The 70,915-nt window shown below is 34.3% G+C and overlaps 9 protein-coding genes and 1 pseudogene across 10 annotated transcripts; 4 read left to right on the top strand and 6 right to left on the bottom strand.

Moving 5' to 3' along the window:
- Window positions 1-2,372: 2,372 nt before the first annotated feature.
- Window positions 2,373-2,885, bottom strand: LOC143627505 (E3 ubiquitin-protein ligase MPSR1-like). The gene has a single exon (XM_077097302.1). The coding sequence runs from the start codon at window positions 2,883-2,885 to the stop codon at window positions 2,373-2,375; it is 513 nt and encodes a 170-aa protein (XP_076953417.1).
- A 3,367-nt stretch (window positions 2,886-6,252) lies between these two features.
- Window positions 6,253-8,702, top strand: LOC143627573 (protein DMP9-like). Its single transcript, XM_077097360.1, has 3 exons — window positions 6,253-6,390; window positions 7,015-7,295; window positions 8,273-8,702. Exons 1-3 carry the CDS (start codon window positions 6,253-6,255, stop codon window positions 8,496-8,498), a joined length of 645 nt encoding a protein of 214 aa, XP_076953475.1. The 3' UTR covers window positions 8,499-8,702.
- Window positions 8,703-10,810: 2,108 nt separating this feature from the next.
- Window positions 10,811-13,401, bottom strand: LOC143627572 (uncharacterized). Its single transcript, XM_077097358.1, has 3 exons — window positions 13,056-13,401; window positions 11,702-12,046; window positions 10,811-11,139 (listed from the first exon to the last, which is right to left on the bottom strand). Exons 1-3 carry the CDS (start codon window positions 13,399-13,401, stop codon window positions 10,829-10,831), a joined length of 1,002 nt encoding a protein of 333 aa, XP_076953473.1. The 3' UTR covers window positions 10,811-10,828.
- Window positions 13,402-21,246: 7,845 nt separating this feature from the next.
- On the bottom strand, window positions 21,247-23,776 carry LOC143627571 (uncharacterized). 2 transcript variants are annotated; one of them, XM_077097357.1, is made up of 7 exons: window positions 23,641-23,776; window positions 22,684-22,758; window positions 22,534-22,596; window positions 22,390-22,437; window positions 21,871-21,921; window positions 21,654-21,717; window positions 21,247-21,558 (listed from the first exon to the last, which is right to left on the bottom strand). In XM_077097357.1, exons 2-7 carry the CDS (start codon window positions 22,729-22,731, stop codon window positions 21,497-21,499), a joined length of 336 nt encoding a protein of 111 aa, XP_076953472.1. In that variant the 5' UTR covers window positions 22,732-22,758; window positions 23,641-23,776; the 3' UTR covers window positions 21,247-21,496. The 2 variants fall into 2 exon arrangements, with proteins under 2 accessions (XP_076953472.1, XP_076953471.1); XM_077097356.1 differs by having other exon boundaries at window positions 21,250-21,561.
- Window positions 23,777-25,037: 1,261 nt separating this feature from the next.
- On the top strand, window positions 25,038-25,948 carry LOC143627633 (casparian strip membrane protein 1-like). The gene is made up of 3 exons (XM_077097414.1): window positions 25,038-25,296; window positions 25,442-25,565; window positions 25,718-25,948. The coding sequence occupies exons 1-3, from the start codon at window positions 25,076-25,078 to the stop codon at window positions 25,946-25,948; spliced, it is 576 nt and encodes a 191-aa protein (XP_076953529.1). The 5' UTR covers window positions 25,038-25,075.
- Window positions 25,949-26,050: 102 nt separating this feature from the next.
- Window positions 26,051-27,723, bottom strand: LOC143627634 (photosynthetic NDH subunit of lumenal location 2, chloroplastic-like). The gene is made up of 2 exons (XM_077097415.1): window positions 27,127-27,723; window positions 26,051-26,209 (listed from the first exon to the last, which is right to left on the bottom strand). Exons 1-2 carry the CDS (start codon window positions 27,598-27,600, stop codon window positions 26,111-26,113), a joined length of 573 nt encoding a protein of 190 aa, XP_076953530.1. The 5' UTR covers window positions 27,601-27,723; the 3' UTR covers window positions 26,051-26,110.
- Window positions 27,724-31,743: 4,020 nt separating this feature from the next.
- Window positions 31,744-32,872, bottom strand: LOC143627570 (NAC domain-containing protein 2-like). Its single transcript, XM_077097355.1, has 3 exons — window positions 32,599-32,872; window positions 32,218-32,498; window positions 31,744-32,130 (listed from the first exon to the last, which is right to left on the bottom strand). Exons 1-3 carry the CDS (start codon window positions 32,762-32,764, stop codon window positions 31,753-31,755), a joined length of 825 nt encoding a protein of 274 aa, XP_076953470.1. The 5' UTR covers window positions 32,765-32,872; the 3' UTR covers window positions 31,744-31,752.
- A 9,782-nt stretch (window positions 32,873-42,654) lies between these two features.
- On the bottom strand, window positions 42,655-48,870 carry LOC143627632 (anaphase-promoting complex subunit 2-like). The gene is made up of 15 exons (XM_077097413.1): window positions 48,458-48,870; window positions 47,401-47,490; window positions 47,070-47,301; window positions 46,373-46,611; window positions 45,984-46,297; window positions 45,097-45,510; window positions 44,624-44,825; window positions 44,422-44,536; window positions 44,262-44,350; window positions 44,077-44,196; window positions 43,901-43,989; window positions 43,725-43,806; window positions 43,271-43,447; window positions 43,125-43,193; window positions 42,655-43,040 (listed from the first exon to the last, which is right to left on the bottom strand). The coding sequence occupies exons 1-15, from the start codon at window positions 48,695-48,697 to the stop codon at window positions 42,918-42,920; spliced, it is 2,595 nt and encodes an 864-aa protein (XP_076953528.1). The 5' UTR covers window positions 48,698-48,870; the 3' UTR covers window positions 42,655-42,917.
- Window positions 48,871-50,194: 1,324 nt separating this feature from the next.
- On the top strand, window positions 50,195-53,031 carry LOC143627567 (mitochondrial uncoupling protein 3-like). Its single transcript, XM_077097354.1, has 2 exons — window positions 50,195-50,536; window positions 52,375-53,031. Exons 1-2 carry the CDS (start codon window positions 50,195-50,197, stop codon window positions 52,900-52,902), a joined length of 870 nt encoding a protein of 289 aa, XP_076953469.1. The 3' UTR covers window positions 52,903-53,031.
- Window positions 53,032-68,399: 15,368 nt separating this feature from the next.
- LOC143627566 (transcription factor MYB106-like) lies at window positions 68,400-70,122 on the top strand (annotated as a pseudogene).
- Window positions 70,123-70,915: the final 793 nt, after the last annotated feature.

Genomic DNA, 70,915 nt, shown 5'->3' with positions numbered 1-70,915 from the left:
TGTGGTGCGCACATATAATACATATATGTGTAAACTCTCGGGTAGGCAAAATTGAAATTGCACTAATTTTGACGTTATTTTACTAATCTCGTGAAAATAACGTTAAAAATGACGGAAGGTTAATCAGACATCATGTGGTGGCGTTGATAGCCGAAAGACAAGGGAACTTGCACCAATCGGCGGTGTCCCGATGGTTGAGTGTTATGTGCCTTATGTCAAAGGCTTAATACAAAACTACTATCGAGTCGGGGGTCTCAACCGGAAGCAGTCTATCTATTCCTAAAATGTAGAGGTAAGACTGTCTACATCTTACCCTTCTCAGACACTACCATAGCTTTGCTATTTGTGAGATATATTGAGTACGATGATGATAATGATGATGCTGATGATGAACAAAAAGAATTTGGTACCGCTTTTGCAAAATGTCTAATAATCCCCCAATTTTACAAATGATAATAACAATAAATTGCATGAAGTATGACGTGGAAAACCGTCATTTATCAAAGTTATTTATAACAGCTGAAGCCTTTATATATCCGTCAATAATCCTTTATATATCCGTCAATAATCTACATTAAATGTTTTTAACTGATAAACTGAAATTCATTATCATTTGTCAATGCAATAAACATAAACCACATATTATTTAGACTTCCTACATTCCTAGATTGGTTACAAATTTAGACAACACACAATACAAGTAAACCTCAAAAGAAAACAAGCCACTTTTTAGAAAGAACATGTCTCCATGAGCTTAACAAATTCATCAAAATCAATGACTCCATCTCCATTAATATCAAAATCTTTGATCATATTCCTACATTCCTCCAACTTTGCCACTTCAGTTAGTCCAGGATTGCACAACATTCTTTGCAAATCAAACTCATCAATGAACCCATTCGAGTTCACGTCAAACACATCAAAAGCTACCTTAACTTCACCCAAACTAGGTTCCTCATCGTCAAACACAGACAAAACGTCGATACTGCCATCAAGACCACAACGCGGCTGGATCCCTAGTTGACCCATAACCATGTTTATATCCTCAACGGCCACAAACTCTTCGTTGATGGTTTCTTTTAGGGTAGGTGGTGTGGGAGTGGTCCTTAACTTGTTCCATGTGACTGAAAAGAAGGTCAATACCGAGTGAGCCGAAGCTTGAATGGATTGCAACAAAACTTCACAAGTGTTAAGTTTACATAACACGATTTTATAGGCTAAAAGCATAGAAAATGAATTCTTTTTCACGGGTGTCACCTCCATCTTAAGATGTTTGAACACGGATATTTGAATAAGAACTTGGATAATTGTTTGACGTGAGATGTTGAATGTTATGGATTGTATGATTTATAGGGATGTATATATTGTGAGCATATGCTAAATATCACAACATAATTTTTTTTCCAACTTGCAACAAAATTTCTTTGAAATTATGCAAGAAAAAAAGGACAACAACTACATCATCAATCTTTTAAAGTGGTGGTCACGAGACTTAAACTACATGGAACAACACATACACTTAAAGGGTAAAGCCATAAATGATATTGAGTTAACGTTGACTTACAACATGACTTGCAAGTCAGCTACAAGTTCACTTGTTTTTTCTATGAAATTGAGCGAAAACTTGAACAATAAAATAACACCATGCCACACGCCTAACTTAACTTGTGATATTGGTTTAGCACTTTATATATATACATAATTTTATTTTTTTAATTATTGGAAAGTTAGAGATACATGGGAGGAAAAGATAAAATTATAAAATTGAGATTTCAAGATGCAACTCATATGTTATTTTGTCAAGTTTTCTAATCTTAAATACCTTTATTTCATTAATTTAAAAAATTTATAGCATAAACTTTATAATTATAATTATATATTCTTTAAAGTGAGCATAACATTAATATTGTTTATTTTGTTTGCAATTTTGCGAAAATATGTTTTACATACGTTTGAAACATGCGTAAAGAGACACAAATACCCTCACCACCAATAAACCCATATAAGTTATTGAGTTGAATCACTTTTGGTGTCAATAGTAGATTCATTTTAGTCGATACTTTCTCAATATGTTCTATTTAATTACCTTAAAATCATGTTTTTATAACATCAAATTAATCTACTTCTAATAATTCTAATAATAAAACTAGTGTATAGCGTCTACCACTCAAATCTTAGGTATCGATTCTTTTCATAACATGCATCAAAATTTGTAAACTTTAATCGCAATTTCAACAACCCTTAACGAACAAACAAATAGCATTTCCTCTATACCAAAGATTCGTTATTAACTAAAAAAACTTGTTCGCCTTCTATTTCAATATAGACACTACGCTTTAACAGATAAAATACAAAGTCACACGACTCAGTTCTCACGATTCGCGTAATTCTTCTTCTTCTTCTCTATCATCACTCATCAGTTCCTGATTACCAACCGCAACCGTCACCGTTACCCAAATCTCCCTCCTCCTCCCAATTTTATTCACCAAGTCATCAACTATTGGCATCTTATACCTACAAACAGGACAAGACCCATGGATCTTAAGCCATTTATCCAAACACCCACGATGAAACTTATGCTGACATGGCATAACTTTCGCCACGTCACCAACCCCACACTCTTCCAAACAAATCACACATTCACCCCCTAAACTTTCAACTTCTTCACTTTTCTTCACCTCCACTTCCGGCAGGCTTCCGATCGCCGCCTCCGTCGCCGGCGGTTGGCCTTCGCGCTTCATCAGCTCACTCACAACGGAGTCAAAGTCCGTACTGGTTACTCCGATCACCATCATATGTTGAGTCCATGGATCGATAACAATAATTCGATCAAGCGGTTGACGGTCCGTTGACTCGTGATCGGAATCGTGTGGTTGTGAAGCCATTAGAAGATGATTATGATAATTGTTAGGGTTTGCAGGTGTGTTGCTATTATACGCTTTTAACGGTTTGCGCAGCCGGCGTAGAAGATAGATATTTATAAGAGGAAGTGATCCTAATCCAATAATTGATCTAGAAAGTTCTACAGTATTAATTTTATAATCCGGTAACCAATTGGATAAGTTCATTAATGTTTATAATTTAAGGTGAATTCGGTCGGTCTCAGTGTGTTATTGCAAGACAAAAATAAAATAAAATTTATAAAAATAGGTGACATCCAATGGCGTGGTGTGGCATCAGTAAAACTTGATCATTGGTAAAACCAGACTGTTATCAGTGTCAAGCGTTGTGGAGGTTGAATATACGCGAATTCAGTCGGTTTTCTACATTCGTTAAGATAACAGAACTAAAAAACAAAAATCAACATTCGATCGGTTTTCGTTATGGTACTGGAACTAAAACAAAACGCGTAAGCCGACGCGAGTTCGGTCGGTTTCCGTCGTGTTCGGCATGGTAGCGTAACTAAAACAAAATAATAAAAAATGAGCAAAAACAAAATTCACATTCGGTAGATTTTTTTTACGTTTATTACGGGTCGAAACTAAAAGTAAAAAAAAAATAAAAAAAACCTACCAATAGGGTGTCGCAAAGTGTCCTATTGGCTTTACGACAGCAAACTTGTAAATTATTTTATTTAATAATAATTAGTTTTGAAATGTTTACACTAGGGGGATTTACTAGTATGGTTGTGTTTTGTGACGGGTTTTTATCGTTTTCGGTTTGGTTCATTTAATACTGATGTGATACCAAAAAAAAAATGATCTTAAATGAAATTTATATTGAAATGTAGATATATTTTATAATTTAACCCGTTCTACACCCCGAATAAACGCATACCCACGGCGCAATGTGCTAGGACATCTACTAACTTTGAATACCATATTTCGCTAGAGTGTCTCGATTTAGTATTTCGGTTTCTTTTCTTTCTTGATTATACAAAGTGATTAGTTCTTGATGTATTATAATTATAGATTAAAGATTAAAGATTTTATTCGTATGATTAAAGATTTTGTAAGGTTAGGCAAGATTAAAGATATTATTCGTGTGATTAAAGATTAAAGATTTTAGGTTATGTTTTGGAGCAATTAGCGTTTGGTAATTCCTATAACGATTTGGATATAGAGTTTGGTAATTCCTATAACCATTCAAGAATTGATAATTAATCATTAATGTTTTTTAGCATTGATGCTCTTTATTCGTGATCGTATATGAATATGACTTGAAATTTTGTATAGCCATTCCGTTTTTCTTTTGTTGTGTTTATATCCACTGTTATGTTATATCAAATCCACATTAAACTGCATTGATGTTCCCTTTAATGTGACTCTTGAATTTCATTCTTAAAAGTTATTTCTTTGTAAATGTTTATTTAATTGAACTTTAATGTGCTTCTATAAACTGATTAGTATAGTATAGTGCACATATTTTGGTTTTTATTCAACACATTTGCAATCTTATCATGTCCTAACTACATGAACATGGTTACATGATCCTTTTAGTTTTGATTTTTTCTGAACATGGTTATATTCCTAAATTACAGACACAATGGCTCCAAGGTTTTTTTTTAGGGTTATTCATCATCCGAAATCAAATTTTATGGTAAACATGTTAATAACTATATAATCAAAAGTATGAAGATTGTTTTTAGGCCTCAATATATAACTGCTCAAAGAAGCTTTAATTTAAATTTACAAATTGTTGTATGAATTGGTGTCTATCGCTTAATTTGTAGCAATATTGCATGACTAATTATCATGCGATCAGCCTGGGTCTAGGTTTAAACAAAAAAAAAAAAAAAATAGGGATTGGGTGTTAGTTGGCCCCCCCCCCCCCTTTATTGAGATAGCATCGTTATTGTTATAGTGCCATTTTGATGGAGAGATACGCCTTATATATGACATGGCCATGCTTCATTTTGGTCTAGCTTTGCAGTTAAGACTTTCTGCAACTGATGTGGCTACCATATAGGTCAGGTACTATTCTCATCCATTCTAATTTAAGTTTGTTGTTAATGTGGCGAAATGGGCGGGCCAAACAGTTGGGTAGTGGTAAATTGACCGAAAACACTTTGTGGGTATTTTTATTGAATAGTGTTTTAGATAAAACTGGCTGCAGAGGTTTTATTATATCGTTTATTTTGCGCAGGCTTCTATTGAGAGGTTTCGGGTACCCGATGAATTAAAAGACTAACATATAGAGCATGAATGCAACCGATTTCTGTAAAAACTCGCATCAAGGGTTTCGATACAACAGTTTATGTACTAGTTCTTTAGGTGGTGGTATACATGTAATTTTGAAGATTGATAATACAACCCTTCAGTTCAATATTTTTATCATTTAACACACATTTTTAGTATAATTCTTAATGAAAAAATAAAAATATGGTTGTGGCACTTGCACCTAATTGGAATGTCTTTGTGTCACTTGAAACCATAAAATTTATAAAAAAAACTATCTAACACCGCATTGCTCTAGCAAAAAATTAAAGAGAAACCATGTATAAAATGTTGTGCATTATTATTAGGTGTTGCATTACTATTTCAATTTTCAAAATAATAGATATTATCAATGCTGGTTTTCCCAGTTCAAAACAGGTTTTTCTGATTTGCAAAAGTAGCCAATTTTTATTTTTCGATTTATTTGTTGTACTCATACATGTGACTTTGACGGTTCCCGGTTGGACTGGTCGGTTCGGTCCAATTTATAAAACACTTTTTTTGCATCTCCCATGGGTCAAATGATTTGAAATTTCTTTGTATAAAAAATCAGTATTAATGCACTATTTTTTATAAGTGAAATAACTTGAAAAAGAATGTTGCAAGTTAACCCCACGTGCCAATTTCAAAACATTTTTTAAATATGCGTGCTTTTATCATCGGCTACTTTGGAGGTTGTGATTTTCTAACACACACTGGGCAGGGAAAAGCTCACTATCATTCTTTGAGAACTTAAACTTTATGAAGAAATGGAAATCCGAGAAGAACCAGTTTATTGATGTTTTAGAACATATACAAAAGATATAAATAGTTATTTTTCATGTATTTTGTAAATATATAAATTATTATAACGTATAATACATATTTATATAAATAGTTTAACACGTTTTTTTTATTTCGAATGTATCATTGTTTGAATAAATTTATTTGTTCCAACCCGTGTTACACACGGGTACCTAACCTGGTTAGGTAATAAGTAAGAATAAAATAAGTAATAACCGTCAGAGAACCGCTAATACTAAATTCAAATCTACTGTTACATGCCAAAACCTTAAAATCTCCAAACTCATTCAACATTCTCCAAAACAACCTCAAAATGGAACCAACCGATGACACCGGCATCAGAGTCTACACCCCATCACCATCACAAACCACCACCACCACCGCACCAACCACCCGCAGGAAACTAACCCAAAAAGCCCTATCAAAATCCGTACAAAAAACCCTATCAAAGGCTTGTTTGGATTCTTTTGGGGAGCATGCAGTCCATTGTAAAGAATTACCAGGCTTTAAATATCGACATGATCTAGTTCGAGATGTGCTTTACGACGTCCTTAAGCGGGCCGGGATCTCGGCAAAAAAGGAAGCCCCAGTGAACTTCTTAACCGACCCTTTAGATGGGAGATCAACCCTACGACCCGCTGACATTCTTGTTTTTGGATGGGAAAAAGGGAAGCACGCGTTCGTTGATTTGACAGGTGTGTCCCCCCTCGTTGGGCTACGGGACCATGGGTTTGTGGTGGGTCATGCGATAAACAAGGCAGAGGCGGGTAAAGTAGCTAAGCACGAGAAAACTTGCCTTGAGAATCAGCACGTGTTCATACCGTTTGCTTTTGACACCTTTGGCGCTCTCGGCCCTGACGCGGTTCAGTTCCTTAAGCGGGTTCAGCAGGTGGTCAGCAGTAACTCCGCCCATGCTAAAGGGAACGTTGTGTTTAGTAGGGTAGGGTTTGCTATTCAGAAGGGGGTAGCGGCGCAGCTTGTTGCCCGTCTATCTGCCGTTAGTCTGTAATTGTCCCGGTGTAAACATCAATAATATTAATAAAAAACTAATATGAAACCAAAAAAAATATTCGAGACCCTATCAAAAACCTCATTACTTGCCAACTTTCTTCCTACCGGAACATTATTAACATTCGAAATGGTCTTGCCGTCGATATACGGCAAAGGCCAGTGCAATGCTGTTTCTATACTCATGATCAACTTCCTTTTAGTCATTTGCACGTGTTCATGCTTCTTCTTTCACTTCACGGATAGCTTTCATGGCCCTGATGGGAAGGTTTACTACGGGTTTGTGACGCCGTCCGGGTTGAAAGTGTTTAAACCGAGTGCGGAGATTGAGGTGCCAAATGATGATAGGTTTGTTCGGGTTGTGTTTTTCTTTAATCTGATTTTGAGTTTTTTTGAGTCGGGTTATTCGGGTTTTATGTTAAAGGGTTTATTTGGTTTTGGGTTTATTTGGGTTAATTGGTATTTGAGTTTCCGGTAAAAACGTAAGATCATAATGTTTGTGGAAAAAATCATATATGTTTACATATAAACAGGAAAAACAAAATAAGGGAGGAAAACTAGACATTTTTTTAAAATCCTTTTAACGTGGATTAACTTTTTCTAACCCAGTTATCAGGGCTGGCCCGTGGCCTAACGAAATCAAATAAGAGCTTTAGGTCTGTACTTAATTAATGACTTAAAATAAAATAAAAACCATTATTATAAAGACATATTATAATATAGACAAAATAAACTGAAAATTATGTACATTGGTTATGGTAAATTTGGTTATTGTTAAGCTGAAGCCGGTAGGTCATTAGTTTGTGATTTGTAATAAGCATGTTTTTTTATATCTTTTATTTATTATTCACAATATGTTCATGAAAGGGCCACAGAATCTCATTCTGATTTAGACCCCAAAAATCGTTGGGCTGGTCTTTGCCAATTACCGAGCCAATTATCACCTTCCGGTTTTGGGTTCCATATTCGGTATTCTAGTTAAAGTAAAAACGACAACCCTGGGTGTCGCAAACACGTGACATGGGTTCGGAGGTTGGGGCCTGTTTCGAGTTAATGAATATCGAGTTCATGTTTAAATGTACAATTAGAGAAAAATATCTAATTAGTTTATTAGATAAAGAAGGAAGTTTATTTAGTATCAGGTTAGGAGTCTGATTTGGTAATCGTAACAAAGGCTCACTGTAACATTATAAACTGATCGAAATTATCAAGATTATGTTCGTTTTGAGTTATTTTCTAGATTAATAAAACTGGAGAGTCCATTACAAAATCGTGCATTTCAATTCTCGTTTACAATTTCTGATTATCAGTTCATCTTCGTGAAGGTATAAAGTAGGAATAACGGATTTCATACACACGTTGATGTCGTCCATGGTGTTTATGGCGATTGCGTTTTCTGATCATCGGATTACGAATTGTTTGTTTCCTGGGCATGGGAAGGAGATGGATGAAGTGATGCAGAGTTTGCCGTTGATGGTTGGAACTGTGTGTAGTGGTTTGTTTTTGATGTTTCCTAATACTAGGTATGGGATTGGGTGTTTGTCAGCTTGATTGGCAATTGTTGTTTTGTTTTTGGTTGTGAATGTTTTTATATGTTTGTATCTTTGACATGATTTGTTGTTCACAATTCGGTTTTTATTTTAGGGTGTGATGTTATTATTGAATGTGATTAGAATGTATTAAAGGTTAATAAGTATATGTTATAGAAGTAATATATAGTTATCATGTACTCCAGAGAAAGGTTAATATTTTGGCGAGGCGAGCAGTGGCGAATCTAGAACACAATTTAAGAGGTAGCGTAATTTTTTTTTAACCGTACATTAGAAGAAAAATAATTTACTAGTTTCCCGAGTGCAGACACCCGGTAACGCATTTTGCACCAACCAGCGGCTAATTAGATATTTTGCGAGTTCCATGCCCTATTTCGCATAACGCGTGTGGTGGCCTGGGATATGCGTTTGGTGTGCACCAATGCTCGATAATGTGTTTTGCTCGTACAAGCGCCTGGTTACGTGTTATGTGTTTCGGGCCCGGATTCGTGTTACAAACATACTAGGCCGGATTACCCCTTTGGTATGTACCACACCCAATTATCCATTTGACGCGTACGGGCGCTTGGTTGCCCGTTTCGTTCGTATTGGCACTTGGTAACGCGTTTCACATTTGCCTTCACCCGGTCATTTAAGTTGGGCTTGCGAGGCGGCGGCTGGCGCTGTGGTGTGGTGTGGAGTGGAGGCCGGCGCTGTGGTGTGGTGTGAAGCAGTGAACTCAGAACTATGAAGCGGCTGCTGTTGTAAATGGATTAGTGAACCGGTTTTGGTTTGGGTTGGGTTGGGTTGGGTTGGGTTATTAGGTTTTTTTGTTTGGGCTTGGGCTTTTGATGAGTTTAAAACTTAAATTGGTTGGGCTTAAAATCATAGGGGTTACGTTATATTTTTTCAGGGGTAACGAAAGACGAAAACGAACAAATTTTTTTTTACACTACCGTTAAAAAAGTTGAGGGGTAGCGGAGGCTACCCGTGCCCTCTATGTATGTCCGCCACTGGAGGCGAGTTATATATGTTTGGCTTCTTGGAATGTAATAGCTCGATGGTTGGACACACATTTCCCGTCTTATTAATCTTTTGTGCTTGGACTCAAGTAGCGTGTCTAACTCGAAGCAAAAAGTGGCGGAGGCTATTGCTAGCTTGACGTAATAGATGTGTTATGATTACTTCAGAACGACATTGTCTATCATAAGAATATGATCGGAGATAATATTTTTTTTGTCATTGTGGATTACTCGTATCTATGATTCATATGGTTTGTCCATATGATCGTTAAAGAGTCAAAGATCGGATTCTTTAACGGTCGATATCATCACGATTTGGTAAAAATACCATTGTGAAGGTGTTAAGCTAGCTAATATTAACAACATTGATGATGCATGCCAAAAATGGGGCCAGTCTCATGTAAGTATATATGTAACGTATTTCTGTTATGTTCCCACAGAAACATATGTTTGATGATGACAATGTTGTTACATGCATGCCCACTCCCATGTGAATAACATGAACAATCACACCTGCGAAGATTCTGCTGAGGAAAGGATTTTTGGCCGTTACTCCTATTTGATATACATAATATATACTACACAATAATACTAAATAATAAATATTTATGAGATATCTGGTATATGCCTATATTTTTATATAATACCCAATATATGTTAGATTATAACATTCATAAATACGAAGTATATTAATTTTTTTTATAATAAAAGTAATTTGGTATATATTAAATAATTGTAAAAGTACGTAATGATGTGGTTACTAAGGTAGAGGTTTGGTACTGTGGGAAAGATAGAGGATTTTTGAGAGGTTTGAAATTTGATAAAGATCGTGTAAGTTTATGAGTTTAGTGTTAGAGATGCTCTAATAAATGGTTATCATAGGTATTGGTACCAAATATTTTACTACACTTCTAGCATTTCTTTTTTATAACTTTTATAATTCCAAACTTATAACAAAGTCAAAATACTATTTATTATATTTTTTATTTAAAGATTGAATTAAAATATTCACATATATCAGACAAGTATCACCTAATATCATAACGTCTCAACTCTTAACATACATGTCTTAATGGTCCTTTAATTCATTTCCTATCCCGAATATTTACAATTATTTTAGACAAGTTCGAATTCTTTTAAGATCCTGAGATGGCTTTTATTTTTTTACACTTCAAAGGCATTTTAGAGTTCACAAGATGCAAAATAAACAAGTTAAATAAAGAGACAAAAACAGAGTGATTAATCAATAAATTGATAGCTTAATTTTGCATCAACTAAACAAGTTAAAAAAAAAAGAAGGTAAATAAAAAAATTTACTAAATATGAAATTTCAAGTGGCTCCAACTCCAAGGAAGTCTATAAGTGGTGGTGAAATGTCAATATTAGCCTCAGAGAACTGCTGGCTTTGTGAAACTTGTGGTGCTGGTGATACTGAAGGGGTAGTACTAACATTATGTACACCTGAGCTGCTGCTGCTGCTTCTGTTGTAAACATGATCATGGTAATACTGATGATTCATCATCAATGGTATTGCATGTTGTTCATGATCATGATCATAGAAGTTGGAACCATTCATCCATGATGTGTTGTTGCTACTGAAGAGGTCCACCATCTTCATAATCTGAGTATTATTCTTGCCACCTGAAATTGTAAGATGTATCTTTAACACAAAGAGGGTACACTACCACACTATACTATATAACATGGGTCCATGTACTTGCAAACTTTAATAGTTTGTAGCATCATACATTGATAAATTATAATTTATAATCATATGTCAATTTAGTCTTTTCATCCTTTTAAAGTGTGTACTCAAATGAGCGTATAGTGAAAGTTATTAAGAAAGCACCTGACTTGACACGTAAATAATTAAATATAGATTAAAGAGATAGTGACCCAAATTGGGTTTTAATGGTTACTTGACGAGATTTTAATAAAGTAGATTCTAAAAAAATCGTTGGGTCGCTATTTATTTTTAATTAGTCGAAGCCGATGGGATTATTTAGGCGTCAGACAAGATTATTTTGGCTTTCGATGAGAGATATTTTTGCCAAGATTTATTTTGGTTGCCGACGAGATTTTTTGGACAACTAGCAGAATCTAGTTGGTTAAAATCCCGTTGAGTAATGACTAAAACGGACATTTTTTCAACATTCACCAGTCAAATGAACACTTTGGTCATTATCCCAATAAAATGACTGACCGGAGACGAGCTCAAACGGTGGTTGATGAGGAAATGTCCCAATGCAAGGCGGCGGTGGCGGTGGTGGTGTGTCTAATCTTGAACCAGTTTGGATTTGACTTTGACCAAGGATTCTTCTTTTCCTATGAGCATTTGATTGTTCTCTATATTTTCTTGCCATGATTACATGCCAATGGTTCTTGACAGCATTATCAGTTCTACCAGGAAAGAGCCTTGCGATCAAAGCCCATTTGTTTCCATACATTCTGTGAGCAGTCATCAGTCTTTCTTCTTCATCATCACTAAATGCTTTCCTGTTAATTCTTGGATCTAGTTGGTTAAACCATCTCAATCTGCAACTCTTCCCTAAAGTTTAATTTCAAAAACAAAACTCATTAGAAGATATTAATCTAGGATAAATTAGTTATTGATGTAATTAATTAATTACGCGATTTATTTTAAGGGATAGTGACTAAAATGTCCGTTCGACTAGTCAAATTAATAAAATGTAAAATGCCTGTTTGTCCGACTAGTCATATTTACTTAACCATATTCTGCCACTTATCTTAAAAAAAAGAGATTGTTTTGGTTTACAAGATTATTTCGCCGGGGTGACATTATTCTGAACAAGTGGCAGAATTTGATTGGCTAAAATTATCGTATTAAAGGTTTATCAAACGAACATTTTCTTGATGTTAGACCAGATTCAAATGACATTTTTATCCTTATCCCATATTTAAATTCAAACTTGTTCAAGTAAAAATAAAACACTACTAGAAAACAAGTTATTTTCCTACAAAACTTTCCTACAAATTTCCTACTACAAGTAGTTCCAACATATTTCCAACAAAAAAAATAAGCTCCAACTTTGCTACAACATTATCTAATAAACATTATGTTAAGTCAAAATAGTTTTTGTACGAAAGTTATAGGAAGTTTACAACCACTTTTTTGTAGCAATTTTGTAAGAAAATTTACTGGAAAACGGTTGAAAACGATTTTCAAGCATGTGTTTTTCCAACGTAACTTTTTGTTGGAAAATTGTTAGAAATTGGATTTTCCAACAAATTTCCTGCGAATTCAGTTGTAGAAAAACATCTCTTTTTCTAGTAGTGAAAAAAACGAAAGAAATAAACTTATTTTGATAAATACTTTTAAAATCACCTATTTTTGTAAATAATTTTTTTCTCACACCCCGTTTTAGTAAAAAACTCTAATTCAAGTGCCATTTGGAATTTTGAAAACTAGGAAATAGATGCTATAAATTTAGAAACTTATAGCTAGGCCAATCATTTAGTTTTATAAAAAGACACATTCAAAAAACATAGTTAAAAAGTAGAAATTTAGAAATTTAAATGGTTTCTAAATGAAGTACCAGATCTTCCTTGAAGTTTCTCAGCAATAAGGTTCCAGTTTTGTGGACCATAAAGAGCCACAAGCTCTTTAAGTTTAGCATCTTCAGCTGGTCTCCAATGGCCTCTTGCACATGTCTTTGTTTGTCTCATAATATTATATCTGCCACTGAGGTTAAGATCAAGTTCTTCTGGTTCTTCTTCAATATCTTCTTCATCTTCATGGACGTTGGTGAATATCCTCACTGGGAAATGATCTAGTGAAGAAGATGAAGAAGAAGAAGATGATGATGAATGGATGAAATGGTTGATTATATTAGTGTTGTGAGTGTTGAGAGAGAGTGAACGAAAAGAGTCTGAGAAAACCATAGTCAATGGTTTAGTTTCTTGGTTGTTGTGGTTTAATAAGTTTGGTATATATATATATATAAAGCAGATACCTTGATGTATGTATATGTATATGTATGTGTTTGTGTGTGTGAGAGATAGAGAGACGTACGTGCGGGTACTGCTACAAAAACGTCATATGCTTGTTAAAGAGATCTTGATATAGAGATATAATTTTGTGTGTGTGTGAGAGAGAGAGAGAGAGAGAGAGAGTGGATTTGGAGCAACAAGTAGAAACAGGAAAAGCATTCTTAACAGAAGTCTTAATAATCTCCGCACACACTCGTGGGGTGGGTTCAAAGAGAAGAGATCATGTGAGTGAAAATTGTCATATAAAAAGATAAAAAAGTATTTTAGCTCATCAATTTAGGATAACTCTAAGGACACACATAGTGGGCTCGTTTAGGGCTCCACAAAGAGCCAAACACTGCCCGGCCACTCGTTTTCGTCCTTGTTTTGTCGGGGTTCGGTGTATTTACAACGCCGTTTTGCATTGTGGTGGGGCCATGCACTCGTTTTGCGATGTTTCCCTCCCAATGTCCCACAACTACGTGTACTTACAACGTTCATTTAGGTTGTGGGTTGTTTTAGTTTTTTTTATAAGTTTGGTTTAACTTGAATGCAAGGCATTATTAAGTCAAATATAGTAGGATAGTTATGAGATCCAAGTGTTTGATGACCGTATTTGTTTGGTTAATGCTTCAATGCTTGTTTTACTAAGTTAGTGGCTAGCTCGGTTGATTTTTATCGGTAAAACCTTAGTGATTTGTAATGTGTAAGTGCTTGCATATCTAATGTACCAGTACTAGTCGAGAGTTGTGGCCGCTTTCATAATACGTATGATAGTAAAAAACCAGTGACCATTATTGCAAGCAAGGCGAAACAACTTGTTGGATCCCGACCTCGAAAGACAACATGGCCATATATAGGTGGTAGCAGAGCGATTCAATACTCGGATAATTTGTAATGATCAATTATTCAATTGTTCTTTAAAGATGCATAAACAATGGTGATGGGAGAATAGCATGTTGGTTGGTTTGACGAGCGATGCTTGAAGAAAAACGTCGAAGGTCAAATAGTAATAATAATCAAACGCACCTCGAACCGGTGCTCCAAACGACGAAATGGTGTTCCAATGAAGGTGTTTAAAGTTACAATTAACAAAAATCATGCCATTTTGAATATTTTTCGAGGTAAGTTTTATATCAGTCGACTCATATCACTATTCCGATCAAAAATCTTAAAACACCGATTTGAAATTTGGAAAAAAAACTTAAAGGCGTTAAGTTGTTTTTAAACAGACTACAGAGATCCTTTTTTTTGGGGGGGGGGGGTCCACTAAGTATTATAAATAACTTGGTCTCATTACAAAAGATCCTTGTTTTTGTTTTCCCTTTGAGCTTTCCTAATATACTTAGTAAATTAGTTAAGTGTATTATCCTTAAATGTATCTAGTTCATTGGTTACTTAATTAAAAAAGAAAAAAGTTTAACCAAATCCTTAACTTAACTACACATATTAAACCAAATTAGTGTATTGGACCATCAAAAAAAAAAAAAAAAAAACCATGAGGGTTCAAATCCATTTGTATTAAAGTTTAAGGACTACAAAGGTTTCATTAAACCACAAACAAAATCTACTAAATCGTTGATTGTGTTGGATTGAGCAAGTGATCTACAAGAGCTTGTGGTACGAAATCAATGAAAGCAAGGTTCAAACTTCAGATCTCCTCTAAAGAGAAATCATGCGCGCGCTTATGGTCCTTAAAGAACGATTACTAGTTAAAAATTTATTGTTTCAAACCCGATGAATATTACTTATTCCCTGGGCTCAAGTCCACCCCAGGCACCTTAAGTGTTCTAGGCTTGTTTGTGAGGATACGGTAGTTTATTTGGACCACGTCTCCCGTGTCTCGTTCTCTTTCTAGTTTCTCCCACGTCGAACCAAGCGACTCCTAGACTTTCGCATATGCTCTTGTAATATTATTAGGGATGCCAAAATTATATATTATTTCTTCACAATTATAATCCTTAACCTGAAATTTCTTTTCAGATGTTGTATTAGACATGACAATATGTTGGTACAATTCACAGAAAGATATATAACTCCAATGCATGGTAGCTAGCTGGCCTAGGTAGCTAGGTCTATTGATATTCTACAAAAACTTGGACCATATCATTAGGTACAGTACAATCAAAACCTGCACAGTCACGAGGGGTGGAAAGTGAAAGAAAGAAAAAAAGATTGATTGATGAGTGTAATCTATCCAAACACACGAGCTGATGGATCTTGTAGCTTCAAATATGCCATATATGGATACTTAATTTAATAAACAAATAAAAGGCATTCAATGTTTTTAACAACTAGTAATGTTATGCATATGCCATCCTACAAGCCTGCCTACTAATTAATCCAGTCAAATACGTAAACCACTTATTAGAATATACATTTAATAAGAAAAATAGTTGACTTGTTTACTTTCAATTGAGCAATACCCGGAGATAGAGAATATGTCATATGAAGAAGCGGCGGGTCAATTGAAAGCGTACGAGGAGAGGGTAAAATTCCAAGGTGAGATTAAAGATACACGAGGTAAATTATAGTTTAATCGTGATAATGAACAAGAAAAAACAAGAAACGATAGTGTATTATCGTCAACAAGGCCTCGTGGATGAGGTAACCGTAATGATAGATGTCGAAGTTGGGGAAGAGGAAGGGGTCGTGAGAGTCGACCCAGTTAAAGCAATGACCAACGAGAACCGGCGGAAGGACAACAAGTCAAGAGTCCAATGGAGAGAGTATGGTCATTTTGGGTATGAATGCATGAGCCAACAACCGAAAGAGGAAGAGGCGAATTTGACTCATGAAGAGTTGGATAAGGGATTATATTGAAGAATAACGAGTCGGTTTCAAGAAAAAGGGTAAATTTGAAAGTTAATCTTGAAACAAGTTACAAGAATGTTGAAGGGGTTAATTAGTCTAAGTTTAATTTAGCTAATTAGTATTTTAAATGTTAGAGTTATTTAGTTTAATTTAATTAGTAGAGATAATGATATAATGCTAGCATATATTATAAAAGAGAGAAGTATTTGAGTAGGATAGTATAGTTTTTCTAGTTATATAAATAGAGGGTCTATGAATTACGGTCATAGGATATTAATATTTGATCATTATATTTGTATAAATAATTGTATATGACATTTATGTTTCTAGGGAAGGTTAACGTACAAATGCAATTAACGTGTTAAACGTGAGAATCAAGTAGGAGTAATTATATATACAAGTGGAGTAATTATGTAATTATATCATAGAGTAATATCATAACTACTCTATGATGTAATTACATAATTACTCTACTTGTATATATAATTACTCTATTTGATTCTCACATTTAGCACGATAATTCTATTTACATTTTATCCAAACACTATGTTTCTATTTATACATTTTTACTTTATATATGCCTATATGATTACCACTTTAGACATCATATTGTAGCCTTTTGTAACCTTGGTTAGCAAAATATATTCTTCATATACTAGGTAATATACTTACGGATATAATCATGCAAGTATGTGACCATAAAAAAAAGTACTTAAAAGACCCGATACGTAGAAGGATTTTCGATACCCTGCCCGACAATAACTTTTGTTTTTATAGACATTAAAAATTATGTGAAAATGATTAAAAAATTTGTTGATTATAGTTATTTATAACGTAACAAAGACATATAATTCTTAGGGCGCATTCGCTTCACGGACTTTTTTTAAAGGATTTGGAATTGGAATTGGAATGTTTAAGAATACCTATCATGTGTTTGGTTGGTTAATATGTATTGGAAATGGAATCTTCTTCATTCTTTTTTTTTAAAGAACGAGGGCAAAGGCGGAAACGTTTTAGTTTTTTTACATTTTTCGTTTTTTGATTTATATTTTGAGTTATGAATTTTTTATTAATTTTTTGAATTTTTTTTGGAGGGATTTTTATTGTTAATAAGAAAATCTTTAACAATCCTTTCAAATAGGTGGGATTTTAAAATCCCATGAAATGTCGGATTTGATGGGATTTAGTTTCCATTCCTATTCTATCATTTAATGAAACGAACATATCAATTCATGGGATTTAAAAATCTCATTCCTTAGAATTCCTTACAAATCCTTGAAACGAACAGGCCCTTAGTGTATTTATCTACAAAAATTATGCATGAGACATGTTTAAACATGCATACAAACATGTGATTGGATATATGGTATTAATGAACACCCACGTTTAGTTATATATACTTTAATTTTAGCAACACAAAAATTTGTTTTAATTAATATGTTTTATAATTCCCATGTGTAATATTGACTCACCTGATGTTATATATGGTTTGGCTTTTCTTGTGTTTGTTATGAGTTGGTACGAAGATGTTAACACCACATGAACTATGCAGACCCACAATCATCCTTATTTCCGAATCTTTCAAAAGATATAGCCCCACCTCGGGATGCAAACGAGTCGAGCTGCTCGCGAGCCACTTGAGCTCAGAACGATAAAAAAAACTCAAAACGAGCCGAGTGTTTTTGTAGGTTCCCCATTATGCACCAACAGTTTTCGAGCTGAGCCAAAGCCTCAAATTAAACTTGTTTAATTACCGAACCCAAGCTCGAGTCCTGTATGATAAACTCGTTTATGCTCGTCGAGCAGATGTATTTTTTATATGTTTTACCAATAATGAATTTTTATGTACTGTTTTTACACTGCATAGTTGAGCTCCAGCCGAGCTTTGGTTAGTGTAAGGCGCTACACGAGCTTGAGCCAAGCTTACACTCGTTTAAGGTTTTCTCAAAATATACAAAAATATTCAAAACTTATATATGTTAATTAATAAATAAAAGAGTCGAGCAGAAGCTTGAAAAACAACTAACAAGCCGAGCTCAAAATTTAGAAAAATAGCTTAGAACGAGTTAAGGGCTCTCATAGCTCGGACTCTGCTCGTTTACACCCCCACCCACGCTGTTATATACAGTCAATGAGTCAAAATTGTACAATTGAAGCAGGCGTGATAGGTGAATTAGGATGCAAAAATACAAGAAACGTGTAGGGGTAGATATGTAATTTCAGATGGGGGTGGTGCATGAGAGGGCCTGTGTTGACTAGTGAATGCTGAGTGGTTGACTAGTATTTGTCAGTATCTTCTGTTGAAGATGATTTAATGTTATATAATATTTATATATTTAGGTTACGTCAGTATCTTCTGTTGAAGATGATTTAATGTTATATAATATTTATATATTTAGGTTACGTGTGTTGTGAAAAAGAGAAAGGACAATCTTACATTGGTTCAGTGCAGTGATTGGTGGAGAAGATGTTTGGGTTACATTTGTGTTTGGATTATTCAGATTTGGACAATTTGTGAACTGTCTAGTGTGCACGTGTGTGTGCACACGCACACACCCCTTACCTAGTTATCAAACTAAAACCCTAAAAAGCTACCAACTTTGATAAAAAAGATTAAAAATATATATAGTAAAACAAAATACTATTTGGTTTCCTAGTCACGAAGACCGTAGAGGCTAAGATCAAAACTTATCAGAGTTCGAAGGGTCGTGCATAATAATTTTTTTTTGACCCCTAAGAGACTAAGATCAAAAGTTTTGTTTTTAGTAAGATCGGTTTTGTTATTCAAAAGAAGGTTGTTTCACAACATGTTGCTCGTTTCCCTACCAATTTATTGTAATAGTTTTAGTTTAGCGATAAAACCCAAATTTAGTTTGTAAACAAACAAGAAAAAAAACTATAGTTTTTGTGCTCTAGCAATGTAGTGATATTGATCTTTGGAGCATTCTCATCCAATGACTTATTTTATGTGAGAGATGTTTTATAATTTAGAAAGTGATTTAAGGTGTTGTGAGTGAAGAATTTTTGCAATTTAGAAAAAGCAGCGATTTTATAGTATATTTAAAAAACTATTTTTCACCTCCTATAACTTTTTAATATTTTTTGAAAATAGTTGTGAGTGAAAGAGAGAGAAACTGGAATGATAAATATATAAAAATAATTATTTAATTAAAAAAAGAGAAAAAATGTAGTGTTTTTAGTGTAATTTTATATTTAAAGATGATGGATTTAATAAGAATGATTTTAGCTGCTAAAGCCAAAGGTTTTAGACTTTTAATCACAATTTTTAAGGCATTAATGTAAAGTGTCAACCACCAAATATTTGAGAACCATCAGATGAAACATTAAATACTTGAATACAATACATACAAATATCTATAAAAGAATATAACTATGGTTTCTAGTTATTCATAAATAATGTAATACTATAGTTTCTACAATTATATACAGTGTTCATATAACTCTATTTCAATGATAAAGCTATATAGTGTACGCAAGCAGTTGAGTGCCAGTATGGGTGTTAATAATTAACAGTTATAACTTATAAAATTAATAACAATTCATCATGTGGTCAAAGATTTGGTTGTTGTAGTCAGGTGGTGCGAGTGTATATAAGCAATGGACCATTGATTTGGTTGTTATAATTAATATATATTTAATGTGTTCAAGATGTATACACCATGCAGCACTCTCACTTGTTTAATTTTTTTTACCACCAACAAATAGAGAATTGCTTAGTACTACGTTTGAGGCGTCAACTGACTCAATCTTGCCATCGGAGTCCTTAAGCTCCTCTAAATTATCTCAAGTTCTGGTGAAAACCTATCCGTCAGAATGTCCACTGGTGGTATAACCCAAACACCCTCAGGATTGAACTGGAGATCACAAAGATCTCAGTCTTCCTTCTTTGAGCTACTCATGCCCTCCTCAAAGAGTTGTCTTTGAGGATCGAACCTAGATCTTCATTAAGGAACCAGGGCTTCCTACCAATATACTATTTTTACAACCATAAACAGAGAATTGTCTAAGTACTTCGTACGGAATTGACCAATGACAAAAGACCACTGTCAGCTGGCCCAACTCAGCCACGATTGTAATAAAAGCACATGTTACCGAAATTGGTTGGAAAACAGAAAAAAAACACGTGGTTTGGTTGTTGCTCAACTTAAATGGCATGTGTGTGCTTGAAATTGTCATTTATCTTATTAATAGAAGGTTGCCAAAGAAAAAAAAGCACATGACAAGTATATATTTAAAGATTGAAAAACCTTATATTGTTTTCTAGTATGAAATGTGCTAGAGATAACGTGAAAGTTATTCTTTCTTTGATGGTGAGTCTGGATGAGTCAGAAAAATCACTACTGACGATTGAAATCTTATCTCTTTTAAAATCGCTTGGGTATTAGGAATAGTTCGAAATGTTATTGGAAAAAACTTGATCCAAATTAAGGACCAGATAACTTGTGAGTGGTGGTGATTGATTGTGCGTGTGTTAAGGCACCCACACAATCCAAGTAGATCATTTTTGCCCATCACTTCGCTCGGTGTTCTGTTAGGCTGAAACATCTGACTTAAGTACAGTTTTAAGGCCAGGGTTTCATCCCTGAAAAATTGAACGTTAGTAACCTGTCTCGGCCCATTCGGGCCCACTCAGGGGCGGACCTATGTGTCTGGTAGGGAGGGCGGCCGCCCACCTTAAATTTTTTTTAGTGTTATTTGTATGTGAAAATCCCGAACGTCCCCCATAAAATTAGTGTTAAGTCCGATGTCGTCCCCCCCCCCCAAAGAAAATAAGTCTTGGTCCGTCACTGGGCCCACTCTTGTCATGACATTGTAATCATGTCCAGCATGACCCATTCTTGAGTTTAGACATACCCAAGAGAACCGAAAGGCAAAAAAACTAGCCTGAACGTACCCGTTAATGATGGCGTGGGACGTGGGTTGTGACGGCTAGGCCTAGCAAATAGCTAAAATCAATCAAGATCTTCCAAATACGTAAAATGCGCTTAAAAACGCTTGTAACACACATGGTAAACAACTAGTTTATTATCGCCAAATGCTAAAACTCTCAATGATACAACAATATGGTTTATGGTAATCACCAACATGATCAACTGCTCCCAAAGATATAACAATATAGTTTATGCTTAATAGTAATGCTATGCATCATAATATCAATCCTTAAGATAACTAATCAATCACAACGGGCGGTTTCTTGATCTTTATCGTCATTATCCATATCAGCATTACCACCATCTACTGTCAAGAAACGAAAAAAAAGAGACAACAAAAAGATTAAAAATTTTGTTTCAAAAACTAAAACTTGTTGTTTCAAAAGTCGATAATGATACCTTCGCCTTCACCAGCAGGAGCATAAGCCGAGCGCCTTGAACGCGACTGTTGTTGTGGTGTTGGCTAATTAAACAAAATGCAAATCTCATAAGAAACAAATTCATTACATTTATATTTCAAAATGATTATTTTGTCAAGTAATTTGACAGTCTTGGTATGTTAATCGCATAAATACATAAAATACACATATACGTGAATGACGGAAGTACCAAATACCTGTAATTTGGGACGGAGTGCTTCTAACGGTCCCTTGCTCTTCTGTCCTTGCTGATGCACAAATAACAAGTTATTAATAACCAATCTGTAACTGGAAAAACCCAAAAAAATCGAAGCAAAATAACCAAACCCAAACATAAACCGACGGTTTGGTTTCATGCTTTCGTAGTAACTGAACCGAATTTATGGCTTTTAATTTTTAACTTTTAATCTGAACTTTTAACTAATTTATAAAAATTTAATAAATAGTGTACCCAAATATGTTAGGGCAAACGTATAATAATCAACAAAATATTAATTAACAAAAGGCTTCAAACCCAAGTTCATTACTTTGGGCCTTTTATTCCTCAAAAATTTCAAGCCAAAAAGATAAAAACCAAAGGCGAACCAAACCGAACCCATACATAAAACCGAAATACCAAAACCGAACGGTTTTGAAAAGCTGGCTACAGTCCAAAACCGACCAGTGCACACCCCTAACGAGTTCTCACGATCATAAAAAAAATTTCAACTACTTACCTTTCCAAGTGCCCAATCAGCAGAATCAAAGAAAGCCCGGTCATGATCCTGTTCAATAATAACCAAGAAACATGTCAAAATCTAAACTTTAACGCTCGTTTTGCTTCCCGACAGCAAGAAAATTAATAAAAATCCAATTTTTACCTTTGAGATTAACGGAATTTTCTTCGGTAACAACCCACCATACTTTTTCTTGATCACAGCTTCCTACACAACACATCAAGAACATATAACACTGTTTGTTTTTCTAAATGTGAATAATTATAACATAATGTTCTTGAGTCTATAATATACCTCTTGCTCCTTAGAGGGCATGGAGTTGACTTCATTAGTTTCAGCCATTTGGTGCTTACTATGTTTGACTGAAACCTATGAACAACACAACATTTAGCAACAATAAATAAATAAAAAATTCAAAAAAAAAAACACCGAAACATGAAAGAACCCTTGATTCCATGTCTATAAAAGATTAGGCTCAAGCTCGACTCGTCTCCAGCTCTGTTTCTAAAGCTCAAGTTGGGCTCGCGAGTAGTTGTTCGAGCTCGGCCCGACCTCGACTCATTTATTATTATTATTTTATTTACATATATTTATAATAATTTTTAGATACATTTTTATTTATAACTTTGAATATAACATAATATATATAATTAGTTATTGTTATCATAATTTTACATGAAACAATAATTACTAAATAAATACATATATAAAACATAAAAGTTATATCAATCATGGGCCCCGGCTCCAGCTCGATAACTGAAGCTCTGACTCATTTATCAATTAAACAAGCTTATTTTTAAGCTCAACCTCGTTTAAGCTCGGCTCAGTTCGAGCTTTTTGTGAGCTGATCTCGAGTAGCGCGCTGGCAGCTTGACTCGTTTACATCCCAATAAACGAACACGGGTTCCATGACACGTGTACAGACCCAAGATCCATATCAGATTCCCAATGCCAATATCTATGGTTTCTAATCTTTATCTACCCATAATCTTTTATAACAATAAAAGCAAAGATTTAGATATTAAGTATATAACCCACAAGTTTATGCAAACATTAAGTCAAATAATTTCATAAATTAAAACACCCACAAAAAATAATCAAACTAAAATTATAAAGTTTGAATCTTTAAGTGAATTGAGTCAAAATTAATTCAAGAAATGAGGAACCCACATCATTAATTACAAGAATTGTTAAATAAATTCAAGAAATCTTGAAAAATAAAGGAGTTGACTTTATGGTTTGACTTCTTACCTGTATCGATGAACTTGAGGGAAATTGGCAAATTGTGTGAAATTGAAATCAAGATTTGTTTTCTTTGTTTGATGGTTTATAATATGAAAATAATAATAAATAAATTTAGTTAATTGATTTAATACGGTAATGTCAATCAAGAATATTATTATTATTATTATTATTTAGCCCATTATCGAAGTGGGCTATGTGCCCATAACATGTTTTGTATATAGAGATCAAATCACAATCAAATACCCGGTGACTTTCCGGGAGTTTACTGGTTCGAGTCATATTTGTGAGAAAATATCTTATGTGGGTCAAGCGTATTACTAGAGTGGGTCTTCATGTAATAGATTTCGGGTCACAAGCGCTGTTTATGATTGCATATGTGACTATGTGAGTGACATTTTGTCAATAGGTATAAAAGATGGTCGGGCTTTGTTGGTCATTAAAAAAGAAAGATCACAATCAAATATTGACGAGGCTACTTGCTTTGACAGATTACAATGTGTGTTTTGAAAAATTGACTAATCATCATTTGATTATATTTTATTTTAAACATAATTAATTAACACTTTTCTATATTTGTATTCACAATGTGTAAGGGTACTCAAGACACCACTCGGTTACTATATCGGTTTCATGGCCTTGTTTGGTAACACCGACAAATTCAGGATAGTGAAACCGATTGTAAAACTGAGGTTGTGGACTCGGTTAGTCAATGCTTGTTCGGTAACACCTCCCCTAGTACAATCAGTTAATTGAGAGACCGAAGGTGAATGATTACATCCAACTTCCAAGTATAAGTGTATAACAATAACATAAGGGGGTTTGGGGTTAAAGCTGTGAGAATTCATTATTTTCAACTACTATTTGATAACCGAGTCTTATATAACATGCTATTTTTATGGACACGTGACATCATTTGGTTGGCTCTGTTATTATTCGTCCAAAGTTTTGATGTTATTTTTGCTATTAAAGATTTGAATTTAAAAGTAAGTGGGTTGAGAGTCAGAGCTTTTGTTGTAACCTGTGTAAATTCAGTTGTACTTTTGGTCACATGGGCATTAGCATAATATTTTATGTCAAATGGGTGTTTTGAGTTTCTAGTTTTCAAGGGTCAAAATAATTGTTTTTGTTTTTATTTTTATTTTTTCATAAAATAGTTATCAAAAGGTTTTAGAGTGGTTCTTGAAATCCAGCAGAAAGTTCAAAAAATATATTATTTGATGGAGTAGGAGGTTGGTACCCAAAGTTGAGCAGGTTATGGTATAGACCAAAGCCAAAAAGACCTCATGACAACTAATAAACAAATGTTTTATAAATTCTATACCAACTCAACTATGTTCATGTGCTATATATTCTCACACTTTCTCAAACTATTTCAATACCATCTTACAACATTTCCTACTTATTTAGGCCTTTTGACAATCAAAAGAGCGGAAACTCGAAAATGATGAAGGCCGGACGATTGGAAGAGGGTGATGCATCCAAGGTCCCAGTGCCAGTCGGTTCAAACAAAGGGATTTCAGTGGCAGATCTTATATTGCGCCTTGTTGGCATCGCGGGTACTTTAGGTGCCGCCATTGCCATGGGAACTAATGAACAAACATTACCTTTTTTCACTCGGTTTGTGCGTTTTAACGCACAATATGACGATTTCAGGTCTTTCAGGTGAGTTTTACCACATAGACCTAGCGCATAATCTTGTCACGCGGTATTTTTGTTTATATTTAAATTATCGTCAATTATTAAACATAAATAAATCTAGCACCAAATGTTTAAACATTACTTTTAAAGCAATTTCTCTTTGATTCAGGTTGTTTGTGATTGTGAACGCCATCGTATGTGCGTATTTCTTTCTCACAGTCCCATTATCCATTGTTCACATTATGAGGAGTGTGGCGAGAGGAACTAGAATAATCTTGATTATACTTGACACGGTAATACTACATTAATATTCAATACAGAATCGTTGTATCCCTGCAAGGTCTAGATTATGTACTAGACCAATATGGATACAATGAAACATGATTTATTTGAGTTTCTTAAATTAAATTTAATAAGTTTTAAACACTTATCATTTTTTTTAAAGATCATGCTAGCTCTATTAACCGCTGGGGCATCCGCGGCTGCATCAATAGTGTATCTAGCCCACAACGGAAACAGTTCAACAAACTGGTTACCCGTGTGCCAACAATACGGGGACTTTTGTCAAGGTGCATCCGGTTCACTCATTGGATCATTTGGAGCTATCGTGGTGCTTATACTAGTAATCTTGCTAGGTGCCATCGCGTTATCACGACTATCAAAACACAGGCTTTGATTGACTATCAAATTGCGCGGTGTATGTGGGTTCGATTGTGTGTGATTTCATTTTCACCTTGTGTTTCTTGAATCTTGATTGATATTGTGTGAATTATTGGCATGAAATGTAATGAAAAAGTTTAAAAGACATATATTTGACAATTTAATTTTATACAATTTGCTAAGCTAGTACAGCCACAAGATCATCAATCGATTTCAATGTCTTCTCATAGTATAGATAAGATTCGTACACCTTAGGGGTTCTAACATAGTAATCAAACTGCAAAAAGAAAATGACACGCATTATGTAATAAAGTTTTGATTCCCAAATTCCAACGGTAAATGACGATAAAGTAAAACATCAAATAAGCGAAAAAAAATGCTAGATATGTTGTGACGAAACGTTTATGAAAAACCTATATAAGAAAAGTTTATTATTATATATAAAAAAAATTGTTTTAAAACGACAGAAATAATCATCTACTTGTATATTCTTGTAACCTAGGCATTCAATTCGATCAAACTAACTGCATATTAACTAAAAGCTTAAAAAAACCAGAATATTAATTATGATCAAATCAAAATAACTAATATTTAGAGCTTAATTACCACTAAGTTATTAAAAACTTGGGCATTTTGAATCACATTCTTCAACCTTTTTTTTTCATATTCTCATTTATCCACATACATCCTTGTCTTAAAAAGCTCTCAGCTTAGACCTTGTTTGAATAAGGCTCGGTCGAGATTGGCTCGTTTTCAAACGATTTAGCCCGAGCCAAGGTAAGTTCGCTCATTAGCCAGCCTGTTTTTAAATTAAAGCCGAAACTTTAATTTATGTGAATTTTAAGCCAAATTTTTATATGATAAATTTAGTAGTTTATAAATCTATAGTTTGTAGCTTATTAATATGTGTAAAATTACAAAACTTTAAAGACAAACTAGTTTGCTAGACAAGTCACACGCTGGCTCGTGCTAAACATTTCTGCTCGTAAGATGAACAAGCCGAGTCTATCAACTCGTTTGTAAACAAGTTGAGCCCGAGCCCACCCTGTCTTAGAAAAGTCTACGGGAGTTCGGTTGGTATTTGAGTTCTCTCTCCCATTATCATAATTTCTTATATCTATTTAAAAATGCTTTAATTTATTTAAAGCATACAAAAGGACCAACACAAGTAATGGAGCAAGTGGAGATATATACCTCAGCCATGTCATCAACCAACTCATTAGCAACTTTAACATAAGAACTCTTCATGGTATCCGGTACAATCGACATCGCATTCTTCAAATCCTGCGAAAGATAAGCCGCCTTTAACCTTATATAAAACAACACATACCTCCATGACATTGTTTCCAACATGTTCCTAATACTATGCAATCCTTCCCTAGTTTGCTTAATTCGTGCCACCGCGTCTTCTGGTGACAACCCAGGCTCGAAAAAACGCTCTTTTATGAATGAACGGGTGCCCCAGTTTTCGGCTAATGCAACATGTGAATTATTAAAAGTGTTTAATCCTAGTAATGAAATGGAAGTGGCAATGATCAACCTACGGGTATGGGAATGTGTTTCGTGACCGGGTAATGTGGCTCGTATAGGTGGAATATGGGTGCGGTGATGGCGGGTGGTGGTGGTTATGGGGTGGAAGAGAGTGGTGGGATTGGTAATAGGTGTCATGGTTGTTTAAGGATATGGTGGGAGTTGAGGTATGATGTGAACATTTGTGAAATTTGTTGATGAGGTTTTTCGGGCAGGTTTTTAGTTGCTGCCCGTGATCCCACATGGACCTTAGGTTTTTGATGATGTGGAATTTGTTATCTTTAGTATGTTTTGTTGTGACAAATGGACCTTGAAGTTTAGAGTACAATACATGATGTTGAATCTTTGTTGTATGATAATGTTTTCAAATGTTACATCCAAAACAAATTAAAAATTACTCAACTTTGATTGTATCAAGACTTTTAACATGATAAGCTTTAGGGGGTGTTTGGTATTTCTTATTTTCATCAACTTATAACTTATAACGTTTTAAAAAGTTAATAAGGTATATAAGGTGTTTCGCAAACCATACGGCCTTATGGGTTTTAACTTATGGGCAAGGCAAAATAAAGGGGTTTTGAAAAGTTAGGAATCTCTAACTTATTAACTTAATGGGTTTGATTTACCTATTACACCCATCTAACCCTCAAAACCCATTACACTCCCTTTAAAAAAGAGTGTCATTTTTTAGTAATTTTGGTTTTCCTTAACACGTAATTTAATCCAAACACTTTGTTAAAAACTTCTTTTAAAATATATAAGTTTACAAGTCATTTTAACAAAAAGTCATTTTTCACTTAAATAAATAATCCCAAACACACCCTTAGGGGGTGTTTGGTAGAGGGAATTGAGGGGTGAGAAATGGAATTGGAAAGAATTCTCTTGTTTGTTTATGAAAGAAAGATGTGAGAAATGGAAATAAACCATTTCCATTTCTCTGATTTTGTTTCTCTAAAAAAAGCGGAGAATTGGATTTCTAGAGTTTCATTTCTCAGCCTCACTCTCTCGCGCCTCTCCCTGCTGTTCGATCTACAGCAGCAAACTCACGCCTCTCCCTGCTGTTCGATCGACTTGCAGCCTCTAATCACCCACAAATCATCTCCAATCCAAGAACCGAGTTCGTATTCGCGATCCTTGCTTCAATTCCAACGATCCTAGGTATGAAACTTTCATTTTTTCGACTTTCTTATGCTCGACCAGACCTAAACCTCGATCCAAACTCAGCTGCTGATGTCGATTGTTATCGTGGGATGTTTGTATGTTGTTGGTAATCGATTTAGATATGTTAGATTTCAATGGTTTATGTTTAATTCGACTCTTGATGAAATCTTTGATGTCTAGGTTGGGAGTTGAACATTATATGGTATGAAATTGATGAGTTTGAATCATGAATTTTATGTTAGAATGATATTTAGATGCTAGGTTGAATGTTGGAACCGATAAATTGAATGTTTACATGAGTTGCTTGAATGCTGTTGCTGATGAAATCTGTAATGTTGTTTTGTTCAAACAATATTTTGATCATAACAGATGCAAATTGATCGTTTCTTGAGTCCAACATTAAGTTCAAAGAGTCTAGTTTCAAACCCCACTGGTTTCGTAATTTTTAGAGAAGTTTTGATTACCCAAACGTGAAAAATAAAACCGAAGGTCAAATCTGTTTTTGACTGACAGATTTTAGGTCCACTTCTAAAGAGCATAACTCTCTTGTTTTTGTAGTTTTAGACTTCATTCCTCTTTCTAATGAACATTTTAAGTGTCTAGAATATTTCCCAATTGGCCTTGTATGCAAATCCTGAGTAGTCAATTTTTGAGAAATTTTGACATTTACAAACTCTGAACAGTAAGTTTTAGATACCTTTGATAATTTGCATTTTTGTTGAAAACCTTATGCATACTTTAAAAATTTGAGAAAAATATATAAACACCTAGAGATGTTGAAGTTTCTGTGAAAATATTTTCATTATTTATTTCAATTGTTTTGTTGATAAATAAATCTATATTTATAAACTCAAATCTGACCAAAAAACTCAGATTTCTACATATCAACAAATCATCACTTTTTACACCATTTTTATCTAGAAATTGACTTGTAACTCACATGGAAACCTTAGGGATCTTATATAACATTGACTTGTAACTCACATGGAAACTTGGATGTTCAATTTCATCCAAAATAACATATATATTGATGTAAACATTGGCAATTAAACAACATTCAGCAAGTCAGTGAATAAAGTAGCCTGTAATCATTTTTCTTGCTTTCATGATCACTTTGTTGCTAATATTTGGATTATATTTTGGAGTTATTTGCTTTTCTTGAATTTTATTATATTTTTATGTGTAGATGGCAAGATCACCTTCCAGAAAAAGAATAGTTGCCATAGGTGCATTTTATGTCATTTATGTTACGATTCGTTGGTGGATGTTGTGTACTTATCATTTGCGTCGGTCGATTGAGTCAATGACTTTACGTACAAAATATTTAATGAGTTACCATGATATGCGTGAAAACATGGTGAGGATGGTTTATGAAAGTGATGTTACGAGTGTTGTTAACATAAGAATGAATATATATGCATTTACAACACTTTGTGATATGCTAGAAACTAGAGGGGGACTAAAGAATAGTAAAAACATGCTAGTCGATGAGCAAGTTGCTATGTTTTTACATACCCATGCTCATAATGCAAAGAATAGGATACTAGTCAACAGATTTCATCGGTCCGGGGAAACTGTAAGTCGGTATTTCAAGTTAGTCTTAAATGCTATATGTCGATTACACAAAGAACTCTACAAGTCACCCGTGCCAGTGCCAGATAATGAAACTGATGAAAGATGGAAATGGTTTAAGGTTAGTCAAACACATTTTTTATTAAAGATATTTTTTGCTAACATAAATTAGTAAGTAATGTTTTCTTTTAACTCAGGGTTGCTTAGGAGCATTAGATGGAACATACATTAAAGTTAAAGTCCCTGCTATTGATAGAAAACCTTATAGGACAAGAAAAGGGCAGATTTGTACTAACGTACTCGAAGTATGTACGAGAGACCTTTTATTTACGTATGTCTTAGCGGGATGGGAGGGTTCTGCAGCTGATAGTAGAGTTTTGCGTGATGCAATCAGTAGACCCAATGGTCTTAAAATAACTCCGGGTATGTGATAGACAATTTTCAAAGAATATACATAGATTTAAGTATGATAATTAACATAGAGTTTATGGTTAATTGTAGGAACATACTACCTTTGTGATGCCGGTTATACAAATGGTGAAGGATTTTTAACTCCATATCGAGGTCAACGTTATCATCTTAACGATTGGTCTCGTCCTCCTACGAATGCTAAGGAGTTCTTTAATATGAGACAATTTCAATTTGAATTGGTTATTATTATAAGTGATGTGTTCTCTGATTTTACATTAACACATACGAGTTTTTATATGTTTCATGATTTACAATGAAAGTAAGATTCAAGTTTTCTAATTAGGTTAGTTATTTCAAATGAGTTTGGGATTTATTCTAATTAGCTCTGGGATTTATTCTAATTAGCTCAATAAAGGGCATCTTTTAAATACTTGAAAACTGAATATGTATTGAAATATAGTGTCAAGAATTCAAGACTTAAGATGCAAATCATAAGTCTGATGGTTGCCGGAAATACTTGATCGCCACTACGAAGGCACAACGCCTCGTCGCCTCGGCTAGAGTTCATATGGGCTTTGGGCTCGGGCTTGGGCTTGGTTTGGCCCGGTGTTATGTCGGTTGTGCAAGCTTAAGTTAAAAAGAAAAAGAAGATTTACTTTTACGACTATTATATAAGCAACTTAGCAACTTTGCGTTTATATATATATTTCAAAATAAGTATTCATTAAAAGATATCTTAAGTTTATTCATGAACATAACTCCATCATATATATTAAATGAACCATAAATTATAATCATTATGTATATACCTATTCATGCTACAATTATTTATGTGTGTTTTTTTAAGTCATAGTTTCCAAAAGCTAAAATTTCAAAACATGTTATAACCATTATTTATATATATATATATATATATATATATAGTTTTTTCTACCATATTATAATCAGTATTACCAAACCATATTTTATTAGGCCCAAGCTATCATATATTACATTACTAATTAATTGGAAACTAAAGAATTAAACCATTTGAAGTTAACAACTATTGATGATGACAAAATGAACCCCCACCCCAACACACACCATTTTAATATGTATCAAACTGACTAACATTTTCTTCTATATATGTCAATTCCATTAACAGAATCATTGGAAGTGAAGCATTGGATTATAAAAACTTGTTTGGTTCAAGTAAGCATTCGGATTTTCGTCTTCAAACTTGACGACATGAGGTTCCAAGAATCTTGTTTCATGGAACAAAGTTGACGATTGTGGAACTGTGGATCCGATATTGTTGTCATAGTTCGTGTTGTGGTCGCCTAGAATATGAGATATTGAGCCTAAAGTTTCCAATTCCCATAAATGAGCAAGTGAAAATGTCCTTGGAATCTTCTTTGGTTGTATCTCCATGGCATTGTGATCATCATTAGGGGTGTCTTGACTACTTATATGTTCTTCTCTTTGTTCCAAAGGTTTTTCGGAACTTTTCTTCTTGTAAATTCGGCATAAGACCCAATCATCCAACTGAAAACACATGTATGGTTAGGTAAGTCTTATGTCCAACTTATTAATTCACCAAAAAATAAAAAGTATATAAAAAAGTGTGTATACCCTCATGGATCCAATTTTCTTAATGGGTTGTGATCTTGACTCGTTCAATCGATATTCATGCATGATCCAATTAGTCTTAGTACCCTTTGGTGGCCTACCTTTGTAGAACACCAAGGATTTCTTTACACCAACGTACTTTGATCCGCTATGGATAGTTTTATCTGTCCCTATGGCCTTCCAATAGCCTGAAACAGACGCCCTGTTTGGGCGAGCCCCATTAGGGTACTTTCTGTCACGTGGAGTAAAGAAATACCATTCTTTTTCTTCGGATTTTGTTTTCTCTACATGTCACAATTTAAAACTATTAACATAATTCGTTTTCACAAGTTATACTATATATATATATATATATATATATATATCTTTGTTTAAATTACTAACCAGGCAACTCCCAAGGATCAAACTTGTAAATATCAACCTCTGGGATTATAGAAACCGGGCAAGGTTTAGATGACGCTTTGTTCTTTAAGTAAAACATGATTAGCTCCTCGTCGGTCGGGTGAAACCGAAAGCCCGGAGGGAGATTAGAGCTATCATTTCTAACCATAATCAAAAGTTATGAAAAGGGTGCTAGAAAATTTTGTTATGAGAATAGAATAGAAGATAAGTGTGTGCGCTTGAAATGTTTGCAAAGAGAGGTGATGAGAATTTATTTGTGTATGTTTTTGTCCACTTGTGAAGACTAGAGATTGCTTCATTCTTGATTTTGATTGGTTTTGACTTTTGACTTTTTTATATACATACCAATAGAGACTTGGCATGTGCTAGTATTTTGCAAGATTAGGTTACACACACAACACGCAAGTATTATTTTAATATGAATCAGCCATTCCCATATGGGAATATTTCCTTTTCTTTTTTCTCATTTTGTAAACAAACTACTTTTGTATGGGCATACTCAATTAGAAGTCTATATTAAGATATCCATATTTGTTGTAATAATTACCATCAATATTTATTTTCAATAGAGTTAAGAGGTAATTAGGATAAATAGTTTTCATGAGAATATGATTTAACTTTAAGCTCTTGTTGACACTAACAAGGACACCACAAATGATTAAAATAACTTTATACTCTTCTTTTGTTGATATAAAAAGCCAATATTTCACGCATTGTTGGATGACATAACCTGGTTGAACCAACTAGAGGTGCTAAATTGTAGTTAGTTCATCGCTTGATTTTGTGTTGAATGTTGGATTGTTTGTTGGTGTTAAGCCTTATAGAAGATGTGTTTGTAACTTGTTCGAGTTTTAATAAAAAATTTTGAGAAGAACAAAAAAGGAAGTAATTTTAGTTAAAACACTTTTAAGTAACAATATTATCAAATCATTTATACATGGTAATACTTCATTGTAGATACCAAACTCTCATATCTTAGTAGATGATGCACAAATAACGTCAGACTAAAGCCTTTGGTAGTTATTTAATAATATTTTAGAGAAACATTCACTTATAGTTTAAATTTTGTATATAGTGCTAATTATATAGAAACATAGATATTACATCAACATAGCAGGTAGGCGGGCAACAAGCTGCGTCGCCACCCCTTTCTGAATTGCAAACCCTAACCTGCTAAATACATACCTCTGCCCCTTTGGAGTCGACACATTGCTATGCACAACCCATTGGACCCTGGTTAGGAAACGGATAGCTTCCGGTGCCAAGGAGCCAAAGGTATCAAAAGCCAGATGGACAAAAACATGTTGGTTCTCTTCGCAGGCTTTAGCATGTTTCTCCACCTTCTTCGTTTCAGCCCTTTTCATTGTTTGCCCAGCTACAAACCCATTATCCCTCAAACCAGCTAAAGGAGATACCCCTGTGAGGTCAACACAAGCGTGTTTTCCCCCAGCCCAACTAAAGACGAGCAAATCTGCCGGTCGTAGAGTGGATCTCCCTTCCGTGGGGACTGTAAGGAAGTTTACGGGGGCTTCCTTTTTAGCTGATATCCCAGCTCGCCTTAAGAAGTCCCAAAGAGCGTCCCACACCCAATCATGTCGGTATTTGAACCCAGGCATCTCCTTGCAATGAACCGCATGCTCTCTGAATTTATCCAGGCAAGCCTTACGGCAGATTGAACATGTTTCGTCTTCTGGTACATTGGGACCATCAAACGGTACTTAAGAATGGCCCTATACTCAACCGCAGACATGCTTTGGCCCAAGCCATCAATTGGGATAACGGTCAGAAAATCTTGGGCATTAGGACCTTGTAAGCATTCAATAACCGCCTTCTGTCGGGGGGACAATCCAAAAACTTCTCCCAGGCTCTGAGCGATTTTGCCAAAAAGGGCATTCGCCAAAGTTTTTTGAGGCTTTGGTGGGGCGGTGTCCTTATTAGAGAAACCGCTAATGTCAAAGTCTGGGAGAGCACCATTTATTTATTTATTTAATAATTAAATAAAAAAATTGAAAATGTTAAGATAGTGATTAAATAACATTATATTTTGGGTTATGATTTGATTATTAAGATTCCTATGTTGAATAAATGAATGCATACATTAAGTGGTTGGTTACAATGTAGACTTTTATAGTCTATCAAGATCATGCCCATCTACCATATTCTAGTATTAGTAATATATATTATATAAAATTCAAACATAGATAAAAGGTTATTTTCCTATGCTAAGTATAGGAAGTAGAATTTGGATATTTTTAAATTGTTAAAATGTGATGAAATAATATAAAATTTTAAAACCTTAAGCTGTTGGTCCGAGGTTATTGATGCATTGTTATAAAAATAGTGTGTATAAGTTAGTTATTACAGTGTCTATAAGAAATAATGTTGTGTTAAAAGTGGTTCACATCTATAGCGTATGAATAAACCATGTGATTACGATGATATGTTCAAACCATTCTCTTCCTAAAATGCGTATTTGTTTACGTTTGCACGAAAAATCACATGTAACCATAAAGTCTATAATAGCTAGATATTTATAACTTATATATGACTTCAGAGTGATGCTTAAATGATAATCAATATAAACTTAAAATTTTAAAAATATGGCAACCATGAGCCAATTCAAACTTGACAAGTGAAACCCAAACTCGTGCTTGAGCTTTTTAAGTTTGACTTGATTCAACTTTTAGTAAATTAAACAAACAGCTTTGCTCGTTTACACGCTATGAATGCATGACAAAACAAACAAGTAAGCCATGCCAAATAAACAAAGCATGGGTTGAAATGATTGGCCCTCTTGTAAGTTGTAACCAAAGCCTTCATATGGGTCCTCATAGACGGCCCCATACTATTTTTAAAGATTTATTAAATATATATTCCCACCACTTCTAAAGTATTATTTGATATCTACGATTTATGAAACATGTTTGATATCAAATAAAAATAAATAATATGTGATTTCTTTACTCAAGTGGATAAACATTGAGGTAAAAAATAAAAATAATAACAATAAGTTCGTAGCCATTATCCTGCCACGTCATATACATGAGTTCCTATTGGATGATGCAGTGCCACATGTCGAATCTGATGTCAATCACCTTTTCCACGTGGCGTGACAAGATTGCCAATCTCATGTACGAGATAAAGATAAAGAAGAACATTACGGCTTGTTATTATTGACCAATGCAATAGTTTGGTGTAAAGGTACGAGAATAAAAATAAAAGAGTAAGATTAATAATATTTATGACATTTATTTTATAAATTGTTAAAAAAAACTAAGGATATCATATATATCTCTTGACTATCAGGACAAAATGCATAACAAGTGCAACATTTTATCCTTTATTCTATGTATTTCGATACTCCTGAATAAATATTAAGAATCGTGTAAGTTTAAAAATTTATTTAAGATACATCTGAATTTTTCTTCTAAATCTGTCACTATTGAATGTGATTTTCTTTGAGGCGTAAATTAGTGAAGACGAGTATGAGGTGTTTGTTTTGAGTTCTCAAGTTTGAGTTAGTGTGTTGAGTAATGATTCAAATTTGATTTAAAAAGTTATTAATTTTTTAGTGTTTAATTATATATTATTTGTTATAAATATACATGCAATAATATATATCATGTTTATATAAATAACTAGTTAATTAACTTCACAAACCTAATCAAGCTTTATATATGAACTTCGGGTTCAAATTAGCTCGTTCCTTAAATGATCTTCAATTTAGACTTGTGTTCGGGCTCGAATAAACTCGGATCTATTAACTCATTTTGGCTTAACTTATTTAGATTTTTTAGTTTTGTTAAACATTGTGTGTTCTCTCACTCCTTTTATCATTGGTAGTTAAAAGGAATAGATTACATTAAGGTGCTGTTTGTTTTTTAAGAGCTAAAATGTCTGCAGTCTGCGGACCATATCTGCAGACATCTGTAGCAGAAGAGGTGGACTAAATCTCTGCAGTCTGCAAGAAGAAGACTGTTTGTTTTTTAACGTCTGTAAACTGCTAAAATTATCCAACAACAATTAAAAATACATAAATCTAATATTTATACAAAATAATACAAATTGTACATAATTAAAAATAATAACATCAAAATACATCATCCAAGTTTAACATGTATGAGAATCGTTAGGCTCTTACAAACAATCTATAAAAAAAGTTCCGACATTAATCTTGTAATCAAACTGTCAAGTCCCATAAGTGTAGCCGCTGTCGAGTCTTGTCAAATCTATATAAATAAACAAATAAATACATGTTATAATAACCCGAACAACCTAAAATAGCACGTACTAACACAAACAAAAACCAAACAACATGACGCAAATTAACCCAATCACGACTCAAACTATCCCAAACCCGATAATAAGAATAAACCAAACATTTTTTTAATTAATTCATGTAAGCCCGAAACCGTATAACCCGAACACGTTTTTTAATTATTATATATGAATGCAAGAACCGAACTACTTGAACACTTTTTTTTTCCATTATAACTAAACCCGAAAACCATATATTCGAACCCAAGCCCGAACAACAAACCCAACTTGATAGTTCAAACATATAATGTATCTAAAGACATAGAACAATCAATTAACAACTCAATTAAGACTTAACAATCAATTAACAAGAATTAAATTAACAAAAACCCAATACCTTAATTGAACAAATCAATTAACAAAAACCTAAAAAAAACTAATCAATTAACATATCTAATTAACAGTTACTAAACCTGGAGAAGGCGTCGGAGCAGGCTGGATGGTGACAGGGTGGTCGGTGACGGGATGGTGTGCAGCGAGGCTGGTGGTCGGTGACAGGGTGGTGTGCAGCAGGGTTGATGGATGGCGACGTGGTGTGCAGCGGCGACTGTGGAGGAGTGGAGGCGGCGCGGTGGAGGAGTGGAGGCGGCGGTGGAAGAGTGGATACGGTAGCGGTGAAGTGGTGGAGGAGGAGAAGTTATTTGGGAGTCTCTGATGAATGAAGAAGAAAAACTATGGAGTAAAATGGGATAGAAGAGGTGAGAAGTAACAATACCAACACTTCTAGGAGAAGAGGGCGCGCAGACGTTTTTTAATGAAACGTCTTCGGGAAAACAAACACACTGCAGAGCCCAACGTCTGCGCGCCCTCTTCTCAGTGCAGACAAAAGAGGTGGAGAAGTGCTTTTAAGGAAAAACAAACAGCACCTTAACCTCAGTTTATTAAAATGCAGACCTTATAAAATAATTATACATTCTCTTGGTCTTTCTTTTTTAGTTAAATAGCTATTTTGTTTTTTTATTTAAATCAAATCAACAAAAGAAAAGAAAATAATAAAGCAAAACCGAACTCAAATCCATTCTTTTCTTCTATTACGAAATGTTAATTTTGATAACGTATATACCAAGTACCGCGCCTTTATCATAAAGGGATGCCCAATAATGGGTTCTTTTACTTTATGATATATCATAATGTGTTCGATATAGCAAATTTTAAGTAAAAGAACTATGAAATCATATAATGCGTTTCTACATGAAATTTGTTAGATATGATATAAGAGTTAGAAAGAGAGTGCGGTGCGTGATTACATATTGTCTTGTGTATAGTTAAATCAAAAAATACATCTGTGTATATGGTTACGATAGTTCTTAATTGGAGATATGTTTTTATTGAACGCTTCTATGATAATACAATTATAAAAAATATTTAGTTATTATTTTTGACAAATTAAATATTTATAATAAGTGGATAAGTATATCCATTTCAAGCCAACCCAGCTTTCTTTCATCTTTATAAAAGTTATTTATTTAGATTTGAAGTAGTTTTAACTTAGTTATAAACCAGTGTACTAATTATATGTCGTGTGACAAAGTAGTATCAAATAAGATATTATATAAGAATATGATAAGATAATTATATTTGTAACTATCCACAATGTGTCATGTGTGTGGGTGGATATTGCATGGTGAAAAGGTAGGTTCCCGCAAAGCCCAGTTGGACCCGCAAGACACACCTTGAAGAGGTACGTCTGCGCAAAGACTAACTGGCCTCGCAGGACCCACCATGCTCAGAGAGATGAAGACCTTACACGCAGTACGCCAGCTGTTCCCGCAGGAAAGCCTCCCTTGGTACAGTACCCTGCCTGTTCCCGCATCTATGGGTACAAGCCAGGAAGGAAGGCTACCCGCACTAACAGTAAGGCTACACGCATAAGGCACCAGTTCTTACACTTCAGCAATGTCACCTGAGGAAGGAATGAGCAAGGCGGGAATATTCCCGCCCAAATGAGCCAGTCCGTACGCTTCTGGAAGATATTTTGTACTATACCTGCCAAGGTATGGACAAAATAGACAAGATCTGACCAAAGCAGCCCATGAATCAATCACAGGGTGACAGCTCACCGACAATAGTACGAGGACGACAGCTCACCGACAATAATACAATTATAAAAAATATTTAGTTATTATTTTTGACAAATTAAATATTTATAATAAGTGGATAAGTATATCCATTTCAAGCCAACCCAGCTTTCTTTCATCTTTATAAAAGTTATTTATTTAGATTTGAAGTAGTTTTAACTTAGTTATAAACCAGTGTACTAATTATATGTCGTGTGACAAAGTAGTATCAAATAAGATATTATATAGGAATATGATAAGATAATTATATTTGAAACTATCCACAATGTGTCATGTGTGTGGGTGGATATTGCATGGTGAAGAGGTAGGTTCCCGTAAAGCCCAGTTGGACTCGCAAGACACACCTTGAAGAGGTACGTCTGCGCAAAGACTAACTGGCCCCGCAGAACCCACCATGCTCAGAGAGATGAAGATCTTACACGCAGTACGCCAGCTGTTCCCGCAGGAAAGCCTCCCATGGTACAGTACCCTGCCTGTTCCCGCAGCTATGGGTACAAGCCAGGAAGGAAGGCTACCCGCACTAACAGTAAGGCTACACGCATAAGGCACTAGCTCTTACACTTCAGCAATGTCATCTGAGGAAGGAATGAGCAAGGCGGGAATATTCCCGCCCAAATGAGCCAGTCCGTACGCTTCTAGAAGATCTTTTGTACTATACCTGCCAAGGTATGGACAAAATAGACAAGATCTGACCAAAGCAGCCCATGAATCAATCACAGGGTGACAGCTCATCGACAATAGTACGAGGAGGAGCACGCTCCAGTACAAAATGTCACTATCAGTCGCTGCCTACCCACCAACTCCCATCGTGGCACGTACATAGCCCGTAGTTAGTGGAAAAGGAATATTATACAGCTGGCCGTACCTGCTTGGAAACCTACCTTCGGCTATAAATACTCCAACACCTTGGAACGGTATCATCATCTCATATCATCTTATCTTATCCTCTAGCTATTTCTCTCAATATACACCTATATTCAGAGCAATCTAGTCTGATTCTCACGCCGGAGGGTGGTCACAAGGAGGAACCCCCCCTTCTCAGTGACGAGCTCACGGTGTCTGTTTTGCAGGTCAAGAAAAATAACCATCTTTGCCGGACCTAACCCTCGTGGGAAACATCTACTTAACCCTAAGATTATCCGTAATCTGCCAGGGTCGCCTAGTGTTTCTTCACATGGCAAGTTGATTAAGACAATACGACCTTAATTTAACCACTAATTAATAACCACACATGATTAGCTTAATACTTAAAACAAATGGTTTCTACATTAGAATAAATCTTGTTGGAGGATCTAAGAAAATCATTTGTAAAAAAATGTTTTAATTAATAACAGTCGAGACTTACCCATGCTGTAACGGATTAAATATAGTTACAATTTTATCCTAGTTAAATCACATATGATAACTATTTTCGGAGAGAACGAAAAAGTTAATAATTTTAATAACCATAAATTAGAGAACTTTCACTGAGAAAAAATTCATTGGTGAAGATGGAAAATATTAATGTTTTGGTGAAATCTCATGGAAAAAACCAAGCTTAGGTAAAACTTCATACATGGATCACGGTAGACGTGACTTATGGAGTTATGGGTCAATATTATTAGTCGGGTGTGCCAGCTCTAGTCTTTTTTTATAATCGAACTACATAATTACGTGTCATTCGATTTGTTAAAAGTATTGTTATTAATTTATCTGTTTTTGTTAATCTCCTATGTAAATAAGATAGTATTTCATGATTGACACTTGGTGTTGTTTTCCAGTCTACATCTACAAAAGATTAGATAACATGAGAAAAAGAGATGTGAAGTACATGTTCAATGAATATGTAAACTTTATCCTATATGATCAATGCAAATGGCCACAACTTTTGAGTTATCATTTTATCTATAATATGCAAAGATGCCAAATTATAAAAGTTTTTGAAAGTAATGTTTTTGTTTTTTTTTGTTTTTTCTTCCATGAATACACTCCAGAACATATATTTTGAAGGCTAATTGCACAGTATCTATATAAAGACATTAGATTTTTGTAAGAGATCAGCTATCGAACCAACTGTTTTACTGGTTTATTATTCAGACCATTTTAAAAACGAGATAACGGCATAAACAATTTAGTATATAAACATTTATTTAAGTGAAACTATTTTATAATTTTACATGAAATTACAAGAGTCTGAAAATTTATGATGTACAAAGTAGTAAATGAATTGGTAAATAAGATTTTCAAATGAAAAATAAAAAGTTTGATTTTTCTTATAAAATTTGAGCCAATCACTTGATGTTTCTCGCCTATTGAACCAGTTAGCATCATAACCAACCGATCCAAGTAAGCACGACAATAGAATACTCAACCAAACCAAATGTGTAGGTGATTTCATTATGACAGGCCGATCGAAAATGGTTTTAAGAAGATTGGGCATGCAAACTTATAAATAGCATATCAAGTTGTTTATACCAAAGAACTCCTAGTCTAGTAGACTTCCTCATTAAGTGATTGAAAGTTCTAGTCTTACGATGAACAAAAGTAGTGAGTGACGGAGTTTGACGTTCTATAGTTATTTGTTTTGTTTGATATAAACATATTCATATTAACTAATGATTCTAAAAAACCCTTCTTAAAAAGGGAATGTGAAAAATTTGTAAAATGATTGACATAGACATGGCCAATTGAGTTTAAAAATGTGTATAACTTACAAATAATTGAACAGAAATAATAGAAGTGGAGGATAAGTTCATCACCATCTTTTATATATAACATCAAGAAGAACCAAAATATCCATACAACTCATGCACCTTTTCTTGCATCTAGAATAAAAATCATGATTGATATTTGTCTTAATTAGCATAAGATATTATTTCTATCCCTCATTAAAATGAATACAAAAAATGAACTATTTCCTTAAATCATTCCACTAAAGATAAGAGAGAAATAGACTTAATAATAAGTTTAGATATATGATAAAGTTAAAAGGTAAAACTAACAATTAAAAGTGTAAATTGCTTTGTTCAAATCTGCGGTTTTTGTCCAATAGTTTTAAATTTAAGATTTTCGTCCATGTGGTTTCATTTCAACTGCAATTAAAACCGAATTCATTAACTCCGTTAAGTCTGGTCGTTAAATCCATCAGTGTACTCATCACGTGAGTGGCAATTTTGTTCTTTCTTTCTCAGATACACCCAAGCCCCTCACGTGAAAAGGGGGGGGGGGGGGGGGGCTTGCGAATTACAACTGGGGTTTATTTGGGAAGAAAATGGACAAAAATGCCCCTCACATGAGGGACACACTAACGGGTTTAACGATCAGACTTAACGGGGTTAATGAATTCGGGTTTAATTGCAAGTGAAATGATACCACATGAACGAAAATCGCAAATTTGAAACTATTGAAATAAAACCGTAGATTTGGGCAAACCATAGAAACGAAAACCGCAGTTCACTGCAATTAAAATAACTTTTAGACAACAAATAAATAACAATTAATAAACCTTTCCTTTATAGTTAGACCTCAATTAACGAACCCAAGATCTTTTTCATTAAAGGCGGATAAGGGAGATTAACCAAAATTTTACGAGAAGCGATCGGGATTTTAACGTATAAATAACACTAATTCTGTTATATGGAGATTTTTTTTCAATGTGGGTCTGCCACAGGAGAACCAGCTAGCTCTGTGTGCGAGTGGCATTAAATTATCTCCAATATAATCAACAAAGTACGATTCCATTTGTTTGTATCCATAACAATGAGCAAGATCTTACCTTTACTCATTATAACCATAAATTTAAGTTTCATTAATCAAAGTCATCTATAAATCATGAAAAGTTGCATGTTTCTAATCTTTCAACCAAATTAACAACATGAAGTTATAAATATTGACAAATTTAAATAAAGCATTTCCGATCATTCGCTTTTACTTCTTTATGGAATACGTTCCGTCTCTAAGCTCTAACTTCTCCTCTGCAACAAAGCCCGACAAGAAGCTTTGAAGTTGTTGGACTGATTTGTCGTAAACGGGAGGATTTGCACAAAATATCTGCAACAACAAAACAAAAATATTATCTTATTTGAACAAAATGACGAAAATACCCTTGAGTAATAACAAAAAACCGTTTGTTACCTTGAGACTGTTATGAATCCGCTCCAGTCCCACGCTACCGACATTTTTAAGCATTCCAAAGATATATTTCTGTACCAAAAGTTGAAGCATGTGTTAAATGAGTTAAATACCGCTTAGTTGATATCGTTAATATATTAAAAATGTACCTCAAACACGGTCATTTCTTTTCTTAGCTGATCTTCAACTGAAGCCACTGATGTTTCAGCTTCATCGTCTGCGCCCAAAGCCTCATTATTAACGGTTTTGCCACCATCCGCCATGCCATCCACTAGCGTGTACGTGTGGTCAGTTGAGTCAGCACCTGCTGACTCAGCAACAATCCCCTACATCACATTAAGAAGTTAATAAAGTTTGTTGGTTACTATTAGCTAGTGTTGACCAAATGTTGACTTTGTTAAATACTATCAGTTGGTGTTGACCAAACCTTGACTTTGTTAGTTACTATTAGCGAGTGTTGACCAAACGGTTGACTTTGTTAGCTTTCTGCTACGTAAGTTAGTTAGTTCTTATGCAACTCGATTATAATATTATATATAGAGATGTATATAGTCTCTCTTTTGTAACTAATATAATAACATACAAATGTTCATAAAAACCAACCTTCGTTATCCAGAAGTTTATCCGTCTTTGAAGTGTGTCCACAGGGACCCCAATAGCAGCTGCAAGATTCTTGGAGGTCCAACTGAAACAAAAAATATAATATATGTTGTGTGAAATGACCAAAATACCCTTACTTCGCATATCACAGGGACAATTTGTGTAAATCAAGACTTTACCTTGTTTGATCCTGAAATTGCATAATGATTAAAGCATGTACGGGAGTGACCGTGAACTGCAAAGTCTTATCTCCAAATTCCAATTCCAACTGTCACGTGAGTCAAACGTTTCCGTTTAATAAGTAATAACGATAAAAAAACGAATCGAAAATAAAGTTAAATAAAATGTGACCGACCTTCACGGTACCAAGGTTTTTCTTCCATAGAAGCTTACGGGGAGTTTTGATTTCGTGAAATCTTTTAGCATAGTCGGTCAAAAGCTGGTCAACGGCCTCTGGTAATTTCACATCCTCTTCCTGTAATTTTATATTTAATTAAAGGTAAATAAAAATATATAAAGTGATAAGTCATAATCTCATACCTGGATAGGTGGCCAGAAATTTGAAGATATGATCGAAGCATCAAGAATATCAAATGAAAGCTCGTTATCGGTATAAATTGGGAACAACGCTAAAAAAAAAAGATGTATTAAGAAAGGTGTTTGTTATAACTAGCATTATAATGTTAAATTTATTATATACCTGTTTGAGATGATTTATTTATGGTGGCTTTTACATTCGTGTTTGTTCGTTTTGAATCAATTAAATCATTAAGCATGATTTCACATTTCTGCATGCTGCTTTCACCAAAATGTATCTGAATGTAATGATAAAAATTATAACATAATTAGATGCTAATAATTCAATAACCGAATGTCATAACATTTATTTGCAAAACACTTACCTTAAGCAGCTCTAACGTCCGTATTTCAGTGTCGATGTCGTAATCGGTTTTGTTAAGAAGCTTTTCAGCTAACATAACACGATACTCGTTTATTAACTGATCTTTTGAACCGAGGATGCTAACAATCATCCCGAGTACATCTACTTTTCTTCTGTACCGACTCCCCTTTAACGGGTCAGCCTCAACCGGGTCGGGTTCCCACCTGAAAACGTGTAAATTTTTTTTTTTAAATTGACCAAAGGTGTTTCGGGTCAACCCAACAGACCTATTTTGACCCGAACCTGGGCCTGTAAAGTGTAAACGAACCAAACATTCAGTGAACCGTTCGGCTGGAAGTTAGTTTATGTTCGTTTATTTAACAAACAATAATAAACAAACATGAAGAAGTTCATTTCCTTAACAGCACGAACAAGAAAACCTTTTCGTGTTTGATCGTTAGTTCGGTTAAAGTTTAATCATAAGTTCATAACTACCGTTGGATATCTATCCATGTTTGCTTGTCATCACCATGAATATCATCTTCAAGACTGTTGCTTTCTTGATTTTCTTCATCTCGGTTCAACTCTTCCAGAAGACTATCTCCGTTTCCCGGGCCGCTATTATTGCCACCTGTACCGTCAGTAAGCATGGTCACGATACATTTAATGGTATCTTTCCTTCCTCTTAAATACTCCCGAATTGGTTCACCAACAGCTTCTAGAAACACTCCTGCAGGGTCTATTGTTCTAAGTGCCTTTATAGTTGAAACATATTGATGCAATATATCATTCGTTGACGCGCCGGCTGTCAGTAATCTGTATCTCAGAGCGGAGATGAACGAGTTGACAAGCTTCGAGTGTTGACCGGTGGACTCGAGACATTGTTTCAAATCTTCTATCGCCGGAGCACTGATGACATAATTATAAACATTTGTTATTATAGCTTTAATTTTGAACTTATTGTAGTACTAATAAGTAATGTTAAATACGATTTAAGTCCCTGTGATTTGACCCAAGTTTAAATTTGACTTTTTTAGTCCAATAGTTTCATATTCATATCACTTGTCCGGCCCACTAACTTCATCCAAATTTTCTGTTTACTTTTTATTAAAATACCAACAATACCCTTGGACTGTTTGTGTTACTTAAAAATAATAATAAAATCTTTAGGGCCCATTTAAAACATCACAAAATAAAAAAAAATAAATAAGTGGGTCCCAAAGATTTTATTATTTGGAATAACACAAGTATTCCAAGGGTATTTTGGTCTTTTTAATTAAAAGTTAACGGAAATTTTGGATGGGGTTAGCGGGCTGATTGTTACGAAAATAAAACCACCATATTCAACTCTAATAAGTAACAACAATATCTGGAAAATTAACCTGTCCGGATAATCCACGATGATCTCAAACAGTTTAGCGATTCTCAAATCTTGTAAAGTTTCATAAGCAAAATACTCCAATCTTAACTGCCATCTGATAATCCCTTCAGATGGTTTACCAGCTTTGTGATAGCAAGATGACGGAGTCGATGCTAAGGGCGATTTAGCTATTTCAGGGCTGAGATTGCTCATTGAATCACCAAGATAATCAAGAAGTGCATGTAAAAACTGCAACGGTACAGCCTGTATCCATCCCTTAATAGATTCCAAAACAGACGTTCGGTAATCATCGCCAGCTAGATCAAAAACTTTAGCCTGTAACGATAATGTAAGCTAAAAAAAACTTATAATAAAAATAAGTATTTAATAAGTTTAACACATAATGTTCACCTTTAAGAGTAAGAATATTGTGGATGCGTATGCGTCTTCGGTCATAGATGTGAATCCGAGATTTCTGAGGTTATGAACAACCATTCCTATGTTTCCAACTAACTTGTTCAGCAAGGATTTGTTTTGATCATAGGTTCCATCAATATCCATGTTTCTAGGTTGATCATCGTCTTCGTAATCTCCCGCCATGATTGTACTTAATTCCTCTAATCTTCTTTTGAAATACAAGTGAAGTATCTCTTAAACATGTTAAAAAATCATAAATATTCAAAATTCTAACTCGGTATAAGTTATTATGGTCTTTAATTATTGATATTGCCAAATAAAAAGAGAAATTGCATAAAAAGGTAACCATTTGAATTCATCTTCAAAAGGTTCAATCTTTTAAAGAATTCATAAACGGTAATTGATGATGTGGCGGTTGACGTGTCGCTAAGTTTGACTATGTTGACTTTATTTTCTGACATGGCACTTGAAAATCGGTTAACTTGATGAAAACCTTATTTCAAGATTTAAGCTTAAAAATTTGATCAAAATTGGTCACCTTTTATATGCAAATTGCGTAATTGACTATTATAGAAAAACATAATGGACAAAGTGTGTTGATTAAAGTTAAAACAAATGTGTTTATAGAATGCAATAAAGTTAAGTTAAAAAAAGCAAGAAAGTGCGTAATAAAGTCTTCAGAAACACCTACCAGTAAAGTGACGTGGCATGGTGGTCATAAGAACAGACGATACAATGAACCGATATTTAGAAAAGAAGATTTTCTCCATATCTAAAGAGTACCCGTCTGTTGATGTATTACTTTCTTGGCATAGTAGTAAAGCATTAACCAACATCGATAAACACTTTTCTTGGTATTGATTTTCCCGTGATATTTCTTCCAAAGCCTTGCACAATACTAACTCCACCGCCTCCTCTTCCATCTGTTTAGAATATATACCAAATACATAACTTTAAATTACAAGTAAAAATTAATACTTTATGAAATTTCAAATTGAGACAAAACCAAATGCGTATCATACATTTTCGTCATTAACTACCGAGTCTGTTATGTTTTTATAAGCATCAAAATTCTTCCAAAACTTCGGCGCATAGCTTTTCTCTAACATGCCCTGCTTACATCAAACAACATTAATGATTCAGACGAGTGCCAGTTCAATACACGTGGCAGCAATATAACCAACAAATACATGCTTAAACATACTAAAAGACGGAAACACGGAAGCCTCAGTGATATAGCATACACGAACACGTATTTGCTTCGCTATCGAATTACCACTATGCCAAGTTTTAATTTTTTTTCTTTTTTAAAGTAAACATTTTTTAACTCAACCCATTTTGACCCGAGACCCGTTATGACCCAATCCCTTTCAACCCAAACCTGTCATCGCCTGAACCAAAATAACCTTTTTTAGTCGATCTGTTCTAACCAAACCAAAGTAACTGTTTTGAATCGACCTATACCGACCCGAACCAAAATGACCTTTTTAATCGACCTCTTCCGACCCAAACCAAAATAACCATTTCTAATGGACCCGTTCCGACCCGAACCAAATTAACCTTTTTGAATCGACCTGTCCCGACCCGAACCAAAATTAACCTTTTTTCATCGACCCGTTCCAGCCCAAACCAAAATAACCGTTTTGAATCGACCTGCTCCAACCCAAACCAAAATAGCCGTTTTGAATCGACCCGTTCCGACTCAAACCAAAATAACCGTTTTGAATAGACCGTTCCGACCCAAACCAAAATAGCCATTTTAAATCTACCGTTCCGACCCAAACCAAAATAGCCGTTTTGAATCTACTGTTCCGACCCAAACCAAAATAACTGTTTTGAATCGACCCGTTCCAACCCAAACCAAAATAACCTTTTTGAATCGACCCGAACCAAAATTAACCTTTTGTAATCGACCTGTCCCGACCCGAACCAAAACAACCCCTTTTCAAATCAACCCATTCCGACCCAAACCCGTTCCAACCCATGACCAAAACCCACCCGACCCGACCCATTTGCCAGTCCAACCATTCACACAACTGTAAACTAAACTATATTACAACCTAATAAACTAAAACATACCTGTAACGATATCACAAACTGTTCTTCAACCAACGACCGAAGCCTATTCTTGCACAACCCACACACGTCCAACTGAAACTTGGAATAATAATCCGATAAATTAACACCATCGCCATTAACAATCGTTTCCGTAACCAAACAGAAGCTGTTCCAGTTCTCTAACATCTCAAAGATCGAAGCTTTATTAACCGAATCCAAAACCCCCAAATTGCACATTGATGATATCGCGTCTACAGGCATTTTGTGGCGGATTTTGATCAAATTAAAAACCTGGGTTTAATGTTAACAGCAGTGAGGATCAATTAGTGTGTGAATTGGAGTTTGAAGGATATTAATTTGAAGTAGTAGATGAAGGATGTCAAGAATATAGAACCCTAGGTTTTTGCCGCCATTTTAGTATTCAAGTATTATGAAATCGGGTTTGGGTTAACATTGACATGTTTTGTTAGAACTATAAACTTTTATAAACAACCGAACACTCACGAGTTATCTTCACAAAGAGAAGAAATTATATAAAACTAAATTACACAAATTCGATCAAACTAGCTATATATGCTTAGACCAGACTTTAATATTTCATATTATCTCAAATGCCTAATTATAATTCCATGGAATGCCTCGTTTTCAACAACTGCTAACTTGGTGGTCTTGTGAAGCTCCTAATTTGTGTATGATATAGTAGTTTTGGGCCGAGCAGTTGAATATCGTTTTAGTGAATGAAAAATTAAACTGGTTGAATTGGATATCACTGGTCATTTCAGCGGTATGGTTTTGATTAACGACAAACAAAAATGGCTGAATCCTGTCTCTAAATAATAAAAGTTAAACACCTAATTTGATTTAGATGGTTGGTCTTGAGATCTAACTCGGATCGAACATTAAGCATAAAGATTTGAATCTTAGATCAACCCAATTGTTGAACCTGTGTTTCACTTGCATGATTTGATCGATTTATGCTACCTGCACGCCCCTAAATTAGAATTGTTGAAGAAGTTTGTAGTTTCCATGAAAAATGCTTGAAAAAAAGCCCGTTTGTAAACAAGTCGATCCATCTTGATTTGTATATGACTCGAGCCCGAGCCAAGGTTGGCTTGGCTAGTGTTTTGCTTGATTGGTTCACTAAACACACATCTAAATTTTAATATTAATGTTAAAGTAACCAGGTACTAAAACCTACGACATTGCAGCAACAGGAATTCTGTCGGTATTAGTTAGATTTCTTACGTTAACGATAGTAAACCCAAAATATAAATTAGTAAACTCCCGTAATAATATAGACACTCATATAACTTAAATACATGTTTAAAATTTATCAATTAGTAAAACGTGTTAGTTATGGATGCGAGTTGTCGCGACCCACAACCATTCCCAAGCCAATGTCGATTTAGCTCAATATACATAATACAATACAATAATAATAATAATAATAATAATAATAATAATAATAATAAACCAAGCAAACAAAAATAATACATATAACATTATATTTTTTAGTTTATAAATTTTACATTATTTTTTTATTATTTTGAATTAACAAATCTTTTTATAGAAAAACCGACGAACCATGAGCTTTTTACAAGCCGAACCCAAGCTCGACTTAATGTTAATATAGCTCGTTAAAATAAGCGAACCGAGCTACTCGAAGGTCGAGTCCGTGACTCTCCTCGTTTACTACATCCCTGTCCTAACTTCAAGACTGTTGTTGTAACCGGAGTCCGTGAGTGATCGATGAGATCCATGGCTCACGACCAACCCGAACCACAGCCCACAACCATCAATAAGATCGGTCTAGCGTCACTCTCTGCCATGGTGGCTGAAACCACCACTTTCCCGATCGATATCATCAAAACTAGACTCCAATTACACTCAACCAATCGTCCAGTCTCTGCCTTCCACGTGGCATCCGATATTATCCGTAAACAAGGCGTCACTGGCCTCTTTATCAGACACCTCTTCTATACGCCCATTCGAACCGTTGGCTACGAACAGTTACGTCACGTTTTTATTCAATCTGATAATGGGTCTATTGATTTGCCAATTAAGGCGCTAATTGGAGGTGTTTCCGGTGTTATTGCTCAGGTAATTTTAATAAGTTCAAATTTAAAACCATAATTAGTACACAGAAGCTATGCAGTCCATATGAGCTTGAAATTAAACGGGGCAGCTTAGATAGGCTCTAGCTCGATTTTGAAGTTAAACGAACCTAAGATCGAGTCAATGAGCCGAGCTTGGAACGAGTTTGGCTCGGTTACAAAAATGAGCCAACTCAACTCGGGTTGTTTCAAATCAAGTTTTTTTAGGTAGTATTCGAGCTTTTATCAAGCTTTCGAGCGAGAGACACAAGCCCGAGCTTCAAGCCACAAGCTTTTTGAACAACAATATTGACTGATAGTAGAGAGACTGATATATCACCCATATTTCGCCCTGCTTGCGGTGTGTGTATATAATGTATATATGTGTGAACCCTCGGGTGGGCAAAAGTGAAATTACACTAATTTTGACGTAATTTTACTAATCTCGTGAAATTAACGTTAAAGTGGCGGAAGGTTAATCATGCATCATGTGGTGACGTTGATAGCCGAAAGACAAGGGTGCATGCACCAATCGGCGGAGTCCCGATGGTTGAGTGTTATGCGCCTTATGTCCAAGGCTTGATACAAAACTACTATCCAGCCGGGGGTCTCAACGGAAGCAGCATCTCTATTCCTAAAGGGTAGAGGTAAAGCTGTCTACATCTTACCCTCCTCAGACCTTACCATAGCTTTGCTATTTGTGGGATATACTGAGTACGATGATGATGATATATTGATATATCACCGATATTCACGATATTAGTGTTTTAAGTCTTGATCGGTTCCAACTTGCTACGATTGTTAGTGTTTTGCAAGTTGCAAAAGGATAATTTTTTAAATGGTAGGAGGAGAGTATACTGAATTATTAGTGTTACATTGCTAATTTGCTATATATATATGGATTTTACATGATATAAAAATTACTGATTTTATATCTGATATTTTTCTGCATTAACTGCTTAGCACAGAAGATGGATTACTTCAACTTGTTTTTGGAGAAAGTTGTTTAATTTGTACTGAATTTAGGATTTAGGGTTTATAAAATGTGATGAAATTGCAAACCCTGCTGTTGAAATTTGGGCGTGCATGATTTGGTTTGAGTCGGTTTTGGGTTTTTTGGGTTGTCATCTAAGCTTGAAAATTTTGGGTCGGGAAAAAAGTTAGATCAAAATAATGAATTGGGCTTGAATTATATATTTTTTTTATAATTAGTGACTAATTAATTAGTATACATTTGAGCTAAATAATTTGAGTTATGGATTTATTAAATTCTTATAAGTTCTTATGAATTTTGGTGAGTTAAGTTGTTTGGATGAGAAAACATGCGAATTCATACACAGAAGATGGATTGATTTAACTTGTTTTGGGAGGAAATTGTTTAGTTTGTGAATTTGTACCAAATTTAGGATTTAGGGTTTATAATAAGTGTTGAAATTAGGGGTGCAAACGAGCCGAGTTGTTTGAGATCGGATTGATATGGGAAGATTGTTTAGGTTCGTCGAGTCTTAAAGATCTTTGTGTGTTTTTTTAAATTCTAGCTCTTTTGGACTTCTATGCATTAATTTCACACTACACTACCGAGCTCGAGACGTGCTTGGGCTCATTTAAGGTGCTGCTCACGAGCTCGACTCTAGCTTTGGCTCGTTTAAGTGCTGCCCACGAGCTCGACTCGAGCTTTGGCTCGTTTAAGGTTTCTCGAAATATATAAGAATAATTAAAAATGTTAATAAATAATACACGAGCTCGAGCCTTGTCAAGCTCGGGCTCATCTTGGCCCGTTTGCACTCCTAATTGAAATTGTACATTTGGGTCAAAATTAGTCAATACTTGGTTTTAATAGTGCAGGTAGTGGCTAGCCCTGCTGATCTGGTAAAAGTCAGGATGCAAGCCGATGGGCGGATGGTTAGCCAAGGGCTCCGGCCACGATACACCGGGTCAATTGACGCCCTAACGAAAATCATCAACACCGACGTATTTAAAGGACTTTGGAGGGGTGTTATTCCAAATATTCAAAGAGCATTTTTAGTAAACATGGGCGAATTAGCTTGTTATGATCATGCAAAACATTTTGTTATTAATAGTAGCATTGCTAACGACAACATATACGCGCACACTTTAGCCTCTATGATGTCGGGCCTCACGGCTACAACCATAAGCTGCCCGGCTGACGTGGTTAAGACGCGAATGATGAACCAGGTGGGTAATGGGTATACAAGTAGTTATGATTGTTTGGTGAAAACTATTAGATTTGAAGGGTTTAGAGCTTTGTGGAAAGGGTTTTTTCCTACTTGGGCTCGGCTCGGGCCTTGGCAGTTTGTGTTTTGGGTTTCTTATGAAAAGTTTAGGTTGATTGTTGGGCTTCCTTCCTTTTAAAACGGGCTTTTTGAGCCCGGCCCAATATTGGACCGGTTAACGGGTTAAATGAGGGCATTTAAGTTCATCCAGTTTAGTTTATTTCATGTGTAACATTATATTTTTTTCTTCATGAATTAGTTTCTTCTAAACATTTGAATAATCATATTTGTTTTATATAATAGTAATATTTAAGCATAGTTACAACTTTATATAGGTGTCACACCATGGTTTTAGGCCTAGCTGGGTGATCAATAGTTATTTTATGTATAACATTTATGTAGCAGAATAATTAAAAAGTTTTAACACCTTATGAACTTGAAAACATTATTGAATTAATACAGGGGTAAAAGCCATTGTTTTACAAAATGGTAATTTGAAAAAGACTTTATTTAACTAATACAAGGTAAAAGCTTTATGGTTTATAAAGTTGGAAAAATACCAAGTCTTCAGGTTTTCTTTGGATTAAGAATACTATGTTGGAAAGATTGGTGTTGTTTTTCCTTTTAATGTTGTTTGTTGTTGGTGGCTCTAGCGTCTTGCTAGATTGTTGTAATTAATGAAAGTTATCGTTCTATAAATGATAATAACTCGTACAAGGTTTTGAAAGCATAAACGTTTAGCTGTGAGGTCTTGTTAGTTTATATTCTAACTATCTATCATTGAACTATCAACCTTCAAAATCTATCATTCTGCGCGATTACTTGAAAAATACCTTAAAAATAATATGCTAGCATTACTATTGGTAAATACCAATAACTCATGCATTTTATATAACATTATATATTCATAGTTTTACAAAACTTGATCATATTATTGACATGTTTCTTTATGAATTGGACCATCAAGTTAAGAAAAGTAGTAATACAACTAGAGTAAAGGGGTCTAGCAAATATACCTAAACAACAATAGACCATAAATTTCACAACCATGGGTATGAAAATATAAGCCACCAACCAACAACTTACCATTTGAGCCACACAACTTTTGTTTAGGTATATTTTTATCTCAATATTTATATTGTAGGCCAATGCTTTGCTTTGGTTAGAGGAAATATTATAGCCTCTGTTATAGCCATACCTACTTATGCGAGAAAATAATTACATATCAATATTAAAAAAAAAAATTGACTAGGACTGACAAATTGTAATCTTAAATTAGTAAATGAGTTAATTTAAGTATACTCAAATTATTCAAGGAGTAAAAAAGAATTAAATTAAAAATGGTAGTCCGAATGAGCTATATCATCCTTTACTATGTCTCCATTATACTATGTGTAGTAGAGGCGTACAAAATTTTGTGTGTGTGGGTGTGTGGGGGGGTTTGATTTTCGAGACGTAGCGCTACGTCAACAAATTGACGTTTTTTAGGGGTGTAGTGGTTTTGTAGCCCAACTTAGCCACATATATATATATATATGGGATGGATCATGCGAGAAGTAAATCTCAATCATTCATTACATAAATCAATGGTTTATGTTACACGATGGCATTTTTGTAAATAGTGTGAGAATTTGAACAGATCTATTTGCCTAAAAGGGCAAAAACGTCAATATGGTGTAGCTTACATTAAGTAACATATGGAACATTAATCCCTCCTTTTACTTCAAAACTGCTTGACATAATTACTAGTCGTGAAATCCTCTTCCCATAAGAAATTGATATGCCAAATCGAGAGGTTTAATTTGACATTTGGGTGTTCATAACAAGCAATCGATCATCTTTGTTGTGTACAAAACTAGGTTTTGAAGGTTAATTGGGGGTCATATGCTATAGTGACCGAACCCTACACAAGAAATTAAAGGTATGTTGGAGAAATTGTGTTATTTTTTTTTTTTTGCCAAAGTAGCATATAAAGTAAATAATGCATACACATTGATCTAATTTACTTATAGTTCATCATATTGCCATACACCTAAACCTTTGGTATATTTATGTTGGGGTTCCCAAGAGTTATTTTTGATAGAATACAAAGTGAAATCTTTCATTAGAGTAGGTGTTTGATAGAATACAAAGTGAAATCATTCATTAGAGTAGGTTCATGCATGTGTAGTAAGTAATATTTGTTGTGGATTTCGTTTAGTTGATGCTTCTGTATTATTTCATTTTTTTTTCATGTGTGTGTATTTTCGTTTTCAAAACATCTTGTTGTTAGTGTAGTTAGTATAAACTGACAAAGGGTACACATCTTGTTAGATTGAATAGCTATTAATAATTGAGTACTAGGCACTAATGTAGCTGCCTGAGTCTCTATTTTTGATATAAATAAGTGTTGTGTATGCTTTGTAGTTGAGTAATGGTCTACGTAGGATGTTATGATTTAGTTTATTTTACAGAGTCTATTCATTTGGTTTTTTTTGTTTATATTTATTAGGGATGTTCACGGTCCGGTTTCTTTTTTTTTTAATATTGTAAACCAAAACCACACCGTAGACCTTTTAAACCGAACCAAATCAAATCGTTAACAGTTTGGTTTCACGGTTTGACTTGTTGCGCTTTTAATCTTTTATATAAAATGTCCGCAGAAAAGATAGAACATGCAAGTACATCTTTCAAGAATTTGCAGAACTTAACCTACTAAACACAAACTTGATAAACTAACAATGTTGTCAACAAACAAACATAACCCAAATTTGTAAAAAAAAATTGCAGAAAGCCAAATTGAAATATTGTTGTTAGCACGTCTTTTTTATTTACTGTATTTTAATTTCAATATGCAGCAACTACTTTAATTGAATTTTATGTAATAATATAATCGTACATTCATACTATATAATACTTAAAAAATATATATATCCAAATTATACGACCCGGTCCGGTTTTGCACGGTTGGTTTTCAGTATAAAGCGTAAACCAAATCGTTCATTGCGGTTTTAATATTTTGAAACCAACCAGCTGAAAGTTAAGACAAAAAACCAACCGTAAAACTAAACCGATGAGCGGTTTAGGCGGTTTCACGGTTTCGAACCAAACCGTGAACACTCCTAGTATTTAATAGTAGTAATATAATATTTAGGAGTGATGTATTTGTTTCAACCTGTACACGTAGTATGCGTTCTCTGTAAGACAATATATTGGCATGATTGATTGAATTTATTTGTTCCTACACCTACTATTTAAACACTGATTGTGATTTATATTTACAGGTCAATGTCGCAAATACTTTCTTTCACAATGTCCAATAGTAAGTTGATTTTTATGTTGGATTTAAGCGTTTGTTTGGTACAGTGTATTGTACTTAAAACAGTTAAAAATTTTTAACATATTTTTAATGTTTTGTTTTGTGTTAGATAGAGAGGAAAAGTGAAGGGATCGTGAAGAAAACCACTATTTCCAGATTTATACATGATTCGCCGAATACATTTGATGCTGAAGACGAAAATAAATATAAAATGAATGGTTTGTTTCTTTTAATCCAGTTGTTCTTGTAAATTGTTGCTTAGCTAGTTGTGGGTGTTGTGTAAATAAACGTGAAAGGGGTCGACAAAAAATTTACAAAAATGATAATGTTGGATGGGGTTTATGTTGTGTAACAGGGAAGGAATATTAGATGTAACTTCTTGTCATAGCGGACAGAATATATATTATTTTGGGCATTCCATTTATTTAATAAAGTTCATGTAAATACATATTTTATAAGTAACATTTTATCATCCTTGTTGTGCATGCAATAGATGTTTAGAACATGGATACAACATAAACTTATTTGATACACCTTTTGATGTGGGAAGTTGTTTCTTTTATCTGATTTGCTATAAGCTTATTTTGTGGGTATGCATACCTACATACATACACAACATACACAAACCAGAGATACTTGCATACCTGTCAACCGACCTACATACATTCCTAAACACTCACATACCTACAAACGAACACACCTACATACACCCATATACCCACATACACACACAAACCCTCAAAAGATTCTAGCCAACATACAAAAATACGAAACCAACATACATAGATGCTTATTGACCGACCCACTTAAATACCCAAATACCTATGTACCTACATACTAATATACCTACATATGTACATACCTACATACCTTAATACCTACGTACCTACATACCAACACGCCCACATACCTACATACCTACCTACATACATGAATGCCTACATACAATTCAAAAAGAAACGTTTCTACATTGCATTCAAATAATACGAGCCTACATACCTACTGACCGACGCACCTACCTATCGAAATGCATATGTACCTACATACCAACATACATACATAAGTATCGTCACACCCACATACATACCTACATACATATACGTACGTACCTACGCACATGGATAGGTACCACTACACATTCGTTCATACATACTTGCTAACCTATATACATGCATACATAAAGACTCTATTACCTGCACACACATGCACACATACTTAGGTAGGTGTATCATATACATGCTTCCCTAGACAAGTACATACATACATAAGTAAACACGTACACACTTAGGTACATATCATATACATGCAGTCCTACACAAATATATACCTACCAACTAAAAAACACTTACCGACCTTCATACAAACATACATGTGAGAATGACGAAAAAACAACTTGTAATAGAAAATCAGAAACTTTAATAGTAAACGTAGATAACAGTTAAAACAATCACATGGATGCTTAAATAATGAAAAACATAGAATACCAAAACACAAATGTTAAAAACACAACGTAACCTTGCAAAACATAATATAAAAAAACAACACATTTTTATTCATAGGAACTCGAATCGGTTTCATGGCATAAATCCCCAGTTTCGCCGCTTTCATCGTAATCTATAGTTTGTTTACCCCTCGTTGTTGCCAATCCTCTTCCCTTCGTTCCTTTAATTTTCGAACTTTCTCACAGTTACAGGAACTATGATCGTGAACATATTTATTGCATTTTTTTACACAACCTCTTTGGTTTCTTACTTTCTTCTTAGCTTCCTCGCTAGGCCCTGTCTTGCATTTATGGGAACCGAAACTCTTATTTCTTATTCCTTTGGGTGCAGAACCCAGCGTTGCCTGATCGCAAACATGTCATGTAACCAATTGTTGTCACCTAAGTTAAATTCTTAATCAGTTTATATCACCTTGATTCAAATGTCTCTGGTTTAATGAATACGTTCCAAACCAGTTTATGAACACGACCCCTGATTTTTTTTTCATTAAGCTTCAGCTCGCACTTAAGCTACATAATTAAAAAAACAAACAAAAAAGACATAAAAATCCAAATAAACATGATGTAGGATTTGTTTGGTACCATATTATGTAAAAAAACAACATGGTTGCTGAAAAAATTGTAATAACATCAAATGTTTCAAAAAACATATAATTACTGGTGGGTGTGTGGGAGTGAATTATAGGGTTCAGTCTACTAGTATTTGGTACACACAACAATACATAGATAAGATGCATACATTTTTCATTAAAAAAAATATATATATCAATGATATATTCAAATACTTCAACTAGTGAAAATTCAATACAAATCAACCCTAAATGTAATAGAATACTCATTTAATGTCTAGAAATTGTTAATCCCTTATAAAAATCGACATTAGGTATTGCAATAAAATACAAATTGTTTTACTTTAAATTGAATTTGAATATAATCATTCTACCGGGCAGTAAAAGAATGTTTAAAATTAAGTTCTATATAAAGGATTTGAATGAAACCTGATTTTTTGATGTTGATATGATGATGTATTATCATGTTGTGGCAATCCTCGCATAATGAATTCATCAAATAGAGCTCGATTTAGGGCAGAATAAAATTAGGGATAATAGTCGATTGGTGAATATATAATCGAATTACACATTATCGTTCACAAAAAAATAATATGCAAATGGATATCGAATTAGCTATTGTGTTGCTAGAAATATGGGATTGTGAGGGATTGATGTTTTTGTTCTTGACGGTTGAAAATGGTGATAAACTGATGATATTTAGAAAAGAAAATAATATTTGAATATGGATTTAAAATTACCATATATAAGATTTGCATAAATTACTAACATACCCTTGTATATAATTAAAAAGAAAAATAAAAAGAAATTATATGATTGGTTATAATTACTTCTCGCACTTTTCGCGCTAAGAATACTTCTGAAATGAACCTAATCCTATATATAGGTATATATATATATACTAGTTTGATCCTCCCGTGTTACAGGGGTATATTCAAGTTTTTGTTTCAATCGTTTTGTTATTTTATGATGATTAATTTTATTTTTTAACGTAATTTAGTTTTAATTTAATACATATATATTAGTTTCTTATTATATTTTTTAGCTTTTGAGTTTTTTCAATTGAGATGTGTAGGTTTTTTAGATTTTTAACGAACAAACATAAATGGACACGAGCATGTTGATTTTTTTAAATAAGCAAACATGAACAAAAATATTTGTCTAATGAAAAAGGGGATGTTAATGTAGTTGACAATGTGGGTAGTATCGGAAGTTAACCCGCGATAAAGATGATAGACCAACAACAGATAACATGTAAAGGAGATAATTAAATTAGGGTTTAATGATAGTGTTTATCAATAAATGGGATCTTATAACCCATTTGAGGGCTATTAGGGTTTGGTAAGACCCATAACTCGTGTAAATTATTCTTTGATGATTAAGGGGTTATTTCACAAATAAATGAGATGTTATAACCCGTTTAAGAGTTATCCGAGTTTGGTGAGACCCATGACCCGCAAAATTATTGTTTTATTATGAAAGAGTTTCATAAATATATGAGATGTTATAACCCATTTAAAGACTATCTGGGTTTGGTAAGACCCATACCCATGAATTTGGGTAAAATGCATGAGAATCCTCTATTAGAAATCAAGCAATCTGGTGGCTCTAGAGAATGGGGGGAACAATCTGAGAGCGACACATAGGATTTCATGGTAGTAATTATATAGATAGTTAGATATATATCTATACTATATATAAAGCATGAGTGACGGACCTCTTAATTTTTAAGAGGTACCAAACTTGTTGCTTTTAGTACAAACTATAATGTATAATATTAAGACATTTTAGGGGCAATTTTGTATTTTGACAATTTTGTCTTTTAGCATAACCAAAATCATGTTACGGTTTATTTTTAATTTATTAAAAAATAATTACAATTTTGGTCCTTTAACTTTAATCACATTTTGTTAATTTATATAATAGTTACATATATACCCCTTACTTTAAACCAACTACCCCGACGATGTTTAAATGTTTACTTCACACGCTAATATTTTTTAAAAACATTATACTATAAAAACGAGTATTTTATTCTCTTTAATTTGAGTATGATATTGCTAACCTTTTTTCATTTTAAAAACTTAACGTGTAACGTGATTACCATTAAATACCGACAAACGAATTGGGCGGTTTCGGCTGTTCAGGTCATGGGTCTAAAAGGTTAAGGTTGGAGTAAGTCGATACAAAAAGGTTAATTTGGTTTGGGTCAGGACGGGTTTGGCCTGAAAGGGGTCACGTCATAATGAATTTCGGTAAGAACATTGTCAAGCGAAACGGGTTGCGGGTCAAGACGAGTTCAATGTAGCGTTACATGCGCACCAACACCTGACTGAGCGTGCACAGTCGTTGTGACGTGCTTACTAACACTAGTTAAGATTTCAATGCCGCAATACGAGCATACTATCGTCGGGTTACGCACATACTATTGTTAAGTCACACATATACAGAAACAGTAACACCGGTTACGCATCCGATGTCATGTTTGCATACAACCCCGCCGCATCCCTCGGGCACGCAACTAATATGTATATATATATATATATATATATATATATATATATAATTTTCCCACTTCCACCGGTGACAAATCTATGTCTCCCACCCCCTATCTCTCTACATATCGCCCGAGGAGGGGATATTGTAGCCGAAATTTGCCCTAAAACATCGTTTTGAAATTCGGAATAACACTTAACGATGTTAAGTGTTTTTTAACAGAGTTCCATTGAGATAAAAAATAGTCAAAAGATTAGACCATTGACAGAGATTTTCAAAGGTGAAATCATTATCGGGTAATACACAAAATGCGGAGTTATTTATTTCCGTCTTATAAAATTATTATATTATTCTTATAAAATGGTGATATTAAAAAAAAACATAATCAATGCATGTCTTCTGCCTGTTTTATTATCGTACAACAGTTAATTGTACGACATAGAATTCCTAGTAATTAATACGTCTTTTTTCTATATGTAACATCACTGTCAAAGTATAAATATAAAACATCGTTATTATCGTAAAAGGATAAATTGGTAAGCATCTTAAGCCGTTAAAAATAAGAGAAATTGGTAAGCATTATCATATTGTATATATTATGTTTATTATTCGGGTTTTGGTTAATTTAGGTATGGTAATTCAGATAGTTCAGCCAGGTTACCCGGAAAGTTTTATGTATAAGAGCATTCTCAATCCGTTTCCTAAAATAATGTGAGTGGGATTTGTGAATTATATAGTATAGTTATAAGTGGTTATGAATAGAATAGAGAGAAAATGTTATATGAGAAAAATAAATTTGGGGATTCACTATACATGCCGTATAATTTTTAATATTGTTTGAAAGTACGTGGTTGTGAGTAGAAGAGAGAAAATATAATGATAAATGTATAAAATGTATTATTTAATTAAACATGATAGAGAAATGTATGAATTTTTAGTGTAATTATATGATATATATGAATATACAGTATGGAATGAGCTGGGAATGCTCTAACGTTATATCCACAAATCAATCGGTATCACAATCAGCTTCATCTGCTTGGGTTGTTTGGTTATCGGGTCCAATAGATCGGGTTTGGACAAACTTGCTAAATAATTTTTTTTTCTTTGGCTTACTTCTTGCCCTTTTGGTCCTAATGTTTCCCACTCATGTTATTTGGAAAATTAATATAATTCAAGATAGAACATAACCTTCATACTATTTGGAAAGTTATCGCGTATTCATGAATTCTTGGTAACATGCCAAAAGTTGAACCTATGTAGTTCGGTTAAACGTGTGACGGGTTATTCAGGTTTTTGATGTTTAAAGGTCTAACCGGTACCGGATTATAGAAACAGTCAGGTTTAATTCTAGGACGGTTAAAAGCTTAAAATGTACGGGGCTATTACAAAAGTAAATGTACGACATAGAATTTTTACTAGGTAATAATTGACGTTATTATTTATTAGACTGAGGGGTGTGGGGGCTTTAACGGAAGCGCTAGAGCCCCTCCGCTCGCGCCCCCAGGCGCTAACACCACACCACCAGGGGCGCTAGCGGGAAAAACAAGGCAGGCGTGAGCTGGTTAGCGGGAGAAGAGAGAGAGGAGGCACACCTTTTGATGTTTTTTGGACCGTTGGGGAGCCGAAAAAACCAAAAAAAAAATATATTTTCTATATAATTATACTCCATTTCACCCATTTTTATACCAAAACTTCAAATCTTCACCCAAAATCAATTCATCTTCTCAATTTTTTTTTTAAAAAAATGGCTGGAAATTGGTTCCCAGACCTTGATTCAGATTATCTTGACGACGATTTATGGTCGTCACCGCACCAACCGATATTTTATTCGGAGCCGCAAGAATCATCCGGCTTTCAACCATCAAACACACAACCGTCTCCTAACTTTGTTGTTCCGGAGACACAAGAATCACAAGGTGAAGCTACGGGACCAAAAAGACGCGTCCACCGGAAAAAACCAGTTGCAACGGACGGGTCGGGACCGGCTTCGACTCCGAGGACGAAACGGAAAACCACTCCGTGGTCATCGGATGAGAAGGAAGCCTTGTGTCGGGCTTGGATAGTCATTTCTGAGGATCGGCGTTGCGGTAATTGTTTTAACGTTTTTAAAAAAGATTTTTAATAAAAAAGTTAAATAAAAAAGTTAAATGGAAATCTAATTTATTTATTCATTTTGCAGCCGACTACCAACAGAGAAAGATTTTTTGGACAAAGGTTAGGGAGACGTTCTACATGCTCGTTGGGAGTACAGAGCGGAACGCCGATATGATTTCGGGTCGGTGGTCCGAAATCAGAAAATTTGTCAGCTTGTTTACTAATCTTTTCAACAGGAACAACGGTCGTATGAGACCAAGTGGAAGTGATGATTTGGCGGTTTACAATTTCACGGTCGAAGAGTGGAAGCAGGAGTGTTTGCGGAGGTATGAGATGGTGAAGACGTGGGACGATTTAAAGTTGTGGGACATGTTGAAAAGGTGTTCCAAGTGGGTTGAGCTGGTGGCGCCGGACTTTGATGCGGAAGTAGGGCCGAAACGGACTAAAACTAGTTCGTCTGGAGCGTATAGCACTTCAACCGGGTCGGATTGCCGAGTTAGATTCGACCTAAACATTGCGGAGGAGGAAACGTCTTCACCACCGAGGAGGCGGCCATTGGGAAGGGACGCCAAGGGGAAAAAACCGGCTGAGGGGGAAGCCGTAAACATCGCCAATCTTGTTGAATCCCTCAATAAACTCAACAAAACCATGGAGGTGGTCTCTTATGACAAAAAGGAAAAAACTCGAATGAGAGATTTGGACTTTCTTACTAGAGACTTCAGTAACCTAAATCCGGTCGATCAAATGCTAATGGAAAAGCAAAAGGAACGTATCCGAAAGAGGTTGATCGAAGAAGACCAAGCCGAAGAATAAGAAGAATGTTTCTTTTTAGTACTTTAATTTTTATTTTATTTTTAGATATTAATGTGTTTTTTTATTAATGTGTGTTTTTTTAATATTTTATGTGTTTTTTTAATAATATGTTATTTGAATATATTTATAAAAAAAATAAAAAAAAAAATTTTCGCTGGAGCCCCTGCTGAAGCCCCTCCCTCCACACCAGGGGCCAGAGGCTCCATCAGGGGCTCCAACACCCCCGTTATCCAGTTTCTCTCTCTGCCATACGTCATAATATTATTGGTTCTTGCCCCCACTAAAGCCCCCACACCCCTCAGTCTTAGCATGTCTCTTTTATAGTTTTATACGTATGTAGCGTCACCGTCAAAGCATAAATTGAAAGTGTTAGATATTCGTAAGTGTCACAATCGCCATTAATACATTTCACACGTGAACTTCCACTAATACATTTTACTTGAGATTAAAAAGTAATATAATCATAAAATGTATGATTTTAATTAAATTCTTGAAATTGATTATTCATAAATTCAGTTTCGTTATTAATTCTAAACATTTTTATTAATTACCAAACTGATCTTTAATTAAACTTTCAAAATGTCAAAAGTTCGAGGAACGTCCAAGCCAAACTCTGAAACCAGCATGAACCAAGTTAAGATATCATAGCATTGCTAAAGCTGGGTAACAAGACTCTCCAAATTAGAGAATGCAGTGACCTAAACATAAAAGAAAGTCGACATTCTAAAATGTTTTAAATTTTATCATATACACTCAAATACTTCGAGAATAATCATATACAACAATCAAGAAATTAACGTATGAATCGTGTTTACTTGTGACTATTAATGAGCCCCATAAATCTAAGCGAACTAATTCGTTAACTTCCTTAACGTAATGATCAACTTAAACAAAACGTCATACGCTTTATGCCGGATCTGATCACAAGGAATAGACTTAGGGGATGTTTGGGATTCTATATTTTTACGTATCATAGTTGGTATATAATTATTCTTACAAAATGTACGTGCAAGTAATCATAACAGGCTGCTCCTGCCTTTTCTTTATTATTCTTTATTATGAAATTTTAATTGAATAATATTGTGAGGATCTTCTCGCAGCATAAGCAATCCTTCTGGAGGCATTAAGAAAACAAATCATAACCAAAAGACCGTGAACGTACACACATCATCATGAAATAACCAACCGACAAAACATTGAAATGAATTAAGCACGACATTTACATATCTATATATGTCTGTCTACCAAGGTTCCTGTTTGTAACTAGTATTTTTACTTAATCCGGTTGTTAGTTGTTGCCAGTCGGCTTTTCAATCCATCTTCATGCTTCAAGAGCATAATAATTTTGAGTGCAGTTTTGCAATAAATGTAACAAACTGGACAAAAATCTGGAATATAGATTTCCAAATCTATCAATTATCTTTATCATGATTTTGAATTTTTTTTTTCATTTTCTGTAAAATCGACCACCTAAATGTCATGTTACAAGTTAATGCATGTGTTTCCTTGTTTTGCTGAAATAGTTAAGAACAAGAAAGAATGAAATATGGATTGATGAGTAGTTATGATTAGAAAAAATACATAACTGAGCTTGATTTTATTTTTTGTAACATATGAGGTACTAATCTTTTTTCATGGGATTACAATGCTTTCTATCTTTTCTCATACGGCTAATAGATCAAAAAGAAAGACAATGACTAAACAAAGAGATATTATATATACTAAATTCAACAACCTAGTTCATGTTCTTAACTACAAGTTCTATAAGTCATATTGCAAACACAAAGACTCTTATAAAACTCAAACAGGAGGTGAGCATTGGCTCTACATATTGTTCAAATGTCACGTAAACTCTTTTGATAACCATGTCGTCAGTGATTCCTTGGTAAACTCTGTTCATAACCCGTCGATAAAATTCTTCATCTATGAGACCCAATATCCAATCACTACTAGAGTGTTGGACTTAATTGGATCGAGCAACACAATCAACACCGATATTTTGTGAGAACTCTTCACGACTCTTTCAATATTATTAAGAATGACAACCACACAAAATATAATAACCCTAAACCATCTATTTATACTAAAACCTTAAATTGCTCACCAAGAAACCTAATTAGACACAAACTGGTAAACTAAATAAATTAATAATAATAATAACCAAAACTTATTCTTAATTTAATAAACTAAACCGACTCAAACTCAAACTCTTTAAACTTTAAACCTTTATCAAGATTAATCATTCATAAAGAACATGGTTTTTTTACTGCATTTACGGTCGCAATTGACCTGCTGCGACCGTTTTACGAACCTAAGCGGTGGAAAAACACCCGTCGCAATTGCCTTATGTGATCTTGCTTGTGATGAGCTTTTTGTGACCGCATGGCCTAATTTGTACCAAGTATATGTACCCAAGATCTTAATTTGATAAACCTTAATGACTACAAATACTAATTAATCTATGAAACTAAATGACCTTTGTCAAACAAACTCATGGAATGATATAAAAGATTCAAATTTTTTACTTTAAATGGAAACAAAAGCCTTCTACTTAAATTCTCATTGATGTTGCTTCCTCTAATTCCATCCAGCAAATTAAAGGTTTGAACTTATTGTCAATTGAAGATTTAATCAAGGTTGTTGGGAAGAAACACAAAGGTTTATCATTTAATCAAAGGTAAAACTCTTTTAATATATATATAGTGGGTTTTATTATTTGTTAATGGTTACAAAAGGTTGGAAAGGAATACAAAGGTTTTTCATTTAATCATAGGCATGAATCTTTTAATATGTAGGCAATTTTACCTTTCAATTTTTTTATTATAAGGTATCAAGTATTGTATATTATACATGAAATAATGTTGTAAAACTCTTAAACTTTTGAAGTTCTTAAAATCTCATTATCATATATTTTATAATATAATATAGATAAAAGATTCAACTTTTTACGGTCATTAGGAGGATAATAAATGTTCATTTTTCTATATTACATTTGTCTAAAAGTATTCAAAATTGATAACATGATATATATATCTTGGACATCGACCGCTCGTACGATTCATCTATAAATTAAAGCATGCATGAATTAAATGAACAAAATGAATTTGATTGTAGTGGCCAATACCTACTTTTTTAAATACCAATTTGTTGCGGTTAAGGAGTACATCATATCATCCATTTCATCCCACAACTATCTTTTGTTACATTATGGTGCATGGCCATATATGGGCTCCATGTTGGGCTCGTGGACATCAACGGGCTTGGCTAAGTTCAATCCGATGGGGTGTTACGAGACATTATGGGCCCGTGCGGGTGTGGAAGTAGACAACAAGGGATAGACAAGGGACCGGAAGTAATGAAGATTTCCTTAATCTTATTTTTTTAGAACGTCGATTTTCTTGTGTGTCAGGCCATCACATCGCACTCCCCATAATTTCCTTAATCTTTTGATAAAACAATTTGGATTTCTTATTTTATTTATTTGTTTTGTGTTTGAATTAAAATTTCCATCTACTAGTTGGGATCTAAGGGATTTTTTTCCTTTTTTTTTAATAGTCTTCTTTCTTGAAGAACTCAATAAAAGCTTTCATTATACTTAGATGAAGAACTACTAAACAAGCAATTCATCATATGTAATAACCCTTAAAAAACCTAAAAGAAGGGAATTGTAGGAGTTTGATCAAAAGGACTTTCAGCCTAGCCGTTATGATTGGTGTTAATTACCAAAGGACTTTTTACCTAGTGGTATCGAGGCATTGTGTAAAATAGTTGTCGTTCTTAAGAGTTTGGGGTTTCTGAGTTCAAGCCCTAGCATTAGTTAAATATTGGGAGCAGATAATTAGAAGACTAGATTGACGTAAAAAATAAAAAATCTAGGCATCATAATTGTTGTCACACTTGGTACAGTAAATTTGTTGTGTTTGCTTACCTCATACTAGTAATGGTATCATGACACATTTATTCCGATACCTTTATGTTAAATGAAAGTTCGTATGTGTACATAGTAGTAGTTGTGGAGTATTCTATTCTCTTCATTACTGATTGAGTCATAAACCTTGGTAGCTATGAACAGCAGTTACAGGAAAAAAAAAAGTAAGTGTGTGTGTGTTGGGGGTTGGGTGGGGGGGGGGGGGTGGCGCTAATATTATTCATGAGAATTTTAAAAACCAAAAAAAAAAATAAATAAATAAAAAAAACATGTTATTTTGTTTTTTAAAAATTTAGAAGACTTTCTATGAACCTTTTTTGACATTCTCATAAAAAAACATGTAAAAAGCACCGACATATTAACCACAAGACCCCCGTTTCAGCATGTCACATATGTAATATCCTATGTAAAAATACATGTAGCATATGTAACATGCGAAAACAATAATTTTTCTAAAATTCTGTTGACGTTTTTTTATGACGAAAATACTCCTAAAAGTGTATTGTAAAACCCTTCCAAATTTCAAAAAAATAATAATAAAAAACATTTCTTTTTATGCGATTTTTAAAATTCTCATATATTACCCTATAATGTGTATGTATTAATTATTTAGAATTTAGAATGTCCTATATGGTTGGGGCTTAATGATGCATGAATAGCGTAGGTGTCTCAGACTATGTATAATCAATAATTATATTTAATCATTATTGATATTGACATTACATAATTTCTTTCCTTATATAGTCCTCTTTCCAATTAATTATCAAACTACACACTTCCATATATACTCGCCTTTCCCTTTCATCTCTCTCTCATGTTGTGTCCTTAACATTATGACTAGAGTTCCTTGATGTTTTAAAACATATATAGGAAGAATATATAAGGTACACACCTAGCTAGGCCCCTTTTCAAGTGTAAAAGATAGACTTATAAGATGGTAAGCTCCGAGAAGAAGATGAAACAAAACAATAGTAATATTGTTGAGTTAGGAGTCGGGATCATGAAGAAAGGACCATGGACACCCGAAGAAGACCGAAAGCTAATGTCCTATGTTCAACAATTTGGCCATGGAAGTTGGCGTTCTTTGCCCGCTAAGGCCGGTAATCATATGCACTAGCTCCCATGCATGCATCTTAGTTATTTTTTGTATGGTCATTAAATATGCATTGTTTTGACGTGTAGGGCTTAAGAGACGTGGAAAGAGTTGTCGGTTAAGATGGACGAATTATCTGAGACCATATATCAAGAGAGGCAAGTTCAGTTTGGAAGAAGAAAGGACTATTATTCAACTCCATGCTCTTCTTGGTAACAGGTACTATATGATTATTTAGACCCCCATGGGTTACAATTAATGAATTAATGTTAATGGTCTAGGGCAGGTTAATTTCACTTTTCTTTGTCAAAATTTTGTTACAATGAGATAGGAACCTACTTAAAAACAAACTATATTTTTTGATCATTAGATGATTTAAGATTATAAGTACATTTATATCATAAAAGCACTATTGGGCGGTGGTTCCTCTTCTCTTCTTCTTGAACATCGAACGAAAAAGGACATTATGGGTGATACCTTTGAATGTAACATAACATTGGGGAGGCTCTTTACTTTTAGATAGTTTACTACCCTTGCAAGCATTACATTATTTTTTTTTTTACTTTTGGAGTCCGCTAGAGTGACAAGAGAACTAGACAAGCTTTGTTCGGGTGACAAGCGAACCTTGTTAAGTTTTCAACAAACTTAACTTGTTGCTTATTGTTATTGACCAAACTCTATCGAATTCGTTGGCCACACAAGCAAGATAGTGAACTATCTAGAACTAAGTATTTCGTTGAATCATAAGCCACCTAACCCAAAAAAATAAAACAAAGTGCACCAACAAGAAGTTGTGATTAGCAATCTCTTCCTACAACTACTTGGATGGTTCGAATCTAATGTTATATATTTTATGTATAGATGGTCAACTATTGCTGCTCACTTACCAAAAGGGACCGACAACGAGATCAAAAATCATTGGAACTCTCATATCAAAAAAAGAATGACTAAAATGGGTATTGATCCAATGACCCACAAGCCAAAAAGTGGCACCCAAGTCTTAGGCTCCAACCTCAATCACATGGCTCAATGGGAGGCTGCTCGGCTAGAGGCCGAAGCTAGGCTTGTTCAGAAACCGAAGACCAATTCAACCTATGTTAACAATTCAACATCTTCTATCCACGACCTCTATAAGAAAACACCTACAAACATGTCAACTCCGTATCTACCATGCCTTGATATCCTTAAAGTCTGGGCAAGGAAACTTATGGTCAAATTACTCAATCAACAACGAGAGTCTCCAATCACTCCTATCCACCTCAAATGTTTCCCGTTGCTTCAGTACCAACCATGCCTATATTGAATAAAAACGTCGAAAGCAATGGTTCGTGCTATCAATTAGGTCCTACCGCGAAACACAATGATCAAATCGAAACACAAATGGGGCCGTTTGAGGAATTCAAGTACGCTAACGACGAAAACTTCATCATTGGCAATCCTTTGAGATCCCCCGAATTGTGGGAAGAATTTGTTGTTCTGGATGGTGGTTGGAATAGTGTAGCCAATAACTTTGCCATGATCTTTTCGCCGCCGGCTTCTCCAGTGTTTTAATAAATTATCTTGGTAATCAAGAATGGTACGTAATAAGTGATGACAACTAGTTTAGATTGGTTTCATTGTCAGGAAATAAAAACGTCTAGATTAATAATAATGTTTGATAATTTTCTTTATTAAATCAACCGTTATTTTTGAGAATTCTTGAGGAATGTTTGTACGTACGTACACAGACTATCTGCATGTGTAGAAGTAGCTGGTACGCCAAATAGTATTTAATCATCTCATTAGGGTTTTATTGGAATATAGTAACAAGTTCAAAAATATGCCATGGCCACTAAAAAGTCTAAAATAATAAAATTATCAATATTTCTAAGAAAAAAAACTTAGTTCATGATATTGTTACTAATTTACAGGCTTAATTTCATAATAAATGTGGCAATAATGAGGTATTAATTAACTGATCTCCTTTAAAAAAAAGATTATTTTCATAGCGTTTCATTCAGTATCGTATTTCTTATATATCTACAATAATTTAAGCTACGCATTCTGATCATTCGTAATATATTGTGGGATGATTACAAATAATATATTGGTAGCTATGTATTGTGAATTCAAAGCAAATTATATAGGAGTGAGGATGGGAATTTATAGAGGTTGCAAATTTGGGATGTGAACAAGAAGATTATGCGCATACATAACATGTTCACATCCCAAATTTGTTATATATATCCTTAACTGTGCTAGTTGGGCTCGCGTCTGATTCATAACATTATAACACAAATTTGGAGCAAATTAAAGTAGGTGAAAATGGCCAATAGTTGGAATTAGGTCAATAACATACGGTAAAAGTATTATTCTCA

This window comes from Bidens hawaiensis, unplaced genomic scaffold, assembly GCF_021521415.1.
Source record: "Bidens hawaiensis isolate Kalapana, Puna unplaced genomic scaffold, B.hawaiensis_p1.1 tig00004685_1, whole genome shotgun sequence".
NCBI classification, from domain to species: domain Eukaryota; kingdom Viridiplantae; phylum Streptophyta; class Magnoliopsida; order Asterales; family Asteraceae; genus Bidens; species Bidens hawaiensis.
The sequence above is the reverse complement of the archived record's forward strand: the minus strand, read 5'-3'. Positions and strand labels throughout refer to the sequence as shown.

Bases quoted from the DNA above. Each gene is read 5' to 3' on its own strand.
- LOC143627570 (XM_077097355.1), bottom strand. From the start codon at position 32,764: ATGGTTAGAAATGATAGCTCTAATCTCCCTCCGGGCTTTCGGTTTCAC. The intron at 32,499-32,598 runs GTTAGTAATTTA...TGTGACATGTAG, and splicing joins TGATCCTTGGGAGTTGCCTG to AGAAAACAAAATCCGAAGAA. The intron at 32,131-32,217 runs GTATACACACTT...ATGTGTTTTCAG, and splicing joins AGAAAATTGGATCCATGAGG to TTGGATGATTGGGTCTTATG.
- LOC143627572 (XM_077097358.1), bottom strand. From the start codon at position 13,401: ATGGTTTTCTCAGACTCTTTTCGTTCACTCTCTCTCAACACTCACAAC. The intron at 12,047-13,055 runs GTACTTCATTTA...ATTAAACTTTAG, and splicing joins GAAACTTCAAGGAAGATCTG to GGAAGAGTTGCAGATTGAGA. The intron at 11,140-11,701 runs GTCAGTCATTTT...TTACAATTTCAG, and splicing joins ACCGTTTGAGCTCGTCTCCG to GTGGCAAGAATAATACTCAG.
- LOC143627571 (XM_077097356.1), bottom strand. From the start codon at position 22,731: ATGGCTGAAACTAATGAAGTCAACTCCATGCCCTCTAAGGAGCAAGAG. The intron at 21,718-21,870 runs GTATTTGGTACT...TTGTTTAATTAG, and splicing joins CACTCCGTCCCAAATTACAG to CCAACACCACAACAACAGTC. The intron at 21,562-21,653 runs GTATCATTATCG...GTTTCTTGACAG, and splicing joins TCCTGCTGGTGAAGGCGAAG to TAGATGGTGGTAATGCTGAT.
- LOC143627573 (XM_077097360.1), top strand. From the start codon at position 6,253: ATGGAACCAACCGATGACACCGGCATCAGAGTCTACACCCCATCACCA. The intron at 6,391-7,014 runs GCTTGTTTGGAT...AAAATATTCGAG, and splicing joins TACAAAAAACCCTATCAAAG to ACCCTATCAAAAACCTCATT. The intron at 7,296-8,272 runs GTTTGTTCGGGT...ATCTTCGTGAAG, and splicing joins GAGGTGCCAAATGATGATAG to GTATAAAGTAGGAATAACGG.
- LOC143627634 (XM_077097415.1), bottom strand. From the start codon at position 27,600: ATGACACCTATTACCAATCCCACCACTCTCTTCCACCCCATAACCACC. The intron at 26,210-27,126 runs GTATATATCTCC...TTCTTTTTGCAG, and splicing joins TGGTTGATGACATGGCTGAG to TTTGATTACTATGTTAGAAC.
- LOC143627567 (XM_077097354.1), top strand. From the start codon at position 50,195: ATGGCTCACGACCAACCCGAACCACAGCCCACAACCATCAATAAGATC. The intron at 50,537-52,374 runs GTAATTTTAATA...TTAATAGTGCAG, and splicing joins TTTCCGGTGTTATTGCTCAG to GTAGTGGCTAGCCCTGCTGA.
- LOC143627505 (XM_077097302.1), bottom strand. From the start codon at position 2,885: ATGGCTTCACAACCACACGATTCCGATCACGAGTCAACGGACCGTCAA.
- LOC143627633 (XM_077097414.1), top strand. From the start codon at position 25,076: ATGATGAAGGCCGGACGATTGGAAGAGGGTGATGCATCCAAGGTCCCA. The intron at 25,297-25,441 runs GTGAGTTTTACC...TCTTTGATTCAG, and splicing joins GACGATTTCAGGTCTTTCAG to GTTGTTTGTGATTGTGAACG. The intron at 25,566-25,717 runs GTAATACTACAT...TTTTTTTTAAAG, and splicing joins TCTTGATTATACTTGACACG to ATCATGCTAGCTCTATTAAC.
- LOC143627632 (XM_077097413.1), bottom strand. From the start codon at position 48,697: ATGCCTGTAGACGCGATATCATCAATGTGCAATTTGGGGGTTTTGGAT. The intron at 43,194-43,270 runs GTACATTTTTAA...CTTTTGGTACAG, and splicing joins AAGAAATGACCGTGTTTGAG to AAATATATCTTTGGAATGCT. The intron at 43,041-43,124 runs GTAACAAACGGT...TTGTTGTTGCAG, and splicing joins GGATTCATAACAGTCTCAAG to ATATTTTGTGCAAATCCTCC.